Here is a 72,089-nt window from a genome sequence, read left to right as displayed (position 1 = left end):
GTGCACTGTTATAGGGGACTATAACATGCAATAGTCTGATTGCAGACACTGATTAATGCTATGCCATAGAGTAGCATTGATCAGTGTTCTCGGCGCTCGATTGCTCCTGCCTGGATCTCAGGTACGGAGCAGTGTATTGGCGATCGGACAACGAGGAAGCAGGTAGGTGGTCCCGATCAGCCCGACTGAGCTTTAAATGCGGCAATCAACTTTGATCACTGCGTTTAAAGAGTTAATGCCAGACATCTGCCTGAACGGCGATGTCCAGCATTAGCCACAGGTCCTGGCTGCTGATAGCAGCCGGGACTGTGCGAGTATGATGCAAGCTCAGCTCCTGAGCTCTCTTCATAACCCTGCCGTGCCGCAGCGCCGTTCATTAACAGCGTTCTGCGGCAGAGGATTAAAGGTGTAAAATCAACAGGTGCCAAAAAGTTAAACAGATTTGTAAATGACTTCTATTTAAAAATCTTAATCCTTCCAGTAATTATTAGCTGCTGTATGCTACAGAGGAAGTTGTGTAGTTCTTCCCAATCTGACCACAGAGCTCTCTGCTGACACCTCTGTCCATGCCAGGAACTGTCCAGAGCAGAAGAGGTTTGCTTTGGGGATTTGCTCCTTCTCTGGACAGTTCCAGACACAGACAGAGGTGTAAGCAAAGAGAACTGTGGTCAGACAGAAAAGAACTTTACAACTTCCTTCAGAGCATACAGCACTGGAAGGATTAAGATTTTTGCATTTAAAAAAACTGAAGAGTGGTGAGTGCTTTCCTGATATTTCTCCTCATTCCCATAATTTAAAAAACTGTTTAACTTTCTGGCACCAGATCTGAAAACATTTGTTTTCCACAGAGTCATAGCAGATTTATTGTGGAATTTTTCCATTGACTTTACTAGGAATTTTTAAAATCTGAAGCAATTTTTTAATTCTGAATGAATTATTATTTTTTTTTTTTCCTTTTTCAGAAATCTGCAGAGAAACAACACTTATTCTGCGCTAATTTCCATGTCGATTTTGGTCCACATTGGTACATTGCATTTACCCTAAGCCAGTGTTTCCCAACTTTGGTGCTGCCAGCTGTTGCAAAACTACAACTCCCAGCATGCCCGGACAGCCTTCGGCTGTCCGGGCATGCTGGGAGTTGTAGTTTTGCAACAGCTGGCAGCACCCAAGTTGGGAAACACTGCCCTAAGTATTGACACCTCTGGTATAAATATTCTTTGCTGCATATAGGACCATTTAAAAATTCAAGAGCAACTCAACATTAAAAACCCATAAATATTGAATATTTTTGACGTTCACCCCTATTCTTGTTAGAGACGTTCTAATGAGGCAGACAAATCTTTTCCCAGAGTACAGTGCAGTGGAATTCCATTCAATATAAGCCAGTGTTTGGCTGTATGTGAACAGCTGACCATGACAGAGACACAGAGGAGCTGGCACCAGAATTCACCGCAAATGGAACTGACAGGTCTTCAGCTCTGTGAAAATAAACTCCCTTCTGTGCAGCCAACATGGCTCATTGTGTCTCCAGTCTACATATCATTTGTATGTGTCTTTCCTCATCACTCTTGTATCTTTTTTATAAGAAATATTTTCTGTTTCAATATGTTTATTTTAAAAAATACAATGACATTGTGCAACAAGTACATGAAGTACAAGTACACAAAGCTGTTAATAAAAGGGAGATTCCGGCTCCAAATACTAAGATACAAAGTGGGTCCAATGTGGAGTCACAATATGTATAGTAAGCAACCCGACATAAAAATAAAAAGTAAAAGTAAGACTGGGTACAACAAGAATAGGGTGGGAAAGTGATATTAAAGGGAAACATTTTTTTTTTTTTTAAATCAGTTGGTGCCAGAAAGTTAAACAGATTTGTAAATTACTTCTATTAAAAAATCTTAATCCTTACAGTACTTATTAGCTGCTGAATACTACAGAGGAAATTATTTTCTTTTTGGAACACAGTGCTCTCTGCTGACATCATGACCACAGTGCTCTCTGTTGACCTCTCTGTCCATTTTAGGAACTGCCCAGAGCAGCATATGTTTTCTATGGGGATTTTCTCCTACTCTGGGCGGTTCTTAAAATGGACAGAGGTGTCAGTAGAGAGCACTGTGGTCATGATGTCAGCAGAGAGCTCTGTGTTCCAAAAAGAAAAGAATTTCCTCTGTAGTATTCAGCAGCTAATAAGTACTGGAAGGATTAAGATTTTTTTTAATAGAAGTAATTTACAAATCTGTTTAACTTTCTGGCACCAGTTGAAAAGAAAAAAAAACAGTTTTCCACCGGAGTACCCCTTTAAGCAATATTTTAATACATATTTGGGCATATCTCTTAGGTATGTTATTAGAACAATTAAATCTAATGATATTTACTGGTTTCCCAAGGAGACCAAATGGAGTAAAAGCTGTCCAACTTGCCATTTCCATACTCTATAGCTAAAGCATAAGAATATGTGACGTTTAAAGCCTTAAAGGGGTACTCCGGAGGAAACAAAAGGTTTTCAAATCAACTGGTGCCAGGAAGTTCTACACATTTGTAAATTAACTCTTATTAAAAAAAAACTGTTTAAAATCTTAATCCTTTCAGTACTTATCTGCCGTATGCTCCACAGGAAGTTGTGAAGTTCTTTCTAGTCTGACCACAGTGCTCTCAGCTGCCACTCCTGCCTATGTTAGGAACAATCCAGAGAATGAACAATCCTCTCCTGCTCCGGACAGTTCCTGACATGGACAGAAGTGGCAGCAGAGAGCACTGTGGTCAGACTGGGAAAAAACTACACAACTTCCTGTGGAGAATTCAGCAGCTAATAAGTACCTGAAGGCTTAAAAGGGGTATTCCAGGAAAAAAAAACTTTTTTTTATATATATCAACTGGCTCCAGAAAGTTAAAAACAGATTTGTAAATTACTTCTATTAAAAAAATCTTAATCCTTTCAGTACTTATGAGCTTCTGAAGTTAAGGTTGTTCTTTTCCGTCTAAGTGCTCCCTGATGACACCTGTCTCGGGAAATGCCCAGTTTAGAAGAGGTTTGCTATGGGGATTTGCTTCTAAACTGGACGTTTCCCGAGACAGGTGTAAGAGAGGACTTAGACAGAAAAGAACAACCTTAACTTCAGAAGCTCATAAGTACTGAAAGGATTAAGATTTTTTAATAGAAGTAATTTACAAATCTGTTTAACTTTCTGGAGCCAGTTGATATATAAAAATTTTTTTTACTGGATAACCCCTTTAAGGTTTTTAAATACAAGTAATTTACAAAATCAGTATAACTTTCTGGCAGCAGTTTATTAAAAACCATGTTGGTACCCCTTTAATGACCTCTTCCAATGATTGGGTAAAGATGGCTTTTCAATGTCGTGAGTATATGGAACATTTTATACAGTAACAAACAGCAAGTGTGTCAAAATTGTCACTTCTATAAAGTGGAGCTTTGTTTAAATTCCTTTTATATGTCAGGAGACAGTGCCCCATATGCCCCATAATACTGTATTTACAGAACAAAGCAAAAGTGACTCTTACTACATTGTATCCAGTGTTAATTACTATTGCTGTGAAATCTTGATACAAGTAGCTTTTCCTACCTATAGAAGCATGCATCTCTAGCTTTAGACACTCTTTGAAACAAGTCAGCAACTCCTTATGTTCTGCTTATTCCCCTACATTTGCTGTAGGACTACAACTCTTACATTTTTTGCTGTTAGTTATTCAGTTGCTACAAAAAAATAGCAGTCGTGAAAGCTCAGCTCTGATCCCCTAACAGGACAAGTATCAACATCTGCATACAGTTTAAGGTCCCCTCAATAAAAGTGAACCAAAGAACATTACTCACCTGGTGTCTTCCTTTACTACCTCCTGAAGGGAAGGAGGCCATGTCCTACACAATATGCAGCTTCTTTACTTGCCAAGTTATAACAATCCCTTATGGAGTTCTAGAGAAGGCTCCAAAGCATAAAAGTCCTGAGCCCCAAGCGATCAATGCAGTGAGATATCCTGATAGTTGTGCTGTGTGCAGAGCTCCCTGGATACTTGTTGCAGCAGCAGAGCCTGCAGTTACTAGTATTACATTACACCCAGGCAGAGGGAGTGGCCGCAGGGCAGCCAGGTACAGGCAACTCTACATTGCTCTGCTCAACTGCTTGTGGGCAGGAGAACAACAATCTCTACATGTCATCCACTTTCCCTTTCAGCTTACACGCCTCTTTGTCAAGGGCATTATCCCCACAGCTGGGGTTAAAGAAAAACGCAGACAGGCAATGATAAAATGCGCTCATCTATACTAGTGTCTTCTATTAGCATTCTTTGCTATGAGATTTGTCAGGACTTCCATTATATTGCAGATATAAAAGACATAACATACAGTTAAGGGGGTAATTATAGTTATCCCCTAAACACGGAATAGGGAATAAGGAATAGGGAATAAGGAATAGGGAATAAGGAATAGGGAATAAGTGATTGTGGGGGTCCAACCACTGGTTGGATGGTCTGCTCAGCCAATCACTGCCTGGACATTGCTGGGGCCAGTGATTAACTGAGTGGGCAATCACTTGCCCATGTCCAGGAAGGTGGGGGCTGAGTGTGATGAAGACAGGTAAGTAGGATGGGCCCTGTACAGTAAATCACGGGGGGCCCCAGCCTCCACCTGTAAATAGCGGATGAGTTCAGTTTCCTGGACTACCCCTTTAAAACTGCTGACATGTTTTGGATATACTGTAAGTCCACAGCCTTATATTATATTTAACCCCTAAACCCCTTAAGGACCAAGCCCATTTTAACCTTAAAGGGTAGCTCCCACCATCCTTTTTTTTTTTTTTTATCCCTGCCTATTACCCATCCATCCCTAACCCCCTCCGTGCTTTAAATTTTTTTTTTTTTTTTACTATGTTAAAAATGACTTTGCCTGCCTGGTGTGCTCACTACCAGGCAGACTTCCCCAGCAGGCACCACGTCACTGATGCCTGCTGGGGAGGGCGACTTCCGCACTTAGTTCATCTATATAGGGTGCCTCCAGCTGTTTCACCACTATAACTCCCAGCTTGCCCTGACATCTGGGAATTGTAGTGTTGAAACAGCTGGAGGCACCCTGTGCAGAAAACAATTAGTTAGATCCATGGGCGCGGCGCTACCCCGTTCCCTCCGTCTGTTCCCCGTTTGAAAACCGGCCACTAGGGGTCTCCCTCCCAGTGGCCGGCTGCAGGCTGACGTCATGCCAGCCTGCAGCCGGCCACTAGGAGGGAGACCCCTAGTGGCCGGTTTTCAAACGTTAATTAAAGCACTTTACTAAAAAGAAAAAATAAATAAATAATGAAAATGTATTAGAGATTTGTTGTAGTACATACGTTCATGACAGTGCCCATTTAAGGACCAGGTCAATTTTATTTTTGCGTGTTCGTTTTTTCCTCCTCGCCTTCTAAAAGCCATAACTTTTATATTTCCATCTACAGACCCATATAACGGCTTGGTTTTTTGCACGACCAATTGTACTTTGTAATGAAATCTCTCATTTTACCATAAGATGTAGTGCGAACTCCAAAAATAATTTTTTTAGGGAGGAAATTTAAATGAAAACCACAATTTTGCATATTTTGGAGGGTTTCGTTTTCACACTATACACTTTATGGTAAAAATGACATGTGTTCTTTATTCTGTGGGTCAATATAATTAAAATGATACCCATGGCTAGATACTTTTACATTTTTGTACTGCTTAAAAAAAAATCTTTTGCAACGTCATCTGTACTTTTAATCGATATCACATTTGCATATATAAAACTTTTAGATCACTTTTATTATTATTTTTTTTTTTATAAAATGTGACTAAAAAGCAACATTTTAGGACATTTTTATATTTTTTACATTTACGCCGTTAACATATTTTGATAGTTCGGACATTTACACACGCAGCGATACCAAATAGGTTTATTTAAAAAAAAATTACTCTTTTTGGGGGTAAAATGGGAAAAACTGACAATTTTTATTGGGGGAGGGGATTTTTTCCCCCCATTATTTTTTTTTTTACTTTTTATTTTTACATTTTTCAACTTTTTTTTTATGTCCCCATAGGGGGCTATCTGTAGCAATCCTTTGATTGCTAATACTGTTCAGTGCTTTGCATAGGGAACAGCACTAATTAGTATTATCGGCTATCTTCTGCTCTGGTCTGCTCGATCTCAGACCAGAGCAGGAGACGCCGAGAGACAGACAGAGGCAGGTGAGGGGACCTCCGTCCGCCATTACAGATGATCGGTTCCCCGTGGCAGCGATGCAGTCGATCCGATCATCTATTTTAACATGCGCACTGCCGCAGATGCCATGATCTGTGCTGATCACGGCATCTGAGGGGTTAATGGCGGACATCCGGCTAGCAGCCGGAACCTGCCGTGTATGACGCGAGTACCACTTCGATGCTCGTGGTCATACACAGGATGTATATTTAAGTCCGTGGTCGTTATGAATTTTTTCAGTTATTGCACTTTCGTTTTTTCCTCCTTAAATTTAAAAAATCATAACTCTTTCAATTTTGCACCTAAAAATCCATATGATTGCTTTTTTTTGCACTACAAATTCTACTTTTTAATGATAGCAGTCATTTTACCCAAAAGTCTACGGTGAAACGGAAAAAGATATTGTGCGAAAAAATTTAAAATTGAGCGCCATTTTGTAACTTTTGGGGGCTTATGTTTCTAGGCAGTACATTTTTCGGTAAAAATGACACCTTATCTTTATGTCCATAAGATTAAAATGATACCCTACTTACATAGGTTTGATTTTGTCGCACTTCTGGAAAAAATAACAACTACATGCAGGAAAATTTATACGTTTAAAATGGTCATCTTCTGACCCCTATAAACTAGTTTATTTTTCAACGAACATGGTGGTATGAGGGCTAATTTTTTGCGCCATGATCTGAAGTTTTTATCTGTACCATTTTTGTTTTGATCGAAAAGTGACCAACAATACGCTATTTTGAACTTTGCAATTTTTTTTGCGCGTACGCCATTGACCGTGCGGTTTCAATAACAATATATGTTTAGGGTTCTGACATTTACGCAAGCGGCGATACCACATGTTTGTTTTTTGTTTTTTATTTACACGCTTCTTTAAATGGGAAAAGGGGGGTGATTCTGATTTTTATTAGGGAAGTGGTCAAACAACATTTATTAACTTATTATTTATTTTTTTTTTTACTTTTTATGCAGTGTTATAGCCCCTTCCAGTGGCTATAAAACTGTATGCACTGATCTCTTACACTGTTCAATGCATTGCCATAGGAATGCATTGATCAGTGTTTTCTGCGCTTGATTGCTCAAGCCTGGATTTCAGGCTTGGAGCAATCAAACGCGGATCAGACAGCCGGAAGCAAGGAAAGATGCATCCCGCTGTACAATCAGCTTTTCCGTAGGTCCTGGTTGCTGATAGTAACCGGGACCCCGCAGATACGAAGTGCGCTCAGCTTCTGAGCGCGCTTTACAGATCAGGAGCAGGCCACAGGACGTAAATATACGTCAGTGGTCGTTAAGGGCAAACCCCCCAAAAATAGCTTTTACTGTCATTAAGTAGTTTAGGGTACCCTGTGGGTTTATAATTTGTCTGATAATTCACACCCTAATCAAGCCTCAAACTTGAGGCTCTATCACCTCCGCGCTGCACTGCCTTGCCGTGCATTTGTTTCCCTGCCGAACCAATCCTCCTACACTATGCGAGCGATACCCGGGGTCGGACTGACCGGCTGGGGCCAGGTTAAGGGCCCGCCACAGCTACTGAGGATCCAGGACACTCCTCCCAGATTCTCAGCAGACAGCACTGCCTTCTCCGGTATGTGCGATACACGCACATACAGGAGAAGGCGTCCCCTCTGAGCCGCTTCTGCAGCTTAAACAGAGGAGACGTGACCTCCGCCCCCACGCAGCACGCAGTACAGGCGCCGATTAGGTCACTCATCGATGCCTGTACTGTGGAGGGAGAAGATGCGGGCCCCTGCTGTTGAGGAGATCACTGTGTGGGACATCAGGTGAGCATATTTTTTTTTTTTTTTTTTTAACTCTGCCTATACCTATGGGGAAGAGTGGGGGTGGGTAACTCTGCCTATTCCTATGGGGAAGAGGGTGGGGGGAGGTAATTCTGCCTATACCTATGGGGAAGAAGGGGGGGTAACTCTGCTTATGGGGAAAGGGGGGGGGGGGTAACTCTGCCTATACCTATGGGAAAGAGGGGGGGGGGGGGAATGGTAACTCTGCCTATACCAATGGGGAAGGGGGGGGGGTGTAACTCTGCCTATGTCATCTCTGATGACACGTGTCTCGGAAACCGCCCAGTTTAGAAGCAAATCCCCATAGCAAACCTCTTCTAAACTGGGTGGTTCCCGAGAGACGTGTCATCAGAGAGCACTTAGACAGAAAAGAACAACTTTAACTTCAGAAGCTCATAAGTACTGAAAGGATTAAGATTTTTAAATAGAAGTAATTTACAAATCTGTTCAACTTTCTGGAGCCAGTTGATATATATATAAAAAAAAGTTTTTTCCTGGATAACTCCTTTAACTCTACCTATACCTATGGGGAAAAGGGGGTTTGAAGGGGTACTCCGGTGAAAACCTTTTTTCTTTTAAATCAACTGGTGGCAGAAAGTTAAACATATTTGTAAATTACTTCTATTAAAAAATCTTAATCCTTCCTGTACTTATCAGCTGCTGAATACTACAGAGGAAATTATTTTCTTTTTGGAATGCTCTCTGATGACATCACGAGCACAGTTCTCTCTGGTGACTTTATTATAATAATAATAGCGCTTTATTTATTGTTGTCCTTAGTGGGATTTGAACCCAAGTCCCCAGCACTGCAAGGCAGCAGTGCTAACCACTGAGCCACCATGCTGCCCTTAGCATACATCTGCTATGCATGGTTGCTAAAATGGACAGACATGTCAGCAGAGAGCACTGTGCTCATGATGTCATCAGTGTTCCAAAAAGAAAGGAATTTCCTCTGTAGCATTCAGCAGCTAATAAGTACTGGAAGGATTAAGATTTGTTAATAGAAGTAATTTACAAATATGTTTAACTTTCTGCCACCAGTTGATTTAAAAGAAAAAAAAGGGTTTTCACCGGAGTACCCCTTTAACTCTGCCTATACCTACGGGAAAGGGGGTTGCCTATGGGGAAGGGGGATTAAGTCGGCTGCCTATACCTATTGGGAAGGGGGGTTAACTCTGCTGCCCATACCTATGGGGAAGGGTGGGGGGCTCTCTCTGCTGCCTATACCTACAAGGAAGAGGAGGAGTTAACTCTGCTGTCTATACCTACAGGGAAAGAGTAGTTAACTCTGTTGCCTATACCTACGGGAGGGGGGGGGGGCTACCTAACTTTATACCTGGATGCCCAACTACTTACCTACATACCAGGCTATCTAACTACCTACATACCCAGCTACCTAACTATGTACATACCTGGCCTTCATACATGGCTGCTCAACTACCAAGCTAGCCCTCTACCTACCTGGCTTGTCACCTATCTACATATCTGGCTTCCTGATCTACCTACCTAGTTACCTGGCCATCTACCTGCCCTTTTACTGTGCAGGACACCAAGGATGGGCCTATAGATGGAAAGATTGTGTAGAGGAGAGGAGGGTGTTGGAAAAATGCAGAGTCTGACATGTTTGTCCTGCAGATGTTAAGAGATCCACATGGCAGTCTAATCTGGGCAGGGAAGAAAAGGAAAGAGGACACCGCTGATCAGAAAAGACGCAATTGTGAGTCCCAAAATGTAACTGTATCACTTATATGATATGCACATCCTGTGTACAGCTGTTATCTACCGCCATATGGTCCTGTATATAATCACTTATATTGTATACAGATCCTTTATAGTATACTGGTCTGTGTATAGTGGTTTTATTCAGTACAGTATGGCGGTATTATCCAGTTATTGTGTGGTGGTATACATTTACTCCAGTACATTTGGTCAAAGAAATGTACCTACGTTAAAGTGTTTCTTATATATATAAATTTTAGTTTATTGTGTGTGGGATTTAGGTGGTATAGGGGCATGGCAGAAGATTGACGAGCTGTAGAGTCTAGCAAGGGCCCTTGCTTTTTTTTTTGGTCCGGGGGCCCCGAGTGTTGTCAGTCCGCCCCTGTCCAGACCTCCCCTGTAGCATACACGGCGCGTTCCGTGACGTCACGTAGAGGCGGAGTCACAGCAACGCAAGGGTGTGGCACGGCCAGGTTATTGCGCAATACAAGCGGCATTACGGTATCCCACTCTCCCAGAACAGCTTAAGGCAGCCAATATCTGCTAGAGGTGATTTTTTTTCATTTTTAAATCACCAATTTGTAATAAATTGTGTAATTTATTGGTTATATAATTATTATTATGATAGTGTACGCTAGCACTACCATCTTTCTATGGATTCTCTAGCCAGTTAGTCACCCTAATGTTTTAGTTTAGCAGCTTTACTGATAACAGTTATTGTTTATTTCATTTATATATATTTTTCAGATTTTATTTTTTTCCTCAGCCATGTACACAAAGAGTTTATTTCTTCTTCCTTCATGCTGCATTTTTATTTCTGTCAGACCCATCTGTGTCACATATTAAAAGGGCAAATGGCTACCTACTGATAATTTAGATTAAAATACAGATTGTTCTGATTTATTGTTTTAAACTTGCATGATACGGTACTACATATTGTTCAAACAGAGCACCTGACCTGGGCTGGTTTACTGAGTGCAATTCACATAGAGATCATGAGCAAATTAGCAATGTGTTGTTAGTTACTTAGACAAGTGTCCTATATATTAGGGATCGACCGATTATCAGCCAATGATATTATCGGCCGATGATCACGATTTTGGGCATTATCGGTATCGGCAATTACCTTGCTGATAAGCCGATAATGCCACGCACCGCATCGGCCCTAACCTCCACCGATTATCTGTATCGGCCCTAAAAAAAACAATATCCTATGGCTGGGCATCAGCTAAATCACCAGTAACGGTAGTGGCAAAAGCAGACTTACCGGGTATGAAGCGCACTCAACCTGAGCAAGTTTAGGGGTACTCCGGTGGAAATTTTTTCTTTTCTTTTTTTTAAATCAACTGGTGCCAGAAAGTTAAACAGATTTGTAAATTACTTCTATTAAAAAATATTAATCCTTCCAGTACTTATTAGCGGCTGAATACTACAGGAGAAATTATTTTCTTTTTGGAACACAGAGCTCTCTGCTGACATCACGAGCACAGTGCTCTCTGCTGACATCTCTGTCCATTTTAAGAACTGTTCAGAGTAGGGGAAAATCCCTATAGCAAACATATGCTGCACTGGACAGTTCCTAAAATGGACAGAGATGTCAGCAGAGAGGACTGTGCTTGTGATTTCAGCAGAGAGCACTGTGTTCCAAAAAGAAAATAAATTCCTCTGTAGTATTCAGCAGCTAATAAGTACTGGAAGGATTAAGATTTTTTAATAGAAGTAATTTACAAATCTGTATAACTTTCTGGTACCAGTTGAATAAAAAATAAAAAAAAGTTTTCCACCGGAGTACCCCTTTAATGGTAAGAAAATTGGCTAAATGAAGACGCGATATAAAATAACAAAAATATCTATCTATGCTCACATGATTAGCGCTCCTCCACCCAAGGACCGTCACTCTGGTAGTCCATGCTACAGCAACAATGTGCCTGTATACCCATGTGACCAATCACTGCCCTCAATAATCATGAGAATGGTGTAATAATTACCCACAACTTGTGTAGCCAATTCCTAAATGTTCCAGCAGGTAGATCTGCAGCAGTCACAGGAGAGGCTGGGAGTCGTACTGTAGTGTAGTAAGGAATGTATCACATGAAAGTATTTTCTACATTTTTTTTTTTAATCCAAATTTTTCCTTTGCATTGTTAAGAATTTTCTTTTGCCTTGAAGTAAAATTCTTATCTTTTATGTTAACATACTAGCTGGGTAACAAGCACTGGCCGGTTTTTCCTACCTAATCATTGGGGGAGGAAAAGCAACAAAGGAGGAAGCTTTTGTCCTCATATCCCGTCCTCAAATTCTGAACGCATATCTCTTCCTCGTATCCAAACCATAAATCCCCTATTCATATCCCGACCTCATATCTCATCCTAATATCCCCGACCTCATATCCTGACCCCATATCACTTCCTTATATCCCAACCTCATATCTTGTCCCCATATCCCAACCTCATATTACATCCTTATATCCCGTCCCCATATCCTGTCCTCAAATCCTGACCGCATATCTCCTCCTCATATCCAAACCCTAAATCCCCTACTCATATCCCGTCCTAATATCCCGACCTCATTATTTCCTTATATCCCATCCCCATATCCGACCTCATATCCTTTCCCTATATCCCATCCCCAAATCCCGTAACCACATCCTGACCCCATATCCCATCCTCATATCCCGTCCCCATATCATGTTTTCATATCTATTCCTCATTACTAATCCTCATCTCCTGTCCTCAGATGGGGCTGAGTTGTGATGAAGATATTGTAAGTTGAAAATAAAAGGGGTGTGGCTTAAAGAGTGGGCCTGTATTTCAAAGATGGGGCATGGCATTTGGGGTGTGTGGCTTGCCAGCCGAACTGACGCGTTCACCAGGAGATGCCAAGCCTAGCTTGTGGAATAAGGTACCAGAAGTCCTATATACTTGTATGAGACTTAAAAAACACAATTTTTCACATATGGGGGTAGGTTAGGGTTAATTTAAATACTATATACCTTTATTTGACATATAAGTAACATGTGACTAAGTATTTTCAAGAGTTATGCTGGAACATACATTTACCATAGATTTGCATTGGACTTTAACCCCTTGCCACAAATGGATGTTCATTAATGTCCATCTGCAGCTCCCGAGGTATGACACGCGCTCAGCAGGTGAGCGTGCATCATACCCGGGGGGTCCAGGTTGCTATAGGCAACCAGGACCCATGGCTAATGCCCGACATCGACGATCGGGCTGATGTCAGGCATTAACCCTTTAGACTAAAACTAAAGTAAACATTGCCGGTTAGCTCAGTGGTGCTGTTTGGGACCGCCGTGGTGAAGTCGCGGCATCCTGAAAAGCCTGCAGGAAGCGAGGAGGATCCCTACCTGCCTCCTTGCTGTCTGATCACCAAATGACTGCTCCGTGCTTGAGATCCAGGCCTGAGCGATGACACTGATCAATGCCATGCTATTGGATGGCAGTAATCAGTGTAGGAAATCAGTGTGTGCAATGTTATAGTCCCCTATGGGGGCTATAACATTGCAAATAAAATAAAAAAGTGAAAAAGTGTTAATAAATGTGATTTAACTCCTTCCCTAATAAAAGTTTGAATCACCCCCCTTTTCCCATTTAGAAAAAAAAAACTGTAAATAAATGTCTGTACTATAAAAATACATTGTTAATTAAACCGCACGGTCAATAGCGTACACGTAAAAAAATTCCAAAGTCCAAAATAGCGTATTTTGGTCCCTTTTTATACCATAAAAAAAAAATGAATAAAAAGTTATCAAAAAGTCCGATCAAAACAAAATGGTACCGATAATGGTACCGAATAAAAAAAGTTATAGGGATCAGAAGAGGACATTTTTCAACGTATTAGTTTTGGTGCATGTAGTTATAATTATTTTTTTTTTTTTTAGTAAAATAAAATCAAACCTATATAAATTGCGTATCCTTGTGACCGTATAGACCTAACGAATAAATATAAGGTGCAATTTTTACCGAAAACTGCTGTTTTTTTTCTGGTTTCGCCATAGATTTTGGAGTGAAATTATTAATGGTATTAAAAAATTTGTGAAAAATTGTAGACGCAAAGAACAAGCCCTCATATGGATTTTTAAGTGGAAAATTTAAAGTGTTATGATTTTTAGAAGGTGAGGAGGAAAAAACAAAAGTGCAAAAATGAAAAATCGCCAAAGAGGGTAGGGGTTAAACAAAAATCCTGACTCTCGCAAATGGGGGAGGGTAAGGGTTAAATCACCTATCCTATGTTTGTAGTTGACATATAAGTAACATGTGTGCCAAGTTTCATGTTAATATCTTTAGCCATGATGCTGGGACATACACATGGAAGTGATGCTGGAACATACACACACACATACATACATAGGGGGAGATTTATCAAAACCTGTCCAGAGAAAAAGTTGCTGAGTTGCTCATAGCAACTTTTCCTCCGGACAGGTTTTGATAAATCTCCCCCATTGAGTTGATAGATTATTTATTATTAAAATTAATGATGCAAAGGATGTAAGAGTAGCATATTTAAAAACGGCCTTTGGTCATAAAGGTGTTAAAATCCACCCTACCATAGGATGTCATACTTAAAAGCACTATATACTGAGAGGTGTGTCCTTTATGTATCATAAACTTCCTTTCTTTGTAACCACAATCTTTTACATAAGGAGTGCCTGGACTTTGATCACCTAATGTAAAATACACATCAGGCTCCCTGGCACTCAATGGTGAAGATTTATCAAGACCTGTGCAAAGGATAAGTTGCTGAGTTGCCCATAGCAACCAATCAGATCGCTTGTTTCATTTTGCAGAGGACTTGTTAAAAATAAAAATAAAAGCAATCGGGTTGCTATGGGCAACTTTTCCTCTGGACAGGTCTTGTCCATGGTCTTTCCTCTGGACAGGTCTAAACCATGGTATTGCAGTTCATTCTGGTAACACTACAATAAACTAAGCAAAAATGTACATGAGGGAAGGCCCCAGAGCAAAACAACACCCATCTCCACACTTCAGTTATCCAAGAATATATTGTCACAAAAGAAAACAGGTTATCAATTTTACCTTCTTAACCCCTTAAGGACCCAGCCAATTTTCACTGTAGGACACGGCCATTTTTTGCACATCTGACCACTGTCATTTTAAACATTGATAACTCTGGGATGCTTTTACCTTTCATTCTGATTAAGAGATTGTTTTTTCGTGACATATTCTACTTTATGTTAGTGGTAAAATTTTGTAAAATTTGATGCATTTTTTTTAACTTTGAAACTCTCTGCTTATAAGGAAAATGAATATTCCAAATAAATTATATATTGATTCACATATGCAATATGTCTGCTTTATGTTTCCATCATAAAGTTGCCATGTTTTTACTTTTGGAAAACATCAGAGGGCTTCAAAGTATAGCAGCAATTTTCCAATTTTTCTCAAAATCGAAATTTTTCAGGGACCAGTTCTGTTTTGAAGTGGATTTGAAGGGCCTTCTTATTAAAAATACCTCACAAATGACCCCATTATAAAAACTGCACCCCTCAAAGTATTCAAAATGACATTCAAAAGGTTTGTTAACCCTTTAGGTTTTTCACAGGAATAGAAGCAAATTGAAGGAGAAAAATCAAAATCTTCATTTTTTACACTGGCATGTTCTTGTAGACCCAATTATTGAATTTTTACAAGGGGTAAAAGGAGTGAAATCTTCCTAAAATGTATAACCCAATTTCTCTCGAGTAAGAAAATACCTCATAAGTGTATGTCAAGTGTTTGGCAGGCGCAGTAGAGGGCTCAAAAGGGAAGGAGCGGCAGTGGGATTTTGGAGAGTGAGTTTTTCTGAAATGGTTTTTGGGGGGCATGTCACATTTAGGAAGCTCCTATGGTGCCAGAACAGCAAAAAAAAAAAAAAAAAATACATGGCATACTATTTTGGAAACTACACCTTTCAAGGCACGTAACAAGGGGTCCAGTGAGCCTTAACACCCCACAGGTATTTGACGACTTTTCTTTAAAGTTGGATGTGAAAATTATTTTTTTTTTTTCACTAAAATGCTAGTTTTCCCTCAAATGTAAAATTTTTATAAGGGATAATTGGACAAAATGACCACCAAAATTTGTAACCCCATCTCTTCCAAATATGGAAATACCCCATGTTAGGACGTAAAATGCTTTGTGGGCAAACTACAATGCTCCGAAGAGAAGGAGTCACATTTAGCTTTTGAAAAGCAAAATTTGCTGAAATGGTTTTTGGGGGGCATGTCCCATTTAGGAAGCCACTATGGTTCCAGGACAGCAAAAAAAAAAAAAAACACATGGCATACTATTTTGAAAACTACACCCCTCATGGCACGTAACAAGGGGTCCAGTGAGCCTTAACACCACACAGGTGTTTGACGACTTTTCGTGAAAGTTGGATGTGTAAATTATTATTTTTTTCCTACTAAAATGCTAGTTTTCCCTCAAATTTAAATTTTTTTTACAAGAGGTTATAGGACAAAATGCGCCCCAAAATTTGAAACCCCATCTCTTCTGAGTATGGAAATACCCCATATGTGGATGTCAAGTGCTCTGCTGGCGCACTACAATGCTCAGAAGAGAAGGAGCGCCATTGAGCTTTTGGGAAAAAATTTTTTGTAATGGAAGTCAGGGGCTATGTGCATTTACAAAGCCCCCCGTGGTGCCAGAACAGTGGACCCCTCCCACAAGTGACCCTATTTTGGAAACTACACCCCCTCAAAGAATTTAATAAGGGGTGCAGTGAGTATTTACACCCCACTGGCGTTTGACAGATCTTTGGAACAGTGGGCTGTGCAAATGAAAAATAAAATTTTTCATTTTCACGGACCACTGTTCCAAAAATCTGTCAGACACCTGGGGGGCGTAAATGCTCACTGTACCCCTTATTACATTACGTGAGGAGTTTCCAAAATGGGATCACATGTGGGTAGTTATTTTTTTGCGTTTATGTCAGAACCGCTGTAAAATCAGCCACCCCTGTGCAAATCACCAATTTAGGCCTCAAATGTACATAGTGCGCTCTCACTCCTGAGCCTTGTTGTGGGCCCGCAGAGCATTTTACGTCCACATATGGGGTATTTCTGTACTATGGGGAAATTTCGTTACAAATTTTGGGGGTGTTTTTTTCCTTTTAACGCTTGTGAAAATAAAAAGTATGGGGCAACATCAGCATATTAGTGTAAATTTTTTATTTATTTTTTTTTACACACTAACAAGCTGGTGTAGCCCCCAACTTTTCCTTTTCATAAGGGGTAAAAGGAGAAAAAGCCCCCCAAAATTTGTAGTGCAATTTCTCCCGAGTACGGAAATACCCCATATGTGGCCCTAAACTGTTTCCTTGAAATACGACAGGGCTCTGAAGTGAGAGAGCGCCATGCGCATTTGAGGACTAAATTAGGGATTGCATAGGGGTGGACATAGGAGTATTCTACACCAGTGATTCCCAAACAGGGTGCCTCCAGCTGTTGCTAAATTCCCAGCATGCCTGGACAGTCAGTGGCTGTCCGGAAATGCTGGAAGTTGTTGTTTTGCAACAGCTGGAGGCTCCGTTTTGGAAACACTGCCATACAATACGTTTTTCATTTTTATTTGGGGGGGGGGGGGGCAGTGTAAGGGGTGTATATGTAGTGTTTCACTCTTTATTATGTGTTAGTGTAGTGTTTTTAGGGTACATTCGCACTGGCGTGTTACGGTGAGTTTCCCGCTAGGAGTTTGCGCTGCGGTGAAAAATTTGCCGCAGCCCAAACTTGAAGCAGGAAATTTACTGTAAACCTGCACGTGTGAATGTACCCTGTACATTCACATGGGGAGGGGGGGGGGCAAACCTCCAGCTGTTTCAAAACTACAACTCCCAGCATGTACTGACAGACCGTGCATGCTGAGAGTTGTACTTTTGCAACAGCTGGAGACACACTGTTTGGAAAACCTTCAGTTAGGTTCTGTTACCTTCAGTTAGGTTCTGTATTTTCCAACCAGTCTGCCTCCAGCTGTTGCAAAACTACAACTTCCAACATGTACTGATCGCCAAAGGGCATGCTGGGAGATGTAGTTATGCAATAGCTGGAGGTACGCAACTACAACTCCCAGCATGCAGAGACAGCTGTTTACTGTTTGGGCATGCTGGGATTTGCAGTTTTGCAACATCTGGAGGGCTACAGTTTTAGAGAACACTGCAAAGTGATCTCCAAACTGTGGTCCTCCAGCTGTTGCAAAACTACAAATCCCAGCATGCCCAGACAGCAAACAGTTGTTGTGGCATGCTAGGAGTTGTAGTTTTGCAAGATCTGGAGGGCTACAGTTTAGGGACCACTATATAGTGGTCTCAAACTGGAGCCTTCCAGCTGTTGCAAAACTACATATTCCAGCATGCCCAAACAGTGGTCTGGGCATTCTGGGAGTTGTAGTTTTGCAACATCTGGAGGGCTACAGTTAGAGAACACTGTATAATCTGCTATTGGTGGTCGGGTCTAGACCAATAATAGCAGGGATAGGAGGGGTGGCACCCCTGCCATCTCACTCCCATCGCTTCAGGGGGATCCTGAGTGTCTTAGACAACCGCGATCCCCCTTATATTCCGGGTCACCATAGACCCGTAATGACCCGTAATTGCGCAAATCGCAAGTGTGAATTCACTTGCGATTTGCCGCGATCGCCAACATGGGGGGGTCTGATGACCCCCCCTGGGCGTTTGCACGGGATGCCTGCTGAACTATTTCAGCAGGCATCCCGGTCCGATCCCCGCCCGGCACGTGGCAGGGGCCGGAATTCTCCAGGATACCAGGGTGTCATGACGTACGCGTACATCAAGAGTCCTTAAGGGTCCTTTGACCTTAAGGACCAGAGAAATTTTTTGCAAATCTGACCACTGTCACTTTAACTCTGGGATGCTTTAACTTATGAATTTGATTCAGAGATTGTTTTTTCGTGACATATTCTACTTTATGTTACTGGTAAAGTTTCGTCGATACTTGCATAATTTCTTGCAAAATTTGAAAATTTTGCAGTTTTCTAACTTTGAAGCTCTCTGCTTGTAAGGAAAATGAATATTCCAAATAAATTATATATTGAGTCACATATACAATATGTATACTTTATGTTTGCATCATAAAGTTGACATGTTTTTACTTTTTGAAGTTTAGCAGCAATTTTCTAATTTTTCACGAAACTTTCAAAATCAGAATTTTTTAGGGACCAGTTCAGTTTTGAAGTGAATTTGAGGGGTCTTTATGTTAGAAATACCCTATTATGAAAACTGTATCCCTTAAAGTATTCAAGATGACATTCAGAAAGTTTGTTAATCCTTTAGGTGTTTCACAGGAATAGCAGCAAAGTGGAGGAGAATATTTAAAATCTTCATTTTTTACACTTACATGTTCATGTAGACCAAATTTTTTTTTCATTTTTCAAGGGGAGAAAAAGCTCACCAAAATTTGTAACCCAATTTCTCTCGAGTAAGGAAATACTTCATATGTGTATGTAAAGTGCTTTGTGGGTGCACTAGAGGGCTCAGAAGGAAAGGAGCGACAATGGGATTTTGGAGAGCGAATTTTGCTGAAAAGGTTTTTGGGGGGCATGTCGCATTTAGGAAGCCCTCATGGTGCCAGAACAGCAAAGGAAAAAAAAAAAATACACATGGCATACTATTTGGGAAACTACACCCCTCAAGAAACGCAACAAGGGGTACAGTGAGCCTTAACACCCCACAGGTGATTGACAAAACTTTTGTTAAAGTGGGACGCGAAATAAAAAATATGATTTCTTTGACTAAAATGTCGGTGTTATCCCAAATTTTTCATTTTCACAAGGGGTAATAGGAGAAAAAGCCCCCAAAATTTGTAACCCCATTTCTCTTGAGTAAGGAAATACCTCATGTGTGGATGTAAAGTGCTCTGTGGGTGCACTAGAGGGCTCAGAAAGGAAGAAGCGACATTTGGCTTTTGGAGAGAGAATTTAGCTGAAATTGTTGTTGAGGGGCATTTCGCATTTAGGAAGCCCCAATGGTGCCAGAACAGCAAAAAAAAAAAAAAAAAAAAAAAAAAATTTGCCCCCCCCCCCCCCCCCAAAGTTTGTAACATCATTTCTTGTGTATGGAAATACCCCATATGTGGATGTAAAAGTTATCTTCTGGCGCACTACAGGGCTCAGAAGAGAAGGAGCGCCATTGGGCTTTTGGAGAGAGACTGGTTGGAATGGAATTCGGGGGCCAGATGACGCTGGGAGAGCAGATCTGGCCGAAGTGGAAGATGCAGCGGTAAGTCAGCGACCAGTGCATGCCTGGGCCAGTCTGGAGCCACCAGAATAGTGGGAACGTCCTCCGCCTTGGGTTTACGCAGAACCCTGGGCAGGAAAGGGAGAGGCGGAAAGGGGTAAGGGAGACAGAAGGACGACCACAGAATGACCAGTGCATCAACTGCCAGAGCCAGAGGGTCTCATGACTTAGTGGGGAACCTTACTGTCATGCCGAGAAGCCAAGAGATCCACGTCCGGGGTTCCTCAGAGATTGCAGATCTGTGCAAACACCTCCGGATGTATAGATCACTTCCCCAGATCTGCCGAAGAGCGGCTGAGAAAGTCTGCTTCCCAATTCTCGCCACCCGGAATGTGGATCGTGAAGAGAGCAGGAACTCTAGTCTCGACACAGATCAGAATCTCTGAGACTTCCTCCATCGCCGAGCAAATGCGCGTGCCGCCCTGGTGATTGATGCCAAAGCTGAGGCATTGTCCGACTGAACACGGACCGGCCGACCCGGTAGGAGAATCTCCCAGTGGAGGAGAAAGATGGCCCTAAGCTCTAGAAGATTGATGGGAAGGCGAGCCTCCAGAGGATACCAGCGACCCTGGACACTCAGGTCCCGAAACACCCCCCCAGCCCTGGAGACTCGCATTGGTCGTGATGACCTGCCAGTGGAGGTGAAGGAAGGACCACCCCTGGGAGGAGTGGAGTATGAAGCCACCACAAAAGAGACCACCGTACAGAGGGAAGCAGAAGAATCCGCCGATCCAGAGATGACTGTGATTTGTCCCACCTGGCCAATATGGCCAGCTGGAGAGGGCAATAACAAACCTGGGTGAAGGGGACCGCCTCCATGGGCGCTACCATTCGGCCCAGTACCTCCATGCAGAAACTAACTGGAATCAGACAGGGGCACCGTAGGCGACGGACACGCTGTTGCGGAGAGCACCTCTTGTCCAACGGGAGACGAACACGGGCAGCTGCTATGTCGAAAAGGAGACCCAGAAATACCAGGTCGTCCAGGTGGGGGAGAACCAAGATCCCCCGGCCCCGAAGACTGGCAATCACCGCCGCCATGACCTTGGTGAAAACCCTGGGAGCCATAGCTAAGTCAAAAGGAAGAGCCACGAATTGGAAGTGCCCCGCAGGGACAGCGAAGCGGAGGAAATGCTGATGGGCAGGGAAAATAGGGATGTGGAGATAAGTGTCCCGGATGTCCACCGACGAAAGAAACTCCCCCTGGTCCATGGAAGCCACCACGGAATGGAGGGATTCCATGCGAAAGTGACGGAGCTGCAAATGGTTGTTGAGTAACTTGAGGTCCAGAATGGGATGGAAAGAGCCCTCCTTCTTGGGAACGATGAAGAGGTTCGAGTAGAACCCTGAAAAACACTCCCATGGCGGGACTGGCATGATTACTCCCTGAGTGAGAAGTGTACTCAAAGCGACCTGAAAGTCCGCCGCCAAAGCAGGGGATCGAGGAGGATGGGATCGGAAGAAACGAACCCTGGGGATAGAAGCAAATTCTATCCGATAACCATCTGAAATGATGTCCCATAAGCAAGAGTCCTGAACTTGAGCCAGCCAAATGTCACAGAAAAGAGAAAGTCGACCTCCCACCCGAGAAGACGACACTGGTGGGGGCGCCCCTTCAGGAAGAGGAAGGCTTATGAGTACCAGACTTGGCTGGTGTCCGACTTCATGGAAAAATGCCTTGAACGAAGGGACTTTCCGAGATTGGGAGTGCGCCTGCTTGGGAGGGCGACCCAATGCAAAGGACTGAAAGGGCCGAAAAGAAGGCCACCTTCTGACAAGGATCAGAGTGGCGAGGCTTGTTCTGCGGCAGCAGAGAACTCTTAACACATTTCCCCCCCCCCCCCCCCATAGCTTTGGAAATAATTTCATCTGGCCACTTCCTAAAGAGCCAAGAACCAGAGAAATTTAACTCTGTTAGAGATTTCTTCAAAGCAGCATCTGCATCCCATGCCTTCAGCCACATGGAGCGGGAAATGGCAACCAAATTACCTGAAGCAAAAGCTGTGCAATGAGCAAACTCCAAGACTACTGAGCAGAGAAAATCACCTGCCTGAGAGAGCTGGTGAGCAATATCCGCCAAGTCCTTCCGGGGAGCTCCCGACAGGATGCCCTGGCGTAGTTGACAAGCCCAAACCGAAACAGCCTTGACCACCCAAGAGGATGCAAAGGTGGGAAGCAGGGACACACCTGCCACTTCAAAGGTAAATTTTGCCAAGTTATCAATCTTTTTTCCCGCAGGATCCCCTAAGTGATGCTGCGTCCGCTAGAGGCATAGTAGTAGAATTGGACAGGCGAGAGACTGAAGGATCAACTGTAGGTGGCACTGTCCACTTGGAAACCAGATCCGGAGGAAAGGGAAACTGAGCTTGAATCTTCTTGGCTCCCTTAAATTTTTTGTCCGGATGCTTCCAAGCCACGTCATACAAGGAATCAAATTCTGCATGAGAACTGAAAGCCTTGGGAGAACGCCGAGAGCGGAGAAAAGAACTTCTGGATCCAAAGTTCTTGGGTCCTCCAGATGCAAAGTGTCCCTGATGGCAGACACCAATCTGTCCACCATTTCAGACACTGCACTGTCTTCATGATCCGAGGTGGATTCCGACCAGTCATCCACTACTTCCTCTGGAGAGTGGGAACCTGCGGAGGTAGCCTTACACTGAAGCATGTAAGACCTGGAATGAGGAGTCTGAGACCTGGGCCGATCACCTGGAGAATGGCCCCTGGAAAGGGAGCGCTGCCGGTGAGCTGAGGAAGAGGAGCGAGACCTGCGGGAAGAGTGTCTATGGAAAGAGCCAGAGGCAATCACCTTAGAGCACATTGGAATAGGGGGTCACGAGATACTGAACGAGACTCCCTGGGAAAAGTATGCAGGGAAGACCGTTCCAAGCCACTCATTTGGAGACCCAAGCCAGTTCAGAAATCGACTGGGTAAGGGAAGAATCCCACTCTGGGGGAGGGACGGACCCCATGCATTCCAGGGAAACATCTTGAGATACAGAAACAGACGGAATGGTGCGCTTGGAGGAGCAGGCAGAACAGGAGAATTCAGTGGAACCACCGGGCAGTTTGGTCTTGCAGCCCACACAAGCATAATACATGACTAGGGCCGCGGTCACATGTCTGGCGGAGGTTCGGGTCTGAGGTCGGACATAGACACTAGTAAGAGTAATCAGCAAAAATAAAATGGAGCACAACGAGCTGATAGGTAAATCAGTGACCCCTGGTGAGCGCAAGATGAGCATTGGCCAGAACAGAAATTTGGGCACGGCGGAGAAAAGACCCGGACCCGGCCACAGCAGTGGGCTATATTTATCCGTGTGCCCCGCGTGCCTGCCAAGCGCTGGTGCCGCAAGTAAGCAGTGCCTTGGAGGGAGAAGAGGAGGGGAGGGAAACTGCCCCGCAATACCCGAAGCCCCAGCACTGCAAAAACACACCTCACCTGTACTACACAGTACCCCAATAAAGAATATGGATGAAAATTCCTACCCCCCCCCCCCCCCAGAAGACCCCAGAGATAAGGGGCTCCCAAGTAAGGACCCAGGCATACTAGAAAGAGCGGTGGTGGGAGAGTGGAGAGGGGAGAGGATATACTCACCCTGCATACCGCAATACTTACCCAAGATGTCTTCAGCGAGCTATAGTCACCTGCATCAAGTCAGGCTGAGACAGCAGGACAAGCAGGGAGGATAGGGGGACCTGGACTCAATGTGCAACCCCACGCGCTGGCCGATGGCGGGAAGGGGTTCTCGGTGAATACTTTATGCCCCGTGCCCCTTAGCCGCATATGGGGGAACAGGTAGTGCCATGCCCCCGAGCCCCACCTGAAAACAATAAAATAAAAAAGGAAAAAAGAATCTAAAACAGGCCATAGCTATAAAAAATAAAGCTGACCAGGTCTGAAGAGCTCCAGAACTGTGTCTGCCTCCTACTGACACTAAGCTAAAACTGATTAGCTCAGGGTGAGTAGGCGGGGTATATCCTGCCAGGAGGGGCCGACTTTCTTTTGTATGCCTAGTGTCTGCCTCCTAGTGTCAGCAAGATATACCCACAGTTTCTGTGTCCCTCAATGGTAAAGATCGAGAAATAAATGCTTTTTGTGCTTTGAAAGGACTTACCCCTCCCCCATTCTCTGATCCAGCGACTTGCCCTCCAACTTGTCTCATCTCTTCCTCATTCCCCTACCTGAGATGAGGCTAAATTCAATTAAATAACTGTTGAGGGCTTGGCTTGTAGTAGTCTCTGAATTTACATCTGCCCCCAGATCAATGTCACAGTGGTCTCAGGAGAACCTATGGTACATAGGAATACACTGAGCATGCGAAGTGTGCGCTGTCTCACAGACACAATGAGGTTGATCTGGGGGCTGGATTACTATAAGCCAAGCCTCCCAGTGATTGATCCAAGCCTCAGCTACACAGCTAATAATCTATAGCTCTCATGATGAAGAAGAGACTGTTTGGTGGTCCTGGTGGTGGTCAGGAAGCAGAAAACAGCTGAGTGGACTGTTTTACACATTTTGTATAACTTGATTTTAAAGTGGACATGTTTGCCTCTGCATGATCCGCACTGGAAAGAAATAATTATTATTTTTTTAATATGTTGTAAGGATTCCTCCTTGGGGATTAGCTCTGGGATCGTCCTGGTCACTTGCCACGGGACACGTTCCTCACAATAACACCACAGACCACAGTTCCGCATACAAGTCTGGCTCCTCGCCAGCTTTATTTCCCCAGGTTGCAGGTAAAACAAAACAGAAACAAAATAAAGTCCTAGACCGTCTGGTCACTGACTACACATATCAGCATGCCCTGAGTACAAACTGGTGAGCTACCCTCGGCCAGTTAAACATGTGTCTCCTGCAACCTGTTACTCACAGTTCACACCACTTCTTGGACCACTCGCAGCGCCTTCTGCGTGTCACCTAAACAGGGCCCGTGTGTCTCCCCCTCTAACAGCGACATGCTGTTTTCAAGGGAGAGCCCCAACTATTCTGTTTCTTTTCCTTTTAAACACACTTCCCCTTCCTGATACCTCATTAATCAGGCCACAGGTGGAGCATTCTGCAGAGTTAGCAAGGGAAATACACCCTTTCCTTGCCACACTGCCACAATGTAAATGAGAAACAAGTACCCTGGGGACATTCCCTAGCATGGAAGGCACCTTGGGCACCCATGTCCCTTTTCCAATAGTTTTCCTTCCTTCCCCCTTCTTTGGGTAGGTACTAACCGCTGCATACCTGGAACAACCTACATTTATCAAGCTTTATTCGCTGCTTTTTGGTGTAAATTATTTACACTGCTTTTTTGTGTAAATTAGTGTGACTTTTTGCTGAAGTAATTTGACCAACATGACTACAAACTTTTGCTTTTCACTTTGCAGCGGTAAGAGATTTATGAAGTGTGACTTTTCACAAAAAGTAGCAGATTTGTCCCATAGCCCTCAATTACACAAACATACACCAGTCCAGTCCTGGCTTACAGAACTGGCTATAGACAGCAGTTTCAAAAAGTCACACAAAAGTTTAAAGGGTGAAAAATTGCAGAGAAGGAATCATACAAAGCGGTGTTCTAAAGTGGAATTTCACAAAAAGATGTATTAGCACAATATTTATCACATGCTCTGCACCATTTCATAAAGTTGGTGCTTGTACACTCCAACTACATTATCAAAACATCAATACACCTACACTGACTTTGATAAATGTCCCTCTTAGGCCATGTTCACGCGGCAGAATGTCCGTGCGGAAATACGCATGAATATTCCGGACAGACATTCCGCAGCAGCAGAGTCCCATTAATTTCAATGGATCAATGGGACTCTGCTGCACTGTTAACATGACAGAATATCCGAAACAAATGTTTCAGCCACAGAAATTCTGATTCCGGTGTCCGCAAAAATTATCTATTCTATTCTTTCTGCAGAGTCCGCAAGCAAATGCATTTCCATCTATGAGACAGCGCATTTCCGAGCGGTCCTAGCGCCTGCTAGTTAGTGAAACGTCTAGTTACCATTATTTGGTTATGCCCATTTTATCTGCTAACACACTAACAAAATAAAGGTCTTTTTTTTCACCTTACCTGTCACTTTTTTTCCTTTGCCATTTTCTACTCATCTTTGGTGTTTTCTGCAATTTTAGGCTCAGTGGCAGTTTTCCAAAATCACAGCATGTTGAGACTATGGCATATTTTTGGGAAAAATCTTCTAGTCTATAGAAGCCTATGAGAGCAAAAAAAATGTCAAATTAAATGCCATGTGGGTTTAGCATTGGTGTTTTTTCCTCCCATTCCTTTAAATGGGCACTGTCATGAAATAAAAAAAATTGATATGTTGTAGTACTACAACATATCTCTAATATACTTTAATTAAAAAAAGTGATTTTATAACAGTTTAAAATCACTTTTAAATTCGGCCACTACGGGTCGCCCTCCTAGTGGCTGAATGCATTCGGCAGTGACGTCACTAGTGAATTTCGACTCATTGAAGCCTGGCAATGAGTCAGAATTCACTCACTGTGGTGCTCGCTCCCGCCTGTCAATCAAACAGGCGGGAGCGAGCGCTGAGAACAGAAGAAGCGCGCATTGGCTCCCCTGCTCCCTGGCCCCGCCTCCCGGCATCCCATCGCTGCTGTCCTGCCCGTCCTGGTATGTCTGGGGGGTGGGGGGGTTAGGGGGTGTTCGGGTAGCGTGGTTCAGGGGAGGGGTAGCGGGGTTCGGGTTGCGCCGCGGCCATGTATTGTTTTTAACACAGGGTGCCTCCAGTTTTTCCCCACTACAACTCACAGCATGCTCTGACAGCCAATAGATGTCAGGGCAAGCTGGGAGTTGTAGTGGTGAAACAGCTGGAGGCACCCTGTGTAGATGAACTAAGGGCAGAAGTCAGCCCCAGCAGGCATCAGTGCCGTCACGCCTGCTGGGGAAGTCTGCCTGGTAGTGAGCACACTATCAGGCAGACATAACTGCATTTTTTATATAGTAAAAAAAAAAAATATTAGGCAGGGAGGAGGTTAGGGATAGATGGGAAATAGGCAGGGACAGAGAGGGGAAAAAAGGATGGTGGGAGCTACCCTTTAATATAAATCCTTGAGTCACATGATGAAACGGCAAGACTAAAACTCACTATTTTTTTGAAAACGCCACAAAAACTACATTGTGCAAAATGACAGGGCAGGTAAAAAAAAAAAAAAAAAAAAAACAAGTTGAAACTTAGCCTCAGACTGGTTTAACATCTACAATATCTGGCTTAGTATTTTGCACCACAGTTTTTAAGCCAACACCAGAAATGGGTCTACAACAAGGTAAAGGTAAAAACCTTTCAATGACATTGTTTTCTCTGTAGGTTCCACTTCCAATTGTGGCTTACAAATACTGATGCAAAATACTGCTGTGTGAAATCCACCATAGATGGAGATAATAGGTATGAGTTAACATTTTTGAGTATAAAATTGTGCAAACAAGTGAGCTACATTTATAAGTGATATGGTGACCAGATCCTGTTTTTTTTAATGTTTTAAATATTTATCAGATTTGCAGTCATATTTCCATAATGTTATGTGTGGTAGTGAATATCCAGCCATACCTGTTAACCCCTGAATGACTGCTGATATGCCAACGTTCATTAAAAGGGATATCCAGAATTAGGAAAAACAGCGCCACACCTGTTCTCAGGTTGTGTGTGGTATTATAACTCTACTTCATTCCCTTCAACTGAACTGAGCCCACACAAAAACACAGGACAAGAGTTGTGCTGTTTCTGGAAGAAGACAGCTATGTTTTTCTAATCCTGAATAACCTCTTTAGGGCTCATTCACACAATCAGATTTACTGTCAAACTCTCAGTGTGTTTCCCACAGTGAGTTTGAAAGGGGATGGGGTCTCTGCGGGCTGTCCACAGTAGACTTGTGCTGTTGAAAATCCGCCGCAAACCCTGTGGTGGGTTTTCTGCTCCCAAAAATTAGCAGCGGACAGCCCGCGCCCAGATTTGTATAGTTTACATCATGTTTTACAAATTTTAAATAAATTCTGAACTTTTTTGAATTTTTTTAATTGCCATTTTTTGACCCCTGTAGCTTTATTTTTTTCCACATACCAGGCTGTATGAGGGCTAATTTTTTGCGCCATAATCTGTTTCTTGGATCGGTACCATTTTGGTATTGATCTGACTTTTTAATCACTTTTAAACTTTTTTTTTTCTGGGATACTATAAAAATTGCAATTCTGTGGTTTGGTATTTTTTTTTACATTTACTGTACGGGATACATAATGTTATATTTTAATAGGTCGTACAATTACACACGCAGTGATACCAAATATGTTTATTTTTATTATGTTTGCATGTTTTTATATATAGGAAAAAGGGGTGATTTGAACTTTTAAATTTTTTTTATTTTTTTACACTTTATTAGACTTATAGGAGGAATGATTAGATTCCTCATACAGATTAATAGAGTTCTATTGAACTCATTGATCTGTGAGCTCTGTGATCCATTGATAGAGCCTGGTCCAGCCAGGCTCTATCAATGACAGAGCCACGGGACGGCAGGGAACAGAGGTAAGCCCTCCGGCTACCTCTATAGTGGATCACGCCCCTGCGATTGCGCTGCGGGGGGGCGATCCACCCCACTAGCCCACCAGGGAGCATTCACATGTCCCTTTAGACGCGGCTGTCAGCTTTGACAACGGCAATCTAAAGGGTTAATAGCCAGCCGCAGCAATCGCCGCATGCTGGCTATTAGCGGCGGCCCCCGTCTACTGAGAACAGCTGGGGGCTGCAGAGTATGGAGCGGGCAGGTGTCCGGAGCCCGCTCCATACATACTGCTGAGCGCCGCATGCTAGTTATTAGCGGCGGTGTGAAACTTTGGCCCCGTGCAGAAGGCGACCGCTCCTCCCCTCAGCTCTCCGAAGCGAAGGCAGAGGACGCAGGTCTGTAAGGTGAGAAAGAAGACGCAGAGCAGGGGAGAGACAGCTTCTCATCTCCCCTGCTCTGCTTTGGAAGCCGCAAGTTTCCACAGCCGCAGCAATTGTCAGGTCTGGTGTGTTATCTCCTGCAGACGTGCGGTGAAAAAAAATCAAACCCATAGCTCTGCCCTCGCTCCTCCCCGCTCTGCCCTCGCTCCTCCCCGCTGTAGCTTCGGCAAACTTCGGAGAGCGAAGGGGAGGGGCGGTCCAATTTTTTCACGCGTTTGAATTTTTCCGCCTCGCCTCTAAAAAAATAAATAAAACATAACTCTTTTTTTATTTGTCCATCCACAGAGCCATATAGCTTTTTGAACCCATCTTGTGAATATTCATAATTCTTCACTCACGTCCTAGTGACATGAGAGGCTGTGCTCTTGTGAGCGATCTGCTCTTCTGGCAGAGGGCATGCACCGCCCCCTTATATTCACTCCCACATCATAATGATGTAAAAGGGAAGAATTACAGTGATCCCTCAACTTACAATGGCTTCAACATAAAATGGTCTTTTCTGAACCATTGTAAGTTGAAACCAGACTCAACATACAATGCTACGGACAGTCCAGATCTGTGAAACATTTCAATGGCTGGAAGAACCGACCAATCAGAATGGGTATTTTACTGGTAAAACCACTGTATTACTGAAGTGCATGCACTGACTGGTGTCTGGTAGCGCCCCCTACAGTACAGGGAGGTATTACATGTCCTGTACCAGGGTTACCTGCTCCTTTGGACACCTGGTGAAGGCGACTCCATGTTACTTTTTTAGGACATTGCGTGTACTGTACAGGACCCCAAAGAAGCTCCTGTCCTCTACATAGACCAGTGTTTCCCAAGCAGGGTGCCCCCAGCTGTTGCAAAACTACAACTCCCATCATGCCCGAAAAGCCTTTGGCTGTCCGGGCATGATGGGAGTTGTAGTTTTGCAACAGCTGGAGACTCCCTGCTTGGGAAACACTGACATAGTGATTACAGCTCCCAGCAGATCTTTCTCACTTTTTATAAAAGAACTTGCTTTATCTATATTAGTTATCTACTTATTTTTCACTTTTTCCTATTTTTGGATGACATTTTGGTGCCTTTAGAACCAATTACCAGGTTTCCATAGAGTTCTGGTCTCAACATACAATGGTTTCAACATACAATGGTCATCCTGGAACCAATTAATATTGTAACTTGAGGGACTACTGTATAAATATTCAGAAGATTGGCGGGCATAGCTGAGCAAAGGGGACTGAGGTAGGGAAGCTTGGCAAGTCGACTCCTGTCTTAATTGCGCAGAGGAGGTAATCTGCATACCAGCAACTGGGGCTATATTTCAGAGACGACTGGACCAATTTAGTTATGTAATTTTTTTTACTCAGGTTTACCCAGATTATAACCCAGTATATTGGTTTAAGTGTGGATAAACAAACTGTCCCCGTTTCCCTTTTAGGGTGCGTTCACACTATGGAATTCTCGTGGAATTCCACGAGAGGAACTCCGTGAGCGGAATTCCACGGTGTGAACTTAACATTCTTTGCGCGGATTCCGCGAGCACTGCATAGCCGTCAATGGTGACGGCTCAGTGGCCCACGGCCCTAGCACCGTAGTACCTACGACGGCGGCCGCCAGGCGGAATCTCCGCTCGCGGAATTCAGCAGCGTGAATTCCGTAGTGTGAACGGGACCTTAAAGAGGTTGTCTGGTGATATTTTTTTTCTATATGGCTGATGGTGTAAAATAATTAAGAAGTGATACTCACCTCTCATTCCAATGCTCCCAGTGTTGTGTTAGATCAGTCAAAAAGCTGGACCCAAGTCACAGTCAGTAATGCGATCTCAACTGCCACTGGTCCTGCACACGTGCACACACACTCCCATTACAGCGGAGGTCCAAAAAAATTATACACCTTGCCGGCACAAGCAAGAGATTGAAAAGAGCCATTCTGCTTATTGCTGCCAGTGAGCGCAATGTGCAGTGGGCATGGAAAGGGTCAGATAAAAACTGACCTGCCCAGTGTCTCCTTATAGGTGTGGTAGCTACATGAGGTGACATTGCTGTAGACACGGCATTGATGCAGGGTATGTGCAGTGTACACAGAGAGGGGCGACACTTTCTACTAGGAGACAACCAGTAGGTAAGTTGTCACTGGCCCCTAAGCAGAATGCCTCTCTGCCATCACTTGCTTGTACCTGCGAGGTCTATCATTGTTCTGGAAATCATCAGAGATAGCAGTGTGTACTGTGCAGTACCAATAACAGCTAAGAGATCGCAACACCGGAAGTGATATGATCTTTTTGATGGGTCCAGTCATCACTACGTCCTAATGTCATCCTGCCTCAGGCAGTTCTTGCAGGGATGAGGAGTCACTAGGAATTAGCAATGGTGATCGGGAATGTTAGAGCGGCAGCTGTAGGGAATCAGGGTAGGAGAGTATCAATTCATTTTTATTTTTAAATCATTCTCCTCAACCCTTTATAGGGGTATTCTGGTTTAAAAAAAAAAAAAATAATAATAATTATATATATATATATATATATATATATATATATATATATATATGAATTAACAATATGCCTAGGTTGCCTGCTTCAAAAAAATAAACCTTTACTTGCCTCCTGACGTATTGAGCCCCAGTCCTGGTGATCTTTCTGGTGCTCAGCCCAATATGTCACATTGCTTCTCAGCCAATCACCGGCTGAAGCGGCACACCAATGTGGCTAAAAGATAAATTTTTTCAATGCAGACAGCATGAGCATATTGTTAAAAAATGCTTTTTGCTTGTGTATCACTTTAAGGCCCTGATTACATAGTGAATTTATGCAGAATGTCCGGCTGTAAAATTTCTGACAGACGATCGGCAAACAGCCAGGATCACTTGAAAATGTGTCGTCTCTAGGCAGCAGAGCATTTCTGAGCAGATTCCGTAGAAAGAATTGGCAGGTCAATTCTTTCTGCAGAGGGCGGCATCAGGATTTCAGTGACCAATGTTTCCACCACAGAAATTCCGCTGTGCGCCCTGTGCAGCAGAATCTCATTAAAAACAATGGGACTCTGCTGCAACAGTATATCCAAGTGAAATTCCGCTGTGTGAACAAGGCTTAGGGAAGGTGACAGTTTGCAGCAATGAGCGATTTCTGGTATAGATCACTTGTATCCCAGTTTCATCCTTCTTACATGTTTACACACTGTTCTCCGATTTCTCTAAGCACCCAGGTAGACAGATTTTTTACTGAGTTTTTTTGCAGCAATTTTTGCGTTGAAGAAAACAAGCACACGTTTGGTACACGTGTGGCCTATATATTATATAAAAAAAAAAAAAAAGACATTTGGATAATAGGTGAATATGGTGTTAGTAGGAAAATTCAAAAGGAGGAATGTCCAGCACATAAGGTGCAGTAAAAGCAGGAACACTATTAGATCATCTCACGGAGTACAGCATACTCAGACTTCAACCCTGACTTGTTTTGGATCCTCCAAAATCCTTAGTAATGGCATGACAACAAATCTTGGAGGACCGCTGCGTATTTGAAAGGGTGGCGGGCTCTTCTCGGCTGTCCGCAGCAGATTTTCCGCGGCGGAATTTACGCTGCAGAAAATCCTCCGCAAGCCCCATTGAAGTCAGTAGGGACTGCGGCGGATTTTCCGCAGCGTAAATTCCACCACAAAAATCTGCTGCGGACAGCCAAGAAGAGCCCGCCCACTTTCAAATACGCAGCGGAAAACCCGCAAAAAAAAAAAATCAGCTCGCGTGAACTTATCCTAAAGCCGGAGGCGCTGGCGACTAGTCCATGCACAGATGCAAGCGGTGGAGGTGGAGCTGTCCCTTTTGTTTGGTAATATGGCACTAGTAGAGCCTATACAGTGGTCTCCAAACTGTGGCCCTCCAGATGTTGCAAAATTACAACTCCCAGGCGTGCTCTGAGTTGCAGTTTTGCAATATCTGGAGGGCCACAGTTTGGAGACCACTGGCCTATATTGTATATGGGCCATACCTCCCAAGTGTTCTTCTTTTGGAGGGACAGTCCCTACTTTTGACCTAACTCTAGTGCAAATCAGATCTTAAAAACATTTAGATACTTATATTAATTGTGTAATAATATTTAACTTCAAAAGTATCTGTGCATAGAGAACTGGAGGTAAAATTAGAACTTTCATACAATGAACCAGAAGGGGGAGATTTATCAAAACCTGTCCAGACAAAAAGTTGTGCAGTTGCCCAAAGCAACCAATCAGATCACTTCTTTCATTTTGCAGAGGCCTTGTTAAAAAATGAAAGAAGCAATCTGATTGGTTGCTATGGGCAACTTTTCCTCTGGGCATGTTTTGATGAATCTCTGCCTTAAAGGGATAGTACTCCGGCCTTAAAACATCTTATCCCCTATCCAAAGGATAGGGGATAAGAGGTCTGGTTGCGGGGCTCTCCAGTGGCGGGAACCCGGCGACCAAACCTCTTATTCCATCCCCAAGATGTATTAGGGCCGGAGTACCCCTTTAAGTGTCTCTCTTTGGCTGTGTAACAAGTTGGGCAGTATTTATATGACATTGTTACAATGTTTATCCATTGTTGCTATAACAAATACCAACAGAAGCAGTTACGTTACGTTACTTTTTTTTTTTCTCCAGTCTCATTTATCATTTGTGTCACAATACCGCAATACCGCTCCATATAAACACATCTCCTGCAGACATACAAAAAAAAACCGAGACTGGGAATTTCACGTCCAAAATAAAACCCAAAAACGTGCCCTACCGCCTGACTGTAAATTTGACACGTAACTCACACACGCTGTACCTCGTCCCCTCCCGCAGCTTGTTTTCTCCCCGCCCTTCCTTGTACGTTTCGCGCCGTCATCCATGCCCGCTCCTGATTGGCTGCTTTGAAAGTCCACTGACACGCTGATTGGCTGAGCCGCTTGAGTTTTGAGCGGCCGGTTTGAAATCCCTTCAGTCTGCGGCTGCCCGTGTATGAGAAGGGAGAAGCGCTTCGGGAGGTAATGTGGCCGCCGTGGGGGTGTTCTGTAGGCACGGGGACAAGTGGCGGGGATGGAGGGGGGAGTAGTGGTAATCAACGGCTGCCCGCGGAGGCTGGGGGTTGTAATACAGTTCTTACAAATGTTTAGGGGGCGTTCTAGAACGTTAAGGTAACGCTCGAGTTATAATGTTCTATTGTCTATTGACAGATTCACCGACTCCTAAAGCAGTGCGGCTTCCTATAGGATCGGTACGCCCGCAGCTGCCTTCCACGTGTGCTGGCACTTGTAGTTCTTCAGCAGGTAAGACTGGACGCTTGGTTGAAACAATGTATGCTAGGTTTAAAGGGACAGTACACCTACATTTCTATTTATTAGTGTTTTTCAAGCAGTGTGCCTCCAGCTGTTGCAAAACTACAACTCCCAGCATGCCCGGACAGCCTTTGGCTGTCCGGGCATGCTGGGAGTTGTAGTTTTGCAACAGCTGGGGGCACACTGTTTGAAAAACGCTGATCTATAGTTGGGACGCTAGACTGCAATGTTGGGAAATGCTTCCTATAGTGTTCATTGAGATCATAAATATGTCTGCCCTCCTGGGCACTGCCCCCTTATTCCCTCTTTTGTAATACACTAGGATCATTGTAATCTGTACCCTGGCCTATGTTGGTGACCCTACCTCTAAGTAGATGGGCAGGGTTATTCCCTATAGTAGGTAGGGCAGTATAAAGCAATCTTGATTCTAGCCTGTTCATATTTGTCTTCCAGTTGAATATAGAAGGGGTCCACATTCATTAAAGGGGTACTCCTGTGGAAAACTTTTTATATTTTTTTAAATCAACTGGTGCCAGAAAGGTAAAGATTTGTAAATCACTTCTATTAAAAAAATCTTAATCCTTCCAGTACTTATTAGCTGCTGAATACGACAGAAGATATGGTTTTCTTCTTAGAACACAGAGCTCTCTGCTGACATCATGACCACAGTGCTCTCTGGTGACATCTCTGTCCATTTTAAGAACTGTCCAGAGTAGGAGAAAATCCCCATAGCAAGCATGCTGCTATGGACGGATGTCAGCAGAGAGCTTGGTTTACCAAAAAAAAAAAATTCCTCTGTAGTATATAGACCTTAAAGTACTTGAAAGAGATTTTTCTTTTTTTTTTTTTTTTATAGAAGTCATTTACAAATCTCTTTACCACTTAAGGACAGTTTTTTAGTTTTTGCATTTTCGTTTTTTCCTCATCACCTAAAAAATAACACTTTCAATTCTGCACCTAAAAATCGATATGATGGCTTATTTTTTGCGCCACCAATTCTACTTTGTAATGACATCAGTCATTTTACCCCAAAATCTACGGCAAAACGGAAAAAAAATAATTGTGCGACAAAATGGAAGAAAACACGCCATTTTGTAAATTTTGGGGCTTCCGTTTCTACACAGCATTTTTCAGTAAAAAGAACACCTTATCTTTATTCTGTAGGTCCATATGATTAAAATGATACCCTACTTATATAGGTTTGATTTTTTTCGTACTTCTGGAAAAAATCATAACTACATGCAGGAAAATTTATACATTTAAAATTTTCCTTTTCTGACCCCTATAACTTTATTTCTTCATGTATGGGGCTAATTTTTTCCACTGATCTGAAGTTTTTATCTGTACCATTTTTGTTTTGATCGGACTTTTTGTTTGCTATTTATTCATTTATTTTTTTTTTAATGGTATAATAAAAGGTGACCAAAAATACGCTATTTTGGACTTTGGAATTTTTTGCGCGTGCGCCGTTGACCGTACGGTTTAATATATTTTAGTAGTTTGTATCGTTATGCACGTGGCGATACCACATGTTTTTTTTTTGTTTTTAATTGGGAAAAGGGGGGGGTCATTGCATTCAATGGCAGGGATCAGTGTTATCGGCGGTTGATTGCTCAAGCCTGGATTTCAGGCTTGGAGCAATCAATCGCAGATCGGACGTGCAGGAGGCAGGTAAGGCACACTTCTACTGCGTCCTAGCTGATTCGGGACATCACGATTTTACCGCAGTGGTCCCGATCAGCCCGATTGAGCTGCCGGGAAGCTTTTACTTTAATGCCGGACATCAGCCCGATCGGCGATGTCCGGCATTAGCCATGGGTCCCAGTTGCTTATAGCCACCGGACATGATGCATGCTCACCTGCTGAGCGGGCGTCGTACTTCAGGAGACGCTTATGGACATTCATAAACGTCCATATGTGTTAAGGGGTTAACTTTGACACCAGTTGATAAAAAAAAAAGGTTTTCACTGGAGTATCCCTTTAAGGCTGGGTTCACACCACGAGGCGATGGGGTAGTGGTATGAGGGCAGAGAATTGGGGGGGGGGGGGGGGGGGGCGGTGGTGTTGTGGGCAGAGGATGGGGGGGGGGGGGCGATGGGGCAACTGTGGTGGTTAGATTCAGGACAGGCAGGGGGAGAGAAGCAGGCAGCGGCGGCAGTCTCTGGCACTTTAAAAGCCGCTGTAGTTCATTGATTTAAAGCGCCCGCTTTAAATCATTGATCTGCAAGGGCTTCTGCCCCGCCGGGGGGGTTGAAATAGCCGATAACTTATACCGGAATATAGGTATAAGTTATCGATATCTGTCGATCCCTTCTTAAAAGCCGTATGGTGAAAACGGATGTGCGGTTCCCATTGACTCACATGTTAAATAAATAAAAAAATGAACCATATGTTTCCATATGGTTCTTTACCTGGACCAAAAAAACGTGGTAGGCTACGGTTTGGGGTACAGGGGGTGGAAAATGGACGAAACCATACAAGATGCAAAACAGACTTAACCGGATGCATCATTTGGCATACGGTTTTTCAATGGAGAGTCAAGGCATACGGTTTTCGATACGGTTCCATGTTTTCACGTTGAAAACGTATACGGGAACTGTATTGCAAAAAATGTGGTGTGAACTCAACCGGGACCCGTACGTTCACACGAACGAATGGAGTTTTTTATGCTGCAGATCTGCAGCTGAAGGACCGCTGCATGGTGGCTTTACATGTGCCTGCTCGGAGCGGCACTGCGCTGATACGAGCAGACCACACTGCAAAGTGCGAGTTGCCGCGATGTGCAAGTATAATGCGCATGCAGTGTGCTCGGAGCAGCGTATTGCAGCTCCAAGAAGGCGCATGTAAAGCCACCATGCAGAGGTCTTTCAGCGGTGGGTCTGCAGTGTAAAATACGCTGTGGGTCCGCTCTTGTGAATGTACCGTAAAAGAGCATGCGGCCGCAATCTTTGCTTGGTGGTTGGACTCCAAATTGACTCCTGGTGCAGTCATCCATATGACAAGTATCTAGCAGCACCCCTGTTGCTCATGTGGCTGTGTCTGGTACTGCTGTAAAATCTTCACTTGACTGGGGCTGAGCTGCATTATCAGATTAGCAGTACTGATGTGATCATCCATGTGTTGAGTATTGCAGAGAAAAAGGATGGATTTCTGAGATCAAATATCATTAGCCCTTCTGATTCAAAACAGACTTTAGCCCTTTCAGGACTCAGGGTTTTTCTGTTTTTTGCACTCGTGTTTTTCTTTTTCCCCCCCACCTTTTAAAAATCCTAACTTTCAGTTTTCCACTTACAGACCTATATGTGGGCTTGTCTTATGCGCTACCAATTTTACTTTGTAATGACATCAGTCAATTTACCAAAAAATCTACAGCGAAACCTAAAACTTGTGGGACAAAATTGAAGAAAACACCATTTTGTAACTTCTGGGGCTTCTGTTTCTACGTAGTACATTTTTTGGTAAAAATTACACATTTATTCTGTAGGTCCATACAATTTAAATGATACCCAACTTATATAGGCTTTATTTTGTTTACTACTGTTAAAAAATTATACTATATTTTGTGCAAAAAGATTTAAAATGTTATGCACATATGGGGTGGGTGTGACTCCTAACACCCATGCTAGTCAGCAAGTTTAAGAGGCCATGTGTACCCTACCTTCAACCTCTACCGCACTACAGAAATCACTTTTTTTTTATTGCTTTTCTCCCCCCCCCCCCCCCCCCCCATTTTGAACATAATGACTCCCGTGGGTTTCAATAGGATTTTGTGCTCTGTGCATACGGTGGAATTTATTTTTGCTGCGGTAATTCAAATTCCAGTCTATGCCCAAGAATTTTAGTGGAATTCTGCATGAACTGCATTGATGTCAGTGGGGGAGGTGCAGGTCCAAGTTGTCATAGCATCTATTGATATCGGGGGTGGCTGCTCTATGGATTATCCACCTGGAATTTCTCCGGGCAAAAATTCAATCATGTGCATGGGTTCCTACCCCCTGCATATTGTACTTTTATTAGCAATTGTGCAGAGTTTTGCAGGTTCTTGGCCTATTCGCTTATGTTAATGCCCAGGCCTAACTATAAGCAATCTCCTTTAGATCAGTTCAGATATATCCACAAAAAAGGTTATAAATATATATCTATCTAAGCCCTACTCAGTGTAGTGTACCAAAACACTAGTCACAAATATTATTCAAAAATATATTAAACACACAAGTATTATGGCACTTTAGAATTCCACTCATTACGCCCAAAACGAGAAAAAAACCCATGGTGAAGCAAGGTAATTTGGGCAGTAAACATCAGTCCATTGGCATCAATTATCATAGGAGGTATGGTGCAGGTAAAACAGTTACAAGGATATCAGATCAATTATAAATAAGAGTCCCAGTATGTGTCAAACAAGCCTTGCCTAGGTCTGTGTAAACCCCAATGACAGGTTTGCTTCAACTGAGCTTCCTCAGAGGGAGTCTACAAATGGTTATCTAGCATCTAATTACACCTGGTACAACTTTAGAGTAATTGCCCCCACCCTCAAAATTTTACAAGGTTTTCTATTCTGCATTTACTTGTCCATGTCTCATAGCCATTGTTTGTTTTTTCTCCTCTTCAGGGACATATAAATATCCACAGATATGGATGAATATGCAAAGATTGAAAAAATTGGAGAGGGTATGTATAAGACGTACTGGGGGATTTTTTTAATTTAATTTTTTATGCCTAGCATGTCTCTCCTCACCTCCTACACTCCTTCAGTTCCTGTTGCGATCCTCTTCTTGGTGTGATCACAGGGCTTAGCTGGCTGTAGCATAGTTCTGCCTCCACCAGTGTTTCTCAAGCGTGGTCCTCGGTCCCCCCAACAGGTCATGTTTTCTGGATTTCCTTAGTCTTCCACATGTGATATAATTATGGTCATTGCATCAGGCATCACCAGTTATATCACTTGTGGAAGACTAAGGAAATCCAGAACACATGACCTTTTGGGGGGACTTGAGGACAGCGATTGAAAAACACTGACCTAAGCGGTAATGTATTAAATCCCTGCACCGAAAAGACGAGCAATCAATACCTCACACTGCCGCTCAGCCAATCCCTGGATAAAGGGGGGGGGGGGGGGGGGGGGGGCACTGATGACTGGAGCAGTGTTACTGGAGACAGTGGGGGAGCTTGGGAGGTAAGATTTATTTTATAGGGGCCATCCTGGGCATATTAAAACCCATTCTGGTGCCGGACAAAATCTCCTAACAACTTTGGGTCCTGAGACTTGCCCAAGACTAAAGCAATAAGGATAAGGGTTTGCCAGAAGTCTAGTGCAAGATGTGAGTTTCGGACACTATGAAGTGTTAAGACGTTTGAGTATTCAGTTTAAATGCTGGGACCCAGTTAGAGGTACTCCACTGGCCAGTGTTCCGGCTGTATCTGGAACATTTAGTTCTGAATGCGGTGCACGTGCTGTGAGGTTCTGCCACACCCCCTCAATGATGGTCTATGGGAGGGGGCGTGGCTGATCCCAACAGCATGCACAAAGCGTTTGGAACTAAATGTTTTGAACGTAGCCGGAATACTTGCCAGTGGAGTACCCCTTTTAACTAGTCCTCTGTGCTGCTCACCACCCTGACAGCATGGATCTTTACACTTCTTGATGGAAACAAATCACTTAAGCTGTACCCTATGTTTAGGGTACATGCACACATCTGCTGCAAATTTCTTGCTCAATACAAATAGGTGAAGACAGTACAGAATCTGCAGCTGCTGCATTATGTGGCTAAGCATAAGAAACTTGATTGAAACAATAGGTAATTTATTGATGACTTATTCCCATTTGAACCTGTAGAAGTAGACAACTCAATATATTAGTGATTTAAAACTGTTATTGCCATCGTAGTCACTGTCATTTAAAATTAAGTAAACTTTTGACATGTTGTTCAGACATCTCGGGTTATAACTGAGTACATGGCAGGGCTCTTCACTCCTCAGATGGCCGCTCGTCTGGTCTTTTAACCCATACACTTAAGCAGTGAAAGGGTCAGGTATGAGTGACAGCTGGGAAGTGAGCTGTGTGCTGCCACTTATTTCACCCGGCTCTAACTTGTGACCATGATGCATCTCGAGAGTGAGGCCCCACACTAAACTTTCAATGTTTGGACAACATGTCTAAAAATTTAATCACATTTAAGCTTTTCAATCATGTACATTTCTGGGCCCTCATCTATTGGGAGGTGTGGGTCTGGTAAATGCCCACTTATTGATTTCCTGACTGCCCCAATAAGGATCCTTTAATGGGGAAGATAAACTGACTGTTCCAACAAGTTGCTCGACTTGTTCGCTCCTTAGTGCCCTCCATACATTGTCAGCAGTACATTCCCTGTTCACTTTGGGAGATGTGATACAGGTAATGATTGTTATGTCCACATAAGTAAATATCCGCCTACAAAGGGTTGTTTGCCTACTTGTCAGCTGCTTGCTGGAATGTTCACACTGGGTAGTGTTCAGAAACAAATATGGTTACTCGCCTTCATTCACTTGGTTTATAAGGGATTGTGAGTTTTGTTTAAACACACTTTAAGGGTCTAATCACATTTTTAGTATCTTGAACATATTTGATGCACAGGATTTGAAGCTGTAGATTTCAGTGTAAACTAAATGACTGAACACAGCTTTAAATCAGCACATCAAATATGTGCAGGATATTGTTGCGTATAAAGACCCTTTGGACTTTTTTTCACTACCTAGTTTCCCATAAAACGGTATATTAAAAAAAAAAAAAAACTGTAAACTAAGGTCAGACCTTTCATTATGTGATGCACAAGAATTTTCGCATTGGCTACATGACATGGCTAAACATTCTAGAGTTCCTGACTACAGATTCTATGAAGCATATTTTAATATTAACTTGACATCAGACATGATGGCAGCGGTCAGGACTGGCAGCCTTGTATATACACTGATACAGGAAAAGCTGTTAATCACTAGGTGTGGGCTGAGTAAGTGAGACTGTAGGTGGATAGGTTGTTAGAATAGGAATCTAAATTGCAGAATTGCGTTTAAAGGCATTTAACAATACTTGTCGGTGCATAAGCGAAAACTCATATGCTCATCCAATGTTTTCAGGCACTTATGGGGTTGTGTATAAGGGGCGACACAAGGCAACCGGTCAGGTTGTTGCCATGAAAAAAATTAGACTGGAAAATGAAGAGGAAGGTGTCCCTAGTACAGCGATCAGAGAAATATCCCTCCTCAAAGAACTTCAGCATCCGAACATTGTGTGGTAAGTGTCTCATCATTCCCATTTAATGCAGCCTACCAAGCAACTGTTTGGGTAAAGGCAGTTTAAAAAAACATTCTAGTCATTTTAAAAATGAATTTATTTTTTATACAGTGCGGTAGAAGCTAAAGTTGTAGCATGCATTGCTTGTTTGCCATCTTAAATCCTATTCTACGTTTATAGATGTCTAGCGGTTAGAAATGGATTACCTATTGATAGGACAAGAGATAAATGTTTGATCGCGTGCGGGATCCCGGCTCTGCTCTGTTAGAGTGAGTCTTGTACCAAGCATGTCAGCAGGTGGACATGTCCACTCCATTTATCTCTATGGGAGAGGTGGAGACACACGAACAGTCGTCTCTGCCTCTCGCATAATGATGAATGGAAGGGGGCCGTGTTTTCACCATGTTTTGACATGCGGAGTGCAAGACATCACTTTATTCAGCAGAGCCGCTGTCCCGTATGCTATTGCAGTCCTTATGGTAAATAAAAAACATATTTCTAATGTACTTTGTTAAAAAAAATATATACACATATACATTTTTTGCTTAATCTGTGTTTAACACTTTAAGGAGTAAGCCCTTTTTTAACCTTTAGGACTCGGCCCTTTTTTGCAATTCTGACCACTGTCACTTTATGCATTAACTCTGGGATGCTTTTACCGTTTATTCTGATTCCAAGAAGTTGACATATTCTACTTTAACATAATGGTAAATTTTTGTCGTGAAATATCCCAAAATGTCCTGAAAATTTAGCATTTTTCTAACTTTGACGCTCTCTGCTTGTAAGGAAAATGGATATTCCAAATACATTTTATATTGATTCACAAATACAAGATGTCTACTTTTATGTTAGCATCATAAAGTTGACATGTCTTTACTTTTCGAAGACATTAGAGGGCTTCAAAGTATAGCAGCAACTTTTAAAAATGTTCACAAATTTCTAAATCTGAATTTTTCAGGGGCAAGTTAAGTTTAAAGTGGATAAGAGGGGCCTTTCTGTGAGAAATACCCCATAAATGACCCCATTATAGAAAATACACCCCTCAAAGTATTCAAAATTGCACTCAAAGTTTAACCGTTTAGGTGTTTCACCAGAATAGCAGCAAAGTGGAGGAGAAATTTATTTTTTCATTTTTAAAATTGGTAGGAGAAAAAGCCCCCCAAAGTTTGTAGCCCAATTTCTCTTGAGTATGGAAACACCTCATATGTTGACTTGAAGTGCTCTGTGGGATCACAACATGGCTCAAGAGGGAAAGAGCAACTGTGGGATTTTTTAAAACAAACTTTGCTGTCATGGTTTTTGGGGGCCATGTTGCATTTAGGAAGCCCCCATGGTGCCAGAACAGCAAAAAAAAGGCATACTATTTTGGAAACTACACCCCTTAAGGCTCAATATACCCCTTGTAGTGTTCCTTAACACCTCACAGGTGATTGAAGACTTTGCGTTGAATTTGGACGTGAAAATGGAAAATTCGATTTTTAGCACAATTGATGGCGTTACTCCAAATTTTTCTTTTTGACAAGGGGTAATGGGAGAAAATGGAACCCAAAATTTGAAGCCCTGTGTCTCCCGATAAAGAAAACACCCTATATGTGGATGTTAAGTGCTCTACTGGTGCACTACAGATTGCAGAGCAGAAGGAGCGCCATTGGACTTTTGGAGAGAGAATTTTGCTGAAATTTAATACTGGGGGGAGTCCATGTGCATTTTCAAACCTCCCATGATGACAGAACAGCAGAACACCAAACCAAACCCCCCCCACACGACATAATTTTGGAAACTACACCCCTCAAGGGTTACAGTGAGTACTTTCACTCACAGGTTTTTAACAGTGGGACGTAAAAGTGAAAATTATTATTCTTAATACTAAATTGCTGGTGTTAACCAAACATTTTTTAGTTTCACTAGTAAGCGAAAGAAGCTCCAAAGTTTATAGCCCAATTTCTCAGAATATGGATATACCCCATATATGGCGGTAAAGTAATCCCCAAAAAAGTTTAGCAGTACTACGGGACTGATCAGTGGCAGGTGGGCTTTAGCTAACGGTGGCAGACCACTTTTTTTTTTTTTTTTTTTTATAGCTGGGGGCTGGCCACACTTTTTGTTAAAAAACAAACAAAAAAAAGTGCCCCCCCCCCCCAAAAAAAACCTGGTGGCAGACATGGGTCCATAGCACCTTTAGCTGCTTCATCTTGTTGAGTAAGCGATGTTGTCTCGATTAGTGCAGCATTGGTGCAATATAACAACTGCACAAGTTTAATGTTGCAGACAATCAGTTTAGTTTTTTAGATTGTCAAGTGACAGGGAAAGGGGTTCTGAATGCATTAATTGTGCTGAAGATGCACAACATTAGTTGGACAGACCATTGCACAAACACTCCTCCCTAGATGAGGTCACATTTTATTGAAACCACAAACATAAGGTCAAAGATCAGTGATTAAATTACCTTGCTAAATGCATTACATTAAGAAATATATAAAAATATTCTATGCATGTGAAAAATGCATCAAGTCAAACATACAAACAATGCATGCATCATCCTATAACTTGCCAAAGGTAAACATGAACACCATCACACCTGTCACTTGTTAGGCGTATGGCTTTGTTGTACAGGAGAAGAGGCATGTTATGTCATCTGGATTCAAGGCAAATCTCCTCATACTGTACAATGTTGGCTTAAATGGTGCTTATCTCTTAAAAGCTTTGTCATTTCTACAAACTTGACATCATTCAAACATGTCAAAAGTTTAAAACTCAATCCAGAGATCTGCTGCATTGGAAAGTTTTTAAGCTGGCTAAAGTGTGCAGCAGCAAATCTGTCTGATGCCCACCATGGACTGAAACAAAGCACATCTGTCAGATGAGAGAGATGCACAGGTCTATAACCTGGCTGGGAAGCGGAGAACAATGCCACCAGCTTTCCTGGCTATTCTCACAAGCAGTGAGACCCGGTATGATCAACACCTTTTTACATGTCTGATCTACATAACTAGTTCCTAATGCCTTACATTTAGTGAACAATCTATGTAAGAAATTATTGGCAAATAATACTCATAGTTTTCTCTTTCCCCCTTCAGCCTTCTGGATGTTTTGATGCAAGATTCAAGGCTATATCTTATTTTTGAGTTTCTTTCCATGGATTTGAAGAAGTATTTGGATTCCATCCCTAGCGGTCAATATTTAGACGCAATGCTTGTAAAGGTAAAATCCTACTGACATAAGGCAATGTATCTAAAATCTACCATGTAAACCTTATACTTGGGGCTTTCTTCACTTATTTTTCTTGTTTTGTTTGACAGAGCTACACTTACCAGATTCTACAAGGAATTGTATTTTGTCATGCTAGAAGAGTTTTACACAGAGATCTAAAGCCCCAGAATTTGTTGATAGACAGTAAAGGAGTAATAAAGTTGGCTGACTTTGGCTTGGCTCGAGCATTTGGAATCCCTGTTCGTGTTTATACACATGAGGTAGGATGAGATGTACCTTTTGGCTGACCTGTGAATCCTTTAGCATGTCGTAGTTTATTAGATTTAAACATTTTCTGAAGTTGGTGTAAAAATAAGCGGTACTCCTCTACCTCAGTCCCGTACATCTTTCATTCTGACAGCTTCTTCCTGTCCCTGCAGTGTCCCTCTTGCAAAAACTGTCAGCTTGCAAAGTCAGACTGAAACCAGATACTGCTACATCCAGTGAATGGCTAGGCAGCGCAATTACTGAGGGGATGAGTACAGGAACGGGAAGAATCGAAAAGACAGCTGTGGGGAATAGTCAGTCAGAGAGTATCACTTATTAAAATTCCCCGTTGCTCTATCTGCATCCCGTTCCTCTGGTGCTGCTCTGCTTCAGGCTTCTTTGACTCTGAACGTCACCCTGCGTTCAGCATATTGCTGGCAGCAGCCATTTCCTCCCTTGGCGCTGATAGGCGGCGAGCACTTATGTAAGGAGCTTGGGCGGCAGGGAGAAGGCTCCTTACATGACAGTGCGCTTAGCCTATGACCAGCTGAGGCAAGACACTGCTGCGGCCGGCGATATGCTGACCGCAGTGTGATGTTACGAGAAGCATCAGAGGAAAAGGATGGAAAAATCGGTGTAACGGGGGAAATAATGTTAAAGGTTGTTTGTTTTTGCAGCCCAGGCACAGGGGGAAGTTAAAAAGGTTGCACTGTAGTTCTCCTTTATACTCACAGAAATAGTAAAATAAAACCTATATAAATTGTGTATCCTTTTTTTTTTTTTATTATACAAGCTATCTGGTTCCTATGGTCAAATCTTTCCTGTGCACGGATTTTACAAAATCTCCCCAAAATGTCTGTCTACTGTATAATGCATTAGAAACCAAACCTGTCAAATTTGCAAAATTGCATATTTTCCCTCCATATGTTTTTTGTGGAAAAATGAGCGGTGTCATTACAAAATACAATTGGTCCCACCTAAAACAAGGCCTAATATGGCCTGGAAGGGGAAGAAAATGCTGAGTCAAGGGGCAAGGTTTATGCTGCCCTGAGAGCAATATAAACTGACAGATGCTGATTACAATGTATCACTTGCATCTTGTAATGCACCTGTTTATATCAAGGTCACGAAGTGCAGGGAAATAGTCCTTCCCGTTATGTGCTTGGTAGTACTTAGTATTCATAATGACTATCTGATAACTTACCTGATGCTGATTAGCAGCTGTCTGCCTAATGTGTATAAGCAGTGTGAGGGAGTGGCATGGTGCTCGTTCTGGATATCTGGCAAATGGTCGCATTATAAAGTGTATGTAATACATCATGTAATCAGCTTTTCTACCACTAGTTCATGCCGCCCTCCGGCCAGAATAAACAGATTCCAGCTGCTTTACAGCCAGACAAGAGGGGAAACTTAGAAGAACTCCATACGCATAAGACCAGTGCTGCTCAATCTTTTTCTAGTTGGGACCCACCAGACTAAGGTGGTAACTGGGAATCACCATCTATCATGGAAGTCTAAAATGAACACGAAAAATCTTTCTTTTTATGTAAACTTCTTCCCCACCACATATTTACAGGCAAAGATTGAAATGTGAATGAGGTTTTGCAATACTTGACGCTGGGTCCAGTTAGTATTTGGGTTTTATCAATGAGTACTTTCCCCTGTAGGCATTCTTGGGTCCTTAGGACCCGATCATCGTACATTGTGTTTTGTGTATGTATCTTTTGATATTCTGCAACTTTTCTCTTTTTACATGACATTGCAGATCACCAAAGATGTTGTTAGTAACATAAATGCATAAATTGCTACTGGCGAAGAATTATAGAAGTGTTGGGGTATGTTCACACTAAGGAAATTTGGCAAGGGATGTGCACTTATGTCTGAGACTCTGCCTCTTACATACGCCATCCTATTGACCAACGTGACTTCTCTTGATTCTACCTGCAGTTCAATCTCCTGCTAGAATCCAAATCCTTGTTGAATGTTCTGCTGCAGAACTTTAGCTGTGTGAACTTTGCAGAATAATTCCCATTAAATTAATGGTGGTGTGCTGCAAGAGGGAATTCCTCTTAGACATAATGGGGGAGATTTATCAAAACCTGTGCAGCGGAAGAGTGGTGCAGTTGCCCATAGCAACCAATCAGATTGCTTCTTTCATTTTCCACAGGCCTCTTTAGAGACCTGTGGAAAATGCAAGAAGCGATCTGATTGGTTGCTATGGGCAACTGCACCACTCTTCCGCTGCACAGGTTTTGATAAATCTCCCCCAAAGTGTGCATTCTCCATAGACCTCATGAGGACTGTCTAAAATACTGGGTTTTCTGTCTGAACTACAGGTTGTGACCTTATGGTACAGGGCGCCAGAAGTTCTGTTAGGCTCTGTAAGATATTCCACACCAGTTGATGTATGGAGTATAGGTACTATATTTGCAGAAATTGCAACAAAGAAGCCTCTCTTCCATGGAGACTCTGAAATAGACCAGCTTTTCAGAATATTCAGGTATGTAAAGGTGGTTTTAAAATGCAACTTGCTTACCCTGGTTCATGATTTTATTCTATCCATGCTATTATGGGTTATTCAGCTTATTTTAGCAATGACTTTGCTAATAATGGGTATTCGGTACCAGGCCAATTATGAATGGTGTGCACGGCCCAACTGATGGCGCCATCAAAAACAAATTTTCAGTTTCTGTCATTCTTTAATTTCTATGTGCTCTTTTAAAGCAAGCACTTGTGGACCCCTGGTAAATAGGAAGCGTATAAAGCTCAGACTTTAGTTCTATATAGTGGGGGGCATGAAAGGATTAACTAGTTTTTCATTTGAAGCCAACTTAACCTGTTACATGGTGTTGTACTTGCTACTAAAATGTTTAGCGGTCACTTAGCTAATGTTTTTGGTTTAAACTTTTTTTTTGCCTTTTCCTGTTGTCACAGCAGAACAGTGACATGTCACCAGTGCTGTGTGAACACTACAGTGAATGAAAGGTTAATGCGGGGATATGTGTAGACTTTGCTGCAATGACATAAAGCGAAGGTGTAATATTGTGATGGTCAGGAACTTCCACATTTTTAACTCCTTATTGACAAGCAACATTCTGTGCACTGATACTAATGGGGGGGGGGGGGGTGCGGGGGCATGTATCTCATTAATATAATTGGGGAACTATCAAATCTAGCCCTAAGCCTAAATGGCTCTCATTTTTCATTATTTTATGCATTTTTCAGAGCTCTCGGAACACCCAATAATGAAGTCTGGCCAGAAGTTGAGTCTTTACAAGACTACAAAAATACATTTCCTAAATGGAAAGGTGGCAACCTTTCTTCTAATGTGAAGAACCTTGATAAAGACGGAATTGACTTGCTTTCTGTAAGTATTAAGCATAGGAATCTACCCTTACGTTCGTACAATGTTTCTAAACACCACAATCCATACTGTTTAGAACTAATGGTTATCTGTAGGTTACTTTACCATGAAAGTTCCATCAATTTACTTAACCCCTTAACGACGCTGGACGTAAATGTACGTCCTGGTGAGCTGGTCCTTAACGCACCAGGACATACACTTACATCCTATGCATAACCGCGAGCATTGGAGCGATGCTCGGGTCATGCGCGGCAGGTCCCGGCTGCTGATAGCAGCCAGGGACCCGCTGGTAATGGCGGACATGCGCAATTGCGCGGATGACCACCATTAACCCCTCAGATGGCGTGGTCAATACAGATCACGGCATCTCCAGCATTGCGATCACTAAAATGGATGATCGTATCGCCCCCAGCGCTGCCGCGGTGATCCGATCATCCAGCACAGCAGACTGAGGTCACCTCACCTTGCTTCGCTGTCTTTCCGGTGTCTTCTGCTCTGATCTGCCTTCTCGCAGACCAGAGCAGAAGATGACCGATAACCCTGATCAGTGCTATGTCCTATACATAGCACTGAACAGTATTGGCAATCAAATGACTGCTATAAATAGTCCCCCTATGGGGAATATTAAAGTGTAAACATAAAGCGGGAAAAAAAAGTGAACCCTCCGCCCCATAAAAACGTAAATTGTCCCATTTTCCCTTTCACCCCAAAAAGTGTGGAAAATTTTTTTATATACATATTTGGTATCACCGCGTGCGTAAATATCAAAACTATTAAAATGAAATGTTAATGATGCCATACGGTGAACGTAAAAAAGTCCAAAATAGTTTTTTTTTTTTTTTAACTAACATTTTGTTCCCCGAAAAATTTATAAAAAAGTGTATTAACCCCTTAACGGCCACGGACGTAAATGTACGGCCTGGGTTGGCAGTACTTCGTGCACCAGGACGTACAATTACGTCCTGTGTATGACCACGAGCATCGGAGCGTTGCTCGTGTCATACACTGCAGGTTCCAGGTGCTATCAGCAGTCAGGGACCCGCCTGTATTGGCCGACATCCACAATCGCGCGGATGTCCGCCATTAACCCCTCAGATGCCGTGATCAGTACAGATCACGGCATCTGCGGCAATGAGCACGTTAAAACAGATGATCGGATCGCCGGTGCGGCGATCAGACGGAGGTCCCCTCACCTGCCACCGTCCGTCTCCTGGTTTGGTCTGAGATCGAGCGGATCAGAGCAGGAGATAGGACATAGCACTGATCAGTATTATCGGCTATGTATAGCACTGAAGTGTTAGCAATCAAATGATTGCTATAGATAGTCCCCTATGGGGACATAAAAAGGGTGTTGATCCCATACGGGGAACGGCGTAAACGTTAAAGATGTGGGAAAAAAAGCATTTTTGGACATTTTATTCCAAAATTTTTTATAAATTATCTAAGTTTTATATATGCAAATGTGGTATCAATAAAAAGTACAGATCACGGTGCAAAAAATTTGCAATCATACCACCCTATATACGGAAGAATGAAGGTTATAGGTGGACAGAATAAAGAACACATGTCATTTTTACCATGAAGTGTACAGTGTGAAAACGAAACCCTACAAAATTTTCAAAATTGTGGTTTTCATAAAAATTTCCTCCCTAAAAAATATTTTTGGGTTCGCCATACATTTTATGGTAAAATGAGGTTTCATTACAAAGTACAATTGGTGACGCAAAAAACAAGGCCTTATATGGGTCTGTAGAAATGAGTTATGGATTTTAGAAGGCAAGGAGGAAAAACAAAAACGCTAAATTAAAATTGTCCTGGTCCTTAAGGTGAAAATGGGCTTGGTCCTTAAGGGGGTTAAAAGTTTTTATATAAGCAAATATGGTATCAATAAGGCACAAAAAAAACTAGCCCTCATGCCGCAGCTTATACGGAAAAATGAAAGTTATAGGTCTTTAAAATAGGGGGGATTTTAAACGTACTAATTTGGTTAAGTTTGCGATTTTTAAATTATAATTTTTTTAGCGCAAAAGTAAAGTATATTATCGGTATCATTTTAATCGTATTGACCCAAATAATAAAGAACACATGTCATTTTTAACATAAATTGTACGGCATGAAAACCAAACCTTCCAAAATTTGCAAAATTGCGGTTTTCTTAATTTCCCCACACAAATAGTATTTTTTTGGTTGCACAATACATTTTATGGTAAAATGAGTGATGGCATTACAACGGACAACTGGTCGTGCAGAAAACAAGCCCTCATGCTAGTCTGTGGATGAAAATATAAGTGTTATGATTTTTTTGAAGGCGAGGAGGAAAAATGAAAACTTTAAAAATAAAATGGTCTGAGTCCTTAAGGCCCAGATGGGCTGCGTCCTTAAGGGGGTTAAAGTAACTTTTGATATTAAAGGGCTCCCCAGCTTCCGGAACATTTAGTTCTGAATGCTGGGTTCGGGCTTCCGTGGTCACCCCGACCCCTCAATGCAAGTCTATGGGGGTGGGGTGACGGCCGTCATGCCCCTTCCCATAGACTTGCTTTGAGGAGGCGGGGCGTGATGTCACGAGGAAGTGGGGTGACCACGGAAGCCCACACCCAGTGCTCGGAACTAAAATGTTCTGGACGCTAGGGAGCGGAGAGTACCACTTAACCCCTTAAGGACTCATGTTTTTTGCGCCTTCATTATTTTCCTCCTTTTTTAAAAATCCATATGACTTTTTATTATTTTTTCGTACTTCTGGAAAAAAATCATAACTACATACATGAAAATTTATTTGTTTAAAATTGTAATCTACAGTAAATTCGATTCGTCACAAACTTCTCGGCTCGGCAGTTGATGACTTATCCTGCATAAATTAGTTCAACTTTCAGGTGCTCCTGTGGGCTGAAAAAGGTGGATACAGTCCTAGGAGACTCTTTCCTAGGAATGTATCCACCTTTTCCAGCCCACCGGAGCACCTGAAAGCTGAACTAATTTATGCATGATAAGTCATCAACTGCCGAGCCGAGAAGTTCGTGACGAATCGAATTTACTGTAAATTCGCTCATCTCTACTTCTGACCCCTAACTTTATTTTTCCGTGTACAGAGCGGTATGAGGGCTCATTTTGCGCCATGATCTGAAGTTTTTAGCGGTACCATTTTTGTATTGATCAGACTTTTTGATCGCTTTTTTTATTTTTTGTGATATAAAGTGACCAAATATATGCTATTTTGGCCTTTTAAAAAAAAATAAAAATTTGGGCGCGTACGCCACTGACTAATTGTTTAACAATATATTTTTATAATAACATTTCCGAGATACCACGTTTTTATTTTTATTTATACGTTTTTATAAAAAAAAATTAATTTACTTTTTGCAAGGTTATAGCCCCCATAGGGGCTATAACACTGCACGCATTGAATTTTGTTATACTATAGGATAACATTGATCAATGATTCTGCAGCTTGACTGCTCATGCCTGGATCTCAGACACTGGGCACTGAGGGATCCTCCTGGTGTCCTCCAGTAGTTCGGGTCACTGCGGTTTCGCCGCGGCGGTCCCGAACAGCCCACTGAGCTAACCGGCAGTACTTTACTTTCACTTTAGAAGCAGCGATCAACTTTGCACGCTGCATCTAAAGGGTTAATAGCACAGTGATTAACTCCTTGGGGACGAAGGGCGTATGCATACGCCCTCGCGTCCCGTCACTTAAGGACGGAGGGCGTATCCATACGCCCTCCGTATTTCCGATCACTGCCGCTCGCCGGGCAGTGATCGGACCGGGATGCCTGCTGATATCTATCAGCAGGCATCCTGTGGCAATGCCTAGGGGGGTCCTGAGACCCCACCATATCGGCGATCGCAGCAAATCGCAGGTCAATTCAGACCTGCGATTTGCTGCGATCCGGGAAAATCGGGTCACTGGTGACCCAATCTCCCGGAAAATAAGACTGATTGCAGCTGTCAGAGACAGCTCCAACCAGCCTAAAGCATAGGAGCGAGGTGGCAATGTTGCCACCCCCCTCCAATCCCCTGCCATTGGTCGGTCAGGCTGACCACCAATGGCAGGAGGGGGGCGGGGGTTAGAGTTCATTTCCCCCCCGCTCTGCGCACCGATCGAAGTCGGTACAGAGCAGGGGGAACACTGGCGGCGAGGGGGGGGGGGGGACATGGCCCGGCGGCGGCAGCAGGAACAAGCGGCGCGAGCAGGAGGAGCGGTGGCCGGAAAGTGCGGCTGAGAAGGCTGCAGTGAAGATCGCGGTAAGTGATCTTCACTGTGGCCTTCTAAAAGTTGCAAAGCTACAACTCCCAGCATGCCCACACAGCCAAATGAATGCTGGGAGTTGTAGTTTTGCAACATCTGGAGGGTCACAGTTTGGAGACCACTGTGTAGTGGTCTCCAAACTGTAGCCCTCCAGATGTTGCAAAACTACAACTCCCAGCATGCCCAGACAGCCAGGGATGCTGGGCATGTAGTTCTGCAATATCTGGCCCTTCAGATGTTGCAGAACTACAACTCCCAGCATGCCTGGACAGTCTGGGCATGCTTGTAGTTGTAGTTTTGCAACATCTGGAGGGCTACAGTTTGGAGGCCACTGTTCTTCCCCAGTTGTTGCAGAACTACAACTCCTAGCATGCCCAGATTGTCCAGGCATGCTGTGAGTTGTAGTTCTGCAACATCTGAAGGGCCAGATATTGCAGAGCTACACGCCCAGCATCCCTGATTGTCTGGCCGTGCTGGGAGTTGTAGTTTTGCAACAGCTGTAGGCACACTGGTTGGGAAACACTGAGCTAGAGTCTGTTTCCTAACTCGGTGATTCCAACCCGTATGCCTCCAGCTGTTGCAAAACTACAACTCCCAGAGTGCAGTGACAGACCATACATGCTGGGAGTTGTAGTCTTACAACAGCTGGAGGCACATGGGTTGGAATCACTGAGCTAGTCTGTTTTCTAACTCAGTGGTTCCCCACCAGTGTGCCTACAGCTGTTGTAAAACTACAACTCCCAGCATGTACGGTCTGGTTTACAGTGGGCTTCCTTCAAGGAAACTTACTGTGAACCCCTGCCTGTGTGAATGTACCCTAAAAACACTACACTACACTAACAAATAATAAAAAGTAAAACACTACACATACACCCCCTTACACGTCGCCCCCTCCAATAAAAATGAAAAATGTCTCATACGGCAGTGTTTCCTAAACGGCGCCTCCAGCTGTGACAAAACCACAACTCCCAGTGTTACCGGACAGCCATAGACTGTCCTGGCAGGCTGGGAGGCTTGCAACAGCTGGAGGCACCCTGTGGGAGACACTGCTGTAGGGTTTTGGTGGAGACCAGCCCCATCCTTGTAACCGGGTCCACCCCTACTGCAAATTCCTTATTCAGGCCTCAAATGCGCATGGCACTCTCTCACTTCAGAGCCCTGTCGTATTTCAAGGCAACAGTTTAGGGCCACATATGGGGTATCTCCGTACTCGGTAGAAATTGCGTTACAAAGTTTGGGGGGATTTTTCTCCCATTACCCTTTGTAGAAATGGTAAATTTGGGGGGAAAAAACCTGCACTTTAGTAAAAAAAATTTTTTTTTCATTTACACATCCGAATATAACGAAAAGTCGTCTAACACCTGTGGGGTGTTAAGGCTCACCGGACCCCTTGTTACGTGCCTTGAGGGGTGTAGTTTCCAACATAGTATGCCATGTGTTTTGTTTTTTTTGCTGTTCTGGCACCATAGGGGCTTCCTAAATGCGACATGCCCCTAAAAACCATTTCAGCAAAACTCACTCTCCAAAATCCCATTGTCGCTCCTTCCCTTCTGAGCCCTCTACTGCGCCCGCCGAACACTTGACATACACATATGAGGTATTTCCATACTCGAGAGAAATTGGGTTACAAATTTTGGGGGGCTTTTTCTCCTTTCACCCCTTGTAAAAATTCAAAAACTGGGTCTAAAAGAACATGCCAGTGTAAAAAATTACGATTTTGAATTTTCTCCTTCACTTTGCTGCTATTCCTGTGAAACACCTAAAGGGTTAACAAACTTACTGACTGTCATTTTGAATACTTTGAGGGGTGCAGTTTTTATAATGGGGTAATTTATGGGGTATTTGTAATATGAAGGCCCTTCAAATCCACTTCAAAACTGAACTGGCCCTTAAAAATTCCGATTTTGAAAATTTTGTGGAAAATTGCTTCTGAACTTTTAAGCCCTCTGATGTTTTCCAAAAGTAAAAACATGTCAACTTTATGATGCAAACATAAAGTAGACATATTGTATGTTTGAATCAAAATATTATTTATTTAGAATGTTTATTTTCCTTACAAGCAGAGAGCTTCAAAGTTAGAAAAATGCAAAATTTTCAATTTTTTTCATCAAATTTTGGAATTTTTCACCAAGAAACAATGCAAGTATCAACAAAAATTTACCACTAACATACAGTAGAATATATCACGAAAAAACAATCTCTGAATCAGAATGAAAAGTAAAAGCATCCCAGAGTTATTAATGCTTAAAGTGACAGTGGTCAGAATTGCAAAAAATGCTCCCGTCCTTAGGGTTATAATGGGCTCCGTCCCCAAGGAGTTAAGGACTACGGGTTTTTGCACTCTCTAGTTTTATTTTTTTTTTCTTAATCACCTTCTAAAAATCATAACCATTTAAATTTTGCACCTACAGATTCATATAAGGACTTATATTTTGCGCCACCAATTGTACTTTGTAATGACATAATTTCACCATAAAATTTTAAAGGACTGCAGTGGTAAACATTTATATATGCTCGCGCCTACAAAATAAACTCATACATACCTTCCTACGAGCCCCCGTTGGTCCGGCACAGGCCTCACGATCCGGCAGTGCTGACGTCATTCCACTTCCTGGGGACGGGGACGCCGCAGAGCCGTCGGCATATCACCGGCCGTGGCTATGTCCCGTCCCGGCCTGTGATAGGCTGAACCCACTGTCATGTAAGGAGCTCTGGCCATCTTGTTACATGACAGTGGGTTCAGCCTATCACAGGCTGGGGCGGGACATCGCTACGGCCGGTGATACGCCGACTGCTCTGCGGCATCCTCGTCCCCAGGAAGTGGAATGACGTCGGCACTACCGGACTATGAGGCCTGTGCCGGACCAACGGGGGCTCGTAGGAAGGTATGTATAAGTTTATTTTTTATTTTTTTTTTTAGGCCTGGGCATATATAAAGGTTTACCACTGCAGTTGTCCTTTAAGGCGAACACAGAATTTTTTTGGGGGGAAACGCAATTTTAACTTGCGGTGGCTTCCGGTTCTACACAGAGCACTTTTCGGTAAAAAATGACACCATATATTCTGTAGGTTCATATGGTTACAGTGATACTCAATAGGTTCTTTATTTTACTAATTAAGAAAATAACTAAATGCGCCAAAATTATTATGGTTTAAAATTGTCCTCTTCTGACCCCTATAACTTTTATTTTTCCGTATATGGGGTGGTATGAGGACTAATTCTTCCGAAATTCTGAAGCTTTAATCAGTGCCATGATTGTATTGATCAGACTTTTTGATGACTTTTTTTATTTTATTTTTTTATTTTGTATACAAAGCGACCAAAAATATGCAATTTTGGGCTTTGGAATTTTTTTACTTGTACGCCATTGACTGCATTTTAATGAACATATTTTTATAGTTCTGACATTTACGCACGCAGCGATACCTCATGTTTGTTTTTTTTGTTTACATAATTATTTTTTAACGGGAAAAGGGGGTGATTCAAACATTTAGGAAGGGGTTAAATCACATTTAGTAACTTTAAACTATTTTTACACTTTTTTTTTTTCCTTTCTTGCAATCCTTTGATCAATGTAATGTTCAATGTTATGCAATAGCGTAGCATTGATCATTGTAATCTGCTCTTGATTACTCAAGCTTGGGGCAATCAAATGCCCATAAATATGTCTGTGGCCATTAAGGGGTTAAGTCTCAATGTGTGAAGTCTGATCAGACATGGTTTCTATATACTTCATGAAGTGTGTGCTCTTCCTGCTTAAATCTACTGCAGAAATGTTGCATATATTGTACTTTCTTCAACAGAAAATGCTGATCTATGATCCTGCCAAGAGAATTTCTGCCAGGAAGGCCTTGCTTCATCCGTACTTTGATGATTTGGACAAGTCAAATCTTCCAGCCAATCAGATTAAAAGTTAAATCCTTACACCTATTTTGGGTCCGATGTATAGAATTCTATGAATTACCACTCTTGTTTTACTGTTTGTGTATATCTATGTTATGTGCTTTGTTTGTGTTGTCTCCTGCAGACCGTGCAGTTAATGTACTTACATGTAAACCTTGTACTTTAATTCTTGTAAATATTGACTTGTGTGCTGTGTACAAAGGAACTCACAGCAAAGATCTAAATAAAATCTATATTCACTGAGTCCTAATAAGCACTTTATCATCAATGGTTTATCATTAAAAGTTGTTTAAATCTGGTCACTGTTGGGGTCTTAGTTATCTATCTAAAGGAAAGCTGCATTGTCTTATGCAATGATGGGACAGGAACAGATCTGAAGTGTATATATGGATCTTTATAGATGTGCATGAAAGGGGTTTTGCTGGCTCCATTAACTTGTCCCCTGACAGTGATCAGAACTTCGTGAATAATGGCAGGCATCAGTGATAGCGCTCCACTCATCTTCTGTCCGACAGCTGCTCTCTTTTTTTTTTTTTTTTGTTTGCCTTCTAGCAGACCAGAGAAGTACTGGACAGCAAATACTGAACGGTGCTATCTGCAGTCAAAATATTGCAATTCATAGTCCCCTGTGGACCAACATTTTTTATGCATGCTCAAACCTCCCATGAGGCCAGAACAGCAAACCCCCCCCCCCCCCATATGTAACATTTTGGAAACTACACCCCTCACAGAATTTAAGGGGTGCAGTGAGCATTTACACCCCACTGGCGTTTGACAGATCTTTGGAACAGTGGCCTGTGCAAATGAAAAATTAAGTTTTTCATTTTCAGACTACTGTTCAAAAACTGACACCTGTTTGGATGTAAATGCTCACTGCACCCCTTATTACATTCCTTGAGGGGTGTAGTTTCCAAAATGGGGACATGGGGGGGGGGGGGGGGGGGGGGCACTGTTCTGGTACCACGGGAGACTTTGTAAAAATGTGTAGTGTGTGTTGCGTACATTCACAAAGGCAGGGCTTCACCACAAGTTTTCTGCTGGGAGTTTGAGCTGCAGCGGAAAATTAGCTGCATTTCAAACTTGCAGCGAGAAACTCACTGTAAACCCCCGCCCGTGTGAATGTACCCTGTGCAAACCTCCAGCTGTTACACAACTAAAACTCCCAGCATGCCTGCTGGCTGTGCATGTGTGGGTTGTAGGTATGCAACAGCTGGAGGCACACTGGTTGCAAAACACGGAGTTTGTTACTTAACTCTGTTTCTCAACCTGTGTGCCTCCAACTCCCAGCATGCATGGTCTCTCTCACACGGAGCTGTAGTTTTGCAACATCTGGAGCGCTACAGTTTGGACACCACTGTATAGTGGTGTCCAAACTGTGCTCTTCCAGCTGTTGCAAAACTACAACTCCCAGCATGCTGAGACTGACCAGACATGCTGGGAGTTGTAGTTCGGCAACATCTGGAAGAACAGTTTGGAGACAACTATTCAGTGGTGTCCAAACTGTAGGGCCAGATGTTACAGAACTACAACTCCCAGCATGCCTGGGCATGCTTATAGTGTAGTGTTGCAAAATCTGGAGAGGTACAGCTTGGGCACCGCTGTATAGTGGTCTCCAAACTGTGGCCCTCCAGATGTTGCAAAACTACAACTCCCAGCATGCCCCAACCTGCCCCCCCCCCCCCCCCTCTGAATTCATCGTCGATTTGTGGAGATCACCAACATTTTGGGGGGGGGGGGGGGGGGGGGGGTTGGGGTGTTGTCTCAGGATCCCCCCCAGGTGTTATGGGATGCCTGCGCAATGATTTCAGCAGGCTGTCCGGTCCGGTGCCTGACCGGCTAGCGGCAGGGACTGAAATTCTCACGGGCGTACCCATAAGTACAATAACAAAGCATCGGAATAAAACATCAGTTTTACTGTAAAGTGTACAGCGTGAAAACGAAACCCTCCAAAAATTGCAAAAAACATTTTTGCACCGTACATTTTATGGTAAAATAAGCTGTCATTAGAAAGTACAATTGGTGGCACACAAAAAAGCCCATGGATTTGTAGATGGAAAAATAAAGTAATGCCTCACCTGGGAATAGGAGGCCCGCATAGATGGTTTGGAGTAGAGATGAGCGAAGTTCTTGGCTCGGTCGTTGCTGACTTTAGCCTGCTTAAATTAGTTCAGCTTTCAGGTGCTCCGAAAGCTGAACTAATTTATGCAGACTAAAGTCAGCAACGACCGAGCCAAGAAGTTTGTGACAAATCAAATCACTGTAACTTCGCTCATCTCTAGTCTTGAACAAGACCACAGCTGCAATGTAGAACAAAGGTTTTCCAACTGGCCACATTCCTTAATACAATAGGCTTTATTTCACATCTTAAAAAGCTTGTTCCATGCAAGGACATGTTAAAAACGATGCGTTTTGACCATGGTGGTGGTTAGAGATGAGCGAACTTACAGTAAATTCAATTCGTCACGAACTTCTCAGCTCGGCGGTTGCTGACTTTTCCTGCATAAATTAGTTCAGCTTTCAGGTGCTCCGGTGGGCTGGAAAAGGTGGATACAGTCCTAATAGAGTCTCCTAGGACTGTATCCACCTTTTCCAGCCCACAGGAGCACCTGAAAGCTGCACTAATTTATGCAGGATAAGTAATCAACTGCCGAGCTGAGAAGTTTGTGACTAATCGAATTTACTGTAAGTTTGCTCATCTCTAGTGGTGGTAATCATACACTGGAGATCAAAATTAGAGAGTGCACAATTTCCTAAATGTCAAGGTCCTTGTGTATTCCTGTGAATAGATCCTAACATGAGTAAAAAAAAAAGCACTGACTCGCCTTTGCTGGGGAATATGTTGTGTGAACAAAAGTGGTCCAGAGTTCATTTTAGTGATGGAGTTAAATTTATTTGGGTCTGATGGGAAATATTAGGGGGGAGATTTATCAAAACCTCTGCAAAGGAAAAGTTGTCCATAGCAACCAATCCTATTGCTGCTTTCATTTTAAAAAAGAAATAAGCAAGCTGATTGGTTGCTATGGGCATCTTTTCCTCTGGAGAGGTTTTTGATAAATCTACCCTATGTTCATCAATAAACTGAGGAAAAATTGAGCCCAAAGGGGGAGATTTATCAAAACCTGTGCAAAGGAAAAGTTGCCCATAGCAACCAATGAGCATACTTAAGTTTTGCAGAGGCCTTGTTAAAAATGAAAGAAGCAAGCTTGTTGCTATGGGCAACTTTACACACCTTAGGGAATATTTATCAATACCTGCCCAGATGAAAAGGAGTCAGTGATAGGTGGAGGAGGAAGTGTATGGATTGGGGAATGTTTTCTGCAGCAGGAGTTGCACTTCTCATACAGCTACCTGGCAGAGTGAATGCAAGTGTGTAACAGAACCTTCAACAACGCATGGTTCCTTCCTTGCGTTCATCACTCAATCAGCAGCAATTTTCATGCAGGACAATGACCCCCTGTCACACAGCAAAATGGGTAAAGCAGTTCTTTGAAACTGATAACAATGAAATGGCCATCCAGAGTCCTGATCTAAACCCAATAGAAAACCCCTGGAAAATCCTTGGTGACAAAGTTATGGCCAAGAAACCCACAACAGTCACAGAACTGTGGAAGAAGAGTGGAGCAAAATCCCCCCAGAGCAGTGTGAGTGATGTCCTGTGGGGGTCACAGATGTGCTGAAGTCATTCAAAGCAAATGCCTATACAGTGACCCCACCCTGACCTACGATCATTTCAACATGCGATGGCCTCTCAGGGACCATTATTATTTATTTATATAGCGCCTACAGATTCTGCAGAGCTTAATGTAGCACCATCACATGTTGAAGGCAGCATCAACATACGATGCTTTTGTATGTCGGGGCCATCGCATAAACGGCTATCCGGCAGCACAAACTGCTTCAGCTGCCACTGGATAGCTGTTTACGGTGCCCTGTGTGGTCCGCTGACCATCACTTACCTGTCCTCGGGGCTCCGGAGCATCCTCTTCGGGATTCCCTGCATCGTCGGCGCTCTCCATTGTAGCCATCACATTGCTGCGCATGCCGTCCCGTCATCCAATAGCAGCGGCGTGTGTAGCGACATGATGGCGGCGACGGAGAGTTGTTGGCTGTCCGGGCATGCTGGGTGTTGTAGTTTTGCAACATCTGGAGGTCCGCAGGTTGTAGACCACTGTCCTATACTTTACATTGCACGGATCCCTCAACATACGATGGTTTCAACAAACGATGGTCCATTTGGAATGGATTACCATCGTATGTTGAGGGACCACTGTACACGTCCTAATGATTGGTGACTGTTGGAACCTTCAGAAATTTTACTTACAATCTTTCTCTGTGCTACAGTCATTGCTGTTCTCTAATTATCATCATGATGTTTTTTGAAAAATAAAGCTTTTATGTTGATATACTTTGGTTATTTTGTAAAACACTGTTCTAGTGGGTGGTGTATCCCTTACAAAAAATCCTTCAAATGATGATCAATGTAGATGACATTATTTCTGAAAAAAAAGCAAGTGTTCATAAATTGTTCTCTAATTTTGATCTCCAGTGTAGATGTAACATGTGCCGTCAACTATTTAAAAACAAAAAAAATCACATGACAACCGTCACCTCCATTATATAAGCAATTGTAACTATTTCTGGAATATTAGTAAATAAAGAACAAAGGTGCCCTGCATTCACCGCTTCAGTTCAGGTAATCCTGCTCCCATCTCGGATCACAACTGGAACACGGTGGACATGGATAGTGGAGCGCTCAGAGGTGACTGCCGGCGGTTTCACGCATAGGAATGCGCTTCACCCGGCCTTGTTAACGTCATCGCGCTGTGCGAATTATAAAGGTGCAGCTGGTGAGTCACATGATTCCAGGTGAACTCTCACCCCGTGTTGTGTGAAGGAATAAACGGAAAGAAACCACATAAGGAAGCAAAAAGCAAGTTAGGTAAGTACATTAATACTAATAAACCTAGAACTGCCCTGAAAAAAGAGAAACTTATTAAAAAAAAAAAGGGGAAAAGTCTAATTTATCATTAAACCCTAACGGTCCTTGCGCGTCAAGCCGTAATATCCATCGCGCCTCAGCACGCAGGAGCAGACGGCGTCTGTCCCCTCCAGAGGGGTGACAAGGGATTGTTTCAAGACCTCCAAATTTTAGAGATGTACAATTTCCACCGTGTATAGACTGCATATGTTGAACAAATCTTGGGGACCCGCCTCCTTTTCGAACTGAATACATATGCTCTCGTACTCTGGCCCGGAGCTGTCTCTCTGTTTTTCCAATATAGAAGAATTGGCAGCTACAAATTAGAAAATATACAACGAAGGTGCTCCGGCAGGTAATAAGGTGTTTTATTTAAAAAAAGTAACTCCCTAATTTAATAGAAATCGCATTAATATTATGAGGGCATTGAGGACAGAAACCGCACTTCTTGTTCCCTTTCGGGGCTACACCAGACAACCAAGTCTCCTTGGGATGTGTTTCTCTATTCAACTTCTGCCCCTTCAATAAGTCAGCGATCGTCTTATTTTTTCTGAAGGTTACTATAGGTCTATTCTGGGCTGTATTCACAATATCATCTGCCATAAGTAGATGCCAGTTCTTGGTAATGGCAGATTTGATAACATGATTCAATGGGCTGTTTTTAAAAGCAAACATAAATCTTGAATTTTGTTCAGTAGTGGACTGAAAATCTTTTTTCTTTTTTGAATCTATAAGTAGTTCCTCTCTGTTTTTTGTTGCAGCTCTCCTGTAAGCTCGTGCCAGTACTTCATTAGGATATTGTCGCTGTCTAAAGCGTGTAAGTAATTGTCCTGCTTGTTCTTCATAATCAGACTGTTTACTATTATTTCTTTTTAGACGTAGAAGCTGACTATAGGGAATAGAATTTTTTGTTCCTGTAGGGTGGGAGCTCTTATAGTGCAAAAGAGCATTTCTTGCCACTTCCTTCCTATAGCCCTGCGCCAGAAGCTGATTATTCTCCACATATAATTTAAGATCCAAAAATTCAAGGCTATCTCCCCCAAAGACTCTCGTAAAGGCCATGTTCATGGCATTGACATTAAGATAGGCTACAAAATCCTCGAATACACTAGGGTGCCCATCCCACACCACCAGAATATCATCCATATACCTCCAAAATGTCCGAATGTATTTCGAAAACAGATTGGAGGTACTGAAGACATACTCCTGTTCAAACGCGGCTAAAAACAGATTCGCGTATGAACAGGAGGTGGGGCTCCCCATTGCGGTTCCGACTTTCTGTCGGAACCATTGATTGTCGAGTTGAAAAGTGTTATTGTTAAGAATGAACAGGAGGGCATCACAGATAAATTGTACAAAATTATATGACTTGTCGGTCCTACTCAAGATGTTCTGAATGGCCTGCACACCCGCATTATGGGGAATGCGGGTGTACAGCGCCTCAACATCTATAGATGCCAGAGAGAAAGAGGGTTCCCAATGAAAGTCATGAATAAACCTAAGTCTCCTGTATCTTTAAGATACGTTGGAATGGAGGAAAGGAGGGGTCTGAGGGCCCAATCTACATATTTGGACAAGTACTCGGTCACCGAACCCACCCCCGCGACAATAGGTTGCCTGGGGGGGGTGGGTGCGGGACTTATGTACTTTGGATAATAAATACCAATTGGGGTCACTGGAGGCCACAGGTATAAGACGTTCTGCTAATTTTAAATCCAACACTCCAACCTCTACATAGTGACGGAGGAAAGATCTCAACTTCTCTTCAATATGACCCGTAGGATTCTCTGACAATTTTTCATAGGTATCTAGCTTAGATAATTGACGCTGAGCATCTTGATTATAATCATCTCTAGACCAAACAACAATACTACCTCCCTTATCTGCTCTTGAGGTGACAAGGTCCTCTCTCTTAGCTAACCAACTCAAACCTTCAAATTCATCATTAGATAAATTACTCAATGGATGGGGATAAATGAGTGCCTTCATGTCATTTTTACTGCCTTCATGAACAAATCAATAGGGCCACCCGGTGCTATGGGAGGGTTAAATGTGGAGGGGACCCCCCCTAAGAAAGGGGAGGAGTCCCCTCCACACTGAACCCGTGTGGTCTCATCTGACGCTAGGTCAGCTAACATACTGGTAAACACCATGTCATTAGCGTCAAAGCCTTTTACAGGAATAAAGCCTAAAGGGCCTATATGACAAGGTGTATTGCAATCAACAGATACAGGAGGTTTTTTAATGGAACTAGAGAAGAACTTGTTTAGATTAATTTTACGGACAGCCCTAAACAAATCAACTTCAAAAGAAACAAAATCAAAACCTTCAACCAACCCAAAATTAAGACCTTTAGACAAGGCAGTCAGAGTACTCTGGGGGAGGACAACATCTGTCAGGTTCTCCACCAGAGTCTCACCTGCTACTCTCTCCAAGTGACCTCCTTGCGTTTCTGTGCCCACTTTCCTCTGAGCGTGCCTCTTTCTGCCCCCCCTTCTGGTCTTCTTTTTAAAGGGGGTTGCTGAGTAGAGGAGTTTCCCTGACTTGAATCTCTATTGCCCTCATCAGAGGCGCTCATGTCTGATTCAGTGGTCTAGAAGTCTTGACTTCTGCGACCCTTGAAATTTCTTCTTCTAAACCTTCTACCTGCGTTTCTTCTACCATTTTTGTTGTTATTGGTACTCCAAGAAAACACGTTGTCGTTATCATAATCGCGCTTATCGCGCACAAATTTGTCACGTTTTACTTCTTTGATCTCGATCTGAAGGAGGGCAGTCTTTTTCTCAAGATTTTTACAAAAAGTGGTGGCTTGTGTTCCAGATACTCGCGTGCGAAATTCGCTTTTAGACTTTCCCAAATCTTCAGTAATTTTAACATAGTCTCTCTGGTGTTGTTCCAGGACTATCTCTACCAATTTCTGAGCATGTTGCATATGTGCTGATTTCCAAGCATGCATGAACTCATTACTCTCCAAAAATTGGGACGGGTATTTATAATTCCTTAAACCCCTAGGAGCTCTGCCTGAGTCTACATAAGCCTGCAAAGAATTAATAGACCAAAAGGATCTTGCTTCCTTCTCAGTGAGTGAAACAATTCTGTGCTCAAGTGCTCGTGTGCTAATAAGCTGCAATTCATCCTGCAAATTGCAGGATGAAAAAAACGCTCCGGCGTCCTGTCTTCCTGTTTCCGGAATCTGATTTCCATCTGTGGAACTATTATCTGTCTCCATGGCTGGTACAAGGCTAGGTAACGTGCTCAATTAAAGATAATGTGCAGAAAAAGTAACTAATAGTAAAAAAGAAACAGAAGTGGCACCGATACCTTAAGCCTCCTAAGACCACGAGATGGAGACGGCGTCCCGCTAGTCCGGAAATCCACCCTGGCAGCGGAGGTGCTAGGACAATAAAGACCGTAGTCACCAAATAGTAGTAAATAAAGAACAAAGGTGCCCTGCACTCACCGCTTCAGTCCAGGTAATCCTGCTCCCATCTCGGGTCACAACTCGAACACGGAGGACATGGATAGTGGAGCGCTCAGAGGTGACTGCCGGCGGTTTCACGCATAGGAATGCGCTTCATCCAGCCTCGTTCAGTATCCAGAAAGAAAAAGAAACACGCAAAACAGCGCACACCCATAAATATCAAAAAAAGTACTCTTTATTAATACATGAATCAAAAAGACAGACAAGGTTCTTAAAAACATTTAAAACAGGCCTAAAGCAGCCAAAGCACAAAACAGGGTGAGCTCCCTCAACAAAGGGATCCCCACCCAGGGCACATGCCTATTACAGTACATCAATATCGTCACTATGTCATGCAAATAAGCTACCGCATAACACTAAATTCATCACAACAGCCCATATACAACCTGTATTCTCATGCAGCAAGTAGTGGTGAAGTGACACAGGACGGTTAATGGAGGTGTTACCAGGCAAGTGCCCCCCTAAAGACCCCACGCGTTCCGTTGCCCGTCGGCAACTTCCTCAGGAGTGTTGTGCTTCTATTTCCATACATCTGTCTTATATATATTACATAATCAACTTAATTGCAAAGGTCTGTTTGACCAGAAGGAGATACCTGTGAGTCTCTGTGGTTTCATGTCCGAACGCTGCCGCTCGATTCTACTTCCGGGTCTCCTACCCGAGCGCTGTCGCTCGCTTGAACTTCCGGATCACACCCGTAGCTCCACATATCAACCACGCATGCACACTCCATACTGCAGACTTCCGGATCACATCCGTAGCTCCGAAACATCATCCACGCATGCGCGCTCCATACTGCAAATTTCATTGCTTGCGCTTGCGCAGTGCGCTCCAGAATACACTCCATCATTCATTCATTCTCGGGCTACGTCCTGACATACCCCTATGTGTATCACTTGTAGCTGTGCGCTCTACCACTATGGTCACAAGCTAATTCATCCATCCCCCTCACTATGAACCATAGTCTTTCAAATAGTGGTCCCTCAATACTATGTATTTCAATAAGCCGATCTTATATTATGGACAAAAAATATATATATATATACACATAGAAGATTTTATAGACAAATTTAAAATCATTATCCTAAGCTAGTAAAAAATATATATACAGAATAGATAGCATACCATATGAACTCTGTGTGATACAGCCAATATTTAACATACAAGTTCAGACCCTATATAGAGAGGGCCGGCTAATACCCCACACATCAGTATGAGAAATGGTTATTATTATTGATATCCAGCATACAAGGGTAGCAACCCACGTGAGCACACCCATAAACATAACCATGGGCGTATATATAGAATATTTTATCACCTAATCTACCTATGTGCACATCAGAACACACCTACATATATCTAAAAAAAATAATTAATAAATAATAATAATAAAATAAAATATATTATAATAATGGTAAATAGTTAAATAGCAATATATATATATAATCCATATCCCTAAATAAATTCATACACTATTCCCTAGATGAATTCATCATAATACATCCAAGTGATTATGACTCCCAGTGAGTATAGATTAACATAGATACAAAATCACAAAAGTTACATATAGTGTTAAAAAGCAATAAAAATAATAGTAATAGTATAGTGTTAAAAAGCAATGAAAATAATAGTAAATATCAACTAGAGCAATTTATATTATAATCATAGACAATTTTTGTGCCATTATTATTATGTATCATCAATAGAAACCATTTGTTTGTTATTTCAAATGTTGCCATACTCAATACAGGCATAACCATAGTGAAAAGTACGCGCTAAAGAGCCCATAGAATGGGGCCCAGTGCCTTTTTATAACCCAGATGAGGTACCTATTTTCTCTCATATAGTACAATAGAGTACATGGTTAGGCCAAGGGGAGCGCACCCCCACATATCCCAATAAATACCCCAACATACATCAACCCACATTGCTTCATCATACCATACCACGTGTGCACATCATACATGCAGTACCACACAGTTATTCTTCATCTTCTACCTACTAGACCACAGGTATCTCCTTCGAACTCAATGTATTGTCATGTAACTACATTTTATTGAATTGAATTGGTGGCGCAAAAAATAAGCCATCATATGGATTTTTAGGTGCAAAATTGAAAGGGTTATGATTTTTTAAAGGTAAGGAGGAAAAAACGAAAGTGCAAAAACGGAAAACCTCCTGGTCCTTAAGGGGTTAATGCACATATATGTGTCCAACCTGGTGATCACCTGAACCAGCTGTTGTACCCACATTTATATTGAGACAAAAAACAAACAAAAGGTTTCCAGCTGGCCAGATCCCTTAACCCCTTAAGGACTCAGCCCATTTTGACCTTAAAGGGGTACTCCACTCCTAGACATCTTATCCCCTATCCAAAGGATAGGGGATAAGATGTCTGATTGCGGGGGTCCTGCCGCTGGGGACCCCTGCAATATAGCATGCAGCACCCACCATATCTGCTTCCGGAGACTTGCATAGACTTGCATTGAGGGGGCGGGGTGGGACATCCCACGGGGGCGGAGTCATGACGTCATAATCTTCCGTCCCCGTGGTCGGGAGCCAGAACCTCCAGCGCTTCCGGAAGCAGATATGGTGGGTGCTGCATGCTATATTGCGGGGGGTCCCAAGAGATTAGACATCTTATCCCCTATCCTTTGGATAGGGGATAAGATGTCTAGGGGTGGAGTACCCCTTTAAGAACACAGCCATTTTTTTGTAAATCTGACCTGTCACTTTAAGCATTAATAATTCTGGATGCTGCTGATAAGTACTGGAAGGATTAAGATTTTTAAATAGAAGTAATTTACAAATCTGTTTAAAGGGGTACTCCGGTGGAAAACTTTTATTTATTTATTTATTTATTTTTTTAAATCAGCTGGTGCCAGAAAGTTAAACAGATTTGTAAATTAGTGAAAAAATAGAATATTAGTCCTCAGCTCAATATCAGGAAAAAGATTGATGGGGGATGTCTGGTATCAATAATAGAGAAAAAAGAAAAAAAGAAAAAACACAATTAATATATAAATGGTATTTAATAAATATTAAATAGTGCGTTCCCGCAGGGCCCTACGGTGGCGCACAATTGGTTAAAAAAGAAATATAAAATGCAACAAGTAGTTACACTACAGAGCGAGTGTATCTATTATGGCTAACAGCCATATAATGATACACTGAGTAATACACTGGGTGATGATATGTTAAAGTGTTACTCTGATCAGAATGATAGTAAATTCAGTGTGCACAAAAATAAGAATAAAAATAAAAATAAAACGTTCCTCCTGGAAAGAAAAATGGTTTGATAGAAAAAATGGATGATACAAGAAAGATAAGTCCTGTAAATGAAAAGTGACAGTCCTGTAAATGATGGAATTAGGACCTGTAGGATGGGTCCTATAATTGGCCTAAAACAATATCCTGCAAAAAAATAATATAATGTCCTGCAAAAAAAACGTATACTGTATATGATGATACCATATGAATTGTTTGAATTAAATCGCTGTTGCCGGTTTCTCCACTCCACAGCCTACAAATAGAAATAAAGTCACTGGCACGATTGTGCCACTCACCGCACCGCTGGTGGACAGATAGATGATGAACGAATAAGCTCTAGCCGGGGCGGCGTGATGGTCGCAGGATATACAGCCGTTCTCACCGGCGAGCTGTCCCTTGGCGTCAGGTGTACTCTAGCCGGGGCGGAGTGTTGGTCGCAGAATATCCAGCCGCTCTCACCGGCGAGTTAACTCTTGGCGTCTGACGTAGCAGGTCAGCTGATGGCAGGTCAGCTGACCTTGTGCGGGAGGTTAGTTGGTGCTAAATGATGTTGTGTAGTAATACTGCATGCAAATAGAGATGTTGATCCAATGGTGGAGGGTTCTGCACCGGTTCAGCAGATGAATTTGAGTACCGGACCATGTGATAAATGGATAGTGGATGAAATCTCTCCAGAGAGGAACTTTCCGATAAGTGCTTGTATAACCGCAGCTGTAGTGTGAACTAGACCAATAAAAGAGGCTCAATCTCAGTCACCAAACGCGTTTCGGGGTTAAGAGCAGATTAGTAATACCCCTTCCTCAGTGGTGTATGACCATATGCGGTCTCTGTTCGTTTTTATAGGCCTCCAAACAATTAGAATTATATCTAAGACCAGGTAAGGATTAGTGGCATGAACTCTGACTATCAGGAAAAAGAAAAAATCCGACATGGGTGATATGTCTAAGTGGGAGAATATACCAACATAAGTTTCTATGATGTATCAAGCAAGTGATCATATATATTTATATAGAACATTACACAATATATATAGCATATCTGATAAAATTCAAATAAGAATAAAAATAAGTAATAGAAATACAAGTAAAGTGATTATTGGATATTAATAATAAAATAAATGAATAAAATTAAAAGTAAATACTATTGAAAATAGAAATATGGATAAAAATAAAATAGAATAGAATAAAAAATAATAAATAAAAATGAAAATAAAAATAATAGTAAAAAAATAAATAAAAAATAAATAAATAAAAAATAATAAAAAAATAAATAAATAAAGATAAATAAATAAAGATAAAAATAAAAATAAATAAATAAAAATAAAAATAAATAATAAAAAATAGAAATAAAAAATAAAATAAAAAAAATATAAAAATGTAAATAAAAATAAAAATAAATATAAAAATAATAAAAATAAGAGAAAATGGAAAATACAGATAGAATAAATGAAAATGTGGATAGTCAAAAAGAAAATAATGATAACCAGGAAGGAATCATTGGTGGACAGGGTACAATACAGGAGACTAGGGAATAGCATGTAATATTATCTGGAACATCAAATAAGATATTACTAGAGAAAACCAAATAGTTCTAAATTGGAATTAAGGCCTTTGGGTTCAAGACTTTCAAATTCAAAGATTTTTTGGGCTTCAGCTCTAGACATACGAGTTAAATAACTCCCTCCCCTCCAATCCTTAGAAATGACTTGAATTCCAACAAATGTGAGTCCAGTGGGGTCTCTATTGTGAACTTGGGCAAAATGACACGACAGAGGATGTTTCATGCAGCCTTTTCTAATGTTGTATATGTGCTCAGAGATCCTGACTCTAAGGGGTCTTTTTGTTCTGCCAATGTATTGTCTGTTACAGTTGCATTGTAACATATATAGGACACCCTTAGTAGTACAGGTGATCAAACTCGGTATTTTCCATTTGAAACCATTGGTGGTAGATATCACCTCCAGTGTTTTCTTTGCGCCACCTAATTGAAGGCAAATTGGACATGTACCACAACGGAAGAACCCTTTGGTGGTCAGCCACGTGGATGATTTCTGAGAAGTTGGTTTTTTGACAGATGGAGCTATAGTGATACCTAGATTGGGAGCTTTAGTATAGACTATCTGCGGTCGGGATGGCATCAAGTTCCCTATCAGTTTGTCCTGTTGGGCCAGGTACCAATGTTTGGATATGATGTATTCCATTCTTTTGTAATCCCTATTAAACTGTAGAATAATCCTAATAGATTGATCATTCATTTCTGAATTATCATCGACAGTAAAAAAGGATGCCCTATCTAATTTGTTGACCTCATCTAATGCCTTATTTAACACATGTTGTGGATATTCTTTCTCTAAAAATTGTGAAGTCAAAGATTTGGCTTCCTCCTGAAAATCGATATCTGATGTGCAGTTACGTTTCAGACGTCTATACTGTCTTTTGGGACATTGATTAGCCATCTGGGTAGATGGCAACTATTGAATTTGATGTAACTGTTTTTTGCCGTGGGTTTTGTATATGTTTTACAATGAAGTTTTGAATTCACTGGGAAAATTTCTATGTCCAAAAATTCTATCTTGGTTTTACTGTAGGTAGAAGTAAATTTCAAGTTGCGATCATTATTGTTGATGCCGAGGATGAAGTCGTCCAACTCACACTGGGTGCCCCTCCAAATTAAAATAATGTCATCTATATAACGTTGCCATAGCACCAGGCCCGCGCCGAGTATGGGGGTGATGGTGGAATCCTCCCATGCCGCCATGAATAAATTGGCGTAACTCGGCGCGAACCTGGTGCCCATGGCAGTGCCTGTTTGCTGCAAATAATAAGTGCCATCAAAGTAAAAATAATTGTGAGTGAGTATGAATTCTATCGCAGATGTGATATATTGTGTTTGTTCTAATGGAATATCTCCTTTCTCCAAAAATTTTTTGACTGACTCTATCCCTTGTTGGTGATCTATAATAGTGTATAAAGAACTAACATCTAATGTCGCTAAAATGTGATCAGGTGATCAAGTAAAGTGTTCAAGTAATTTAATAATCTGTGTAGTGTCCTTTAGATAATAATCAGTCTTCTGAACAAAAGGTTGCAGAAAACGGTCAACAAATTGTGAAAGATTTGATGTTAAAGAACCTATACCAGAGACAATCGGACGCCCAGGTGGATTAAAAAATTTTTTGTGAGTTTTTGGTAGACAATAAAAAATAGGTAAACGTTCAGGGGTACCCAGTATGAATTTAGACTCATCCTCGGTAATAATTCCATTTTCCAAAGCAGTATGGCATAAATTGCTTAATTGTTTGCTATAGATGGAAGTGGGGTCACTTATAAATTTTTTATATGTCTTTGCATCCTGTAACTGTCTTAAACATTCTTGGTTGTAATCAATCGTGTTCAGGACAACCACGGCCCCACCCTTATCCGCAGGGCGGATAGTTATGTCGGCCAAGGACTGTAAATCCTGAATAGCTTTCTTTTCTCTCATACTAGTATTGTATGTTTTGGGTTTAACATATTTTAAAGATCTTAGATCATTTTCAACTGATTTCTTAAAAGATGTTAAGTCAGGGCCCATTTCAGACTTGGGATAAAACCATGATTTTAATTTGCAATTGGTTTGGATATACTTTTGCAGGACATTATATTATTTTTTTGCAGGATATTGTTTTAGGCCAATTATAGGACCCATCCTACAGGTCCTAATTCCATCATTTACAGAACTGTCACTTTTCATTTACAGGACTTATCTTTCTTGTATCATCCATTTTTTCTATCAAACCATTTTTCTTTCCAGGAGGAACGTTTTATTTTTATTTTTATTCTTATTTTTGTGCACACTGAATTTACTATCATTCTGATCAGAGTAACACTTTAACATATCATCA

General features: G+C 42.3%; 1 protein-coding gene across 2 annotated transcripts; it reads left to right on the top strand.

Annotated features, from left to right (window-relative positions):
• Positions 1-14,626: 14,626 nt before the first annotated feature.
• Positions 14,627-56,764, top strand: CDK1 (cyclin dependent kinase 1). 2 transcript variants are annotated; one of them, XM_056529890.1, is made up of 9 exons: positions 14,627-14,662; positions 34,139-34,231; positions 38,853-38,911; positions 41,351-41,507; positions 44,585-44,708; positions 44,807-44,977; positions 47,300-47,463; positions 48,189-48,330; positions 56,378-56,764. In XM_056529890.1, the coding sequence occupies exons 3-9, from the start codon at positions 38,875-38,877 to the stop codon at positions 56,489-56,491; spliced, it is 909 nt and encodes a 302-aa protein (XP_056385865.1). In that variant the 5' UTR covers positions 14,627-14,662; positions 34,139-34,231; positions 38,853-38,874; the 3' UTR covers positions 56,492-56,764. The 2 variants fall into 2 exon arrangements, with proteins under 2 accessions (XP_056385865.1, XP_056385864.1); XM_056529889.1 differs by lacking the exon at positions 14,627-14,662 and adding an exon at positions 33,841-33,949.
• The last annotated feature ends 15,325 nt before the right edge of the window (positions 56,765-72,089 follow it).

This window comes from Hyla sarda, chromosome 7 (genome assembly GCF_029499605.1).
Source record: "Hyla sarda isolate aHylSar1 chromosome 7, aHylSar1.hap1, whole genome shotgun sequence".
In the NCBI taxonomy this organism is placed as follows: domain Eukaryota; kingdom Metazoa; phylum Chordata; class Amphibia; order Anura; family Hylidae; genus Hyla; species Hyla sarda.
Note: the sequence above shows the minus strand (reverse complement) of the source record. Positions and strands in the feature narration are given on the sequence as shown.

Excerpts from the sequence above, each read along its gene's own strand:
- CDK1 (XM_056529890.1), top strand. The coding sequence starts at position 38,875 with ATGGATGAATATGCAAAGATTGAAAAAATTGGAGAGG. Across the intron at positions 44,978-47,299 it reads TTCGTGTTTATACACATGAG|GTTGTGACCTTATGGTACAG; the intron begins GTAGGATGAGAT and ends TCTGAACTACAG. Across the intron at positions 48,331-56,377 it reads ACGGAATTGACTTGCTTTCT|AAAATGCTGATCTATGATCC; the intron begins GTAAGTATTAAG and ends TTTCTTCAACAG.